We start from the raw sequence: 72089 nt of genomic DNA, 5'->3' as shown, positions 1-72089 counted from the left end.
AGGTTCATTTTCCCATTGAACCAAATGGGATCTCCAATATGGTTGAGTTACCACTATACTCTTCTTTTAAGATGTGGTTTTCAGTCTCATTCCTTTTAGCAATTTATGCATTTGATCACGATTTAAACCTTTTGTTAACGGATCCGCTAAGTTATCCACTGACTTTACATAGTCAACTGAGATAATGCAACTTGTCATCAACTGCCTTACGATATTATGTCGCCGACGAATATGTCGAGACTTACCATTATAAAAGCCATTTTGTGCTCTACCTATAGTTGCTTTGCTATCACAATGTATCAATACTGCGGGCACTGGCTTCTTCCAACATGGAATACATTCTAGGAAATTTCTGAGCCACTCGGCTTCTTCCCATGCTTTATCCAATGCGATAAACTCAGATTCCATGGTGGAACGAGCAATACACGTCTGTTTCGTTGATTTCCACGAGACAGCACCACCCCCCACAGTGAACACATAACCACTTGTCGAGAATGAGTCTTTTGAATCAGATATCCAATTTGCATCATAGTACCCTTCAAGTACTTGGGGATATCTTGTGTAATGCCACCCAAAGTTAATAGTATATTTCAAGTATCTCAAAACTCTACACAGAGCTTTCCAATGTTCCTTGCTTGTGTTGCTCGTAAATCAGCTCAACTTGTTTACAGGACAAGCAAGATCAGGTCGAGTACAGTTTGTGATAAACATCAAACTTCCTATGACCTTTGCATACTCTTCTTGAGCAACAGAATCACCCATATTCTTGCTCAGATGGACATTGAGCTCCAAAGGAGTCTTTGCTGGCTTACAATCAAACGAGTTGAATTTCTTAAGCATTTTCTCAACATAATGAGATTGCGTTAAGGCAATTCCCTCATTAGTCCTCAATATTTTGATTCCGAGAATCACATCAGCTAGACCCATATCTTTCATATCGAAATTTCTTTTCAACATGTTTTTTGTCTTGTTAATAATGGCACTATTGCTGCCCATTATCAACATATCATCAACATACAGACACATAATAACAAACCCGTTATTTGTGTTCTTAATGTAAACACACTTATCACACTCATTAATAGTGAATCCATTTGCCAACATCACGTTGTCAAATTTCAAATGCCATTGTAACTGTGCTTGCTTCAACCAATATAATGACTTTACCAGTTTGCATACTTTACGCTCTTGTCCAGGCACAACAAACCCTTCGGGTTGTTCCATATACATTTCTTCTTCCAGATCACCATTCAGAAACGCAGTTTTCACACCCATTTGGTGAATCTCAAGATTGTGCAAAGCAGCAATCGCAAGAAGCACCCGAATGGGGTGTAAAAAAAATTTAAAAAAAGAAGCACCCGAATGGAAGTGATTCTCGTAACAGGTGAATAGGTATAAAAAAAGTCATACCCTTCTTTCTGTTTAAAGCCTTGGACAACTAGGCGAGCTTTGTACTTATCTATATACCATCGGACTTATATTTCCTTTCAGAATCCACTTGCACCCTAAAGCCTTACAGCCTTCAGGCAAGTCTACTAACACCCTAGTGTTATTTCTCATGATGGATTCAATTTCACTGTTGATAGCTTCTTGCCACCACGCTGCGTCTGGGCCAGATAAAGCTTCCGCCAGTGACTTTGGTTCACCATCCAACATGAAAGTTATGAAGTCTGGACCAAAAGTCTTAGCAATTTTAACTCTTTTACCACGTCTTGGTTCTATATCCTCAGGACTTGACCTCGTCCTTTTTGGAGGATTAGAACTAGTGGATTCATACATCATTCTTTCACTAGAACGATCCTCATGCTTCTTGCAAGGGTACACATTCTCAAAGAATATAGCATTTCTTGACTCAATTGTTGTTCCTTCAGCCACGCCAGGCACAACTGACCTATGGACTAGGAAACGATATGCACTACTATTAAGTGCATGGCCAATAAAAATGCAATCGACTGTTTTAGGGCCTATTGCAACTTGTTTCGGAGGAGGCACTTCTACCTTCGCTAAACACCCCAACACTTTGAGGTATGTATATGAAGGTTTCTTTCCCTTCCACAATTCATAAGGAGTCACATCCCTATTTTTTAGTTGAATTTTGTTCAGGATATGATTCGCTGTTAACACAGTCTCCCCCACATGTTCTGGGATAAATCAGAATTAATCAACAGAGCATTCATTATCTCTTTAAGTGTTCGATTTTTTCGTTCAGCAACTCCATTTGACTGGGGAGAATATGGAGCCGTTGTTTGGTGAATTATACCACTTGCATGACATAATTATGCAAACGGGGCTACATACTTACCACCTCTATCACTTCAAACACACTTAATTCGACAATTAAGTTGATTTCCGGCTTCATTTTTGAAGTCTTTAAACGCTTCAATTGACTCATCTTTACTTCTTAATAAGTAAATGTAACAATACCTTGTGCAATCATCTATAAATGTGATGAAGTACTTTTTACCACCTCTAGTTTGAACAAATTTTAAATCACATACGTCTGTATGAATTAATTCTAGAGGTTTTGTGCTCCGTTCTACCGAGCGAAACGGTAGCGTGGTCATTTTTGCTTCAACACAGACTTCACATTTCTTTTGTGAGTTAAACTCGTGAACTTTTAGTAAATCAAGATTCACTAATCTTTTTATAGCATTTAGATTTACATGTCCCGATCTATTATTCCATAAATCAGAGCTTTCAGGCAAATAAGAGGATGTGTCATCTTCCTTATTGCTTATTCCTTTTCCAAGTTGATTGACCGTGACATTCAGCTCAAAAAGGCAATTCACTAGGTGACCTTCACCTATGAACTTTTCATACTTGGTCAATATAACATTTTCACACTCAAATTCTAGTGAAAACCCATGATTTACTAGAAGTGAGCCTGATACCAAATTATTTCGGATGTCTGGGACATGCAGCATATCCTTAAGGGTAAGAACCTTTCTTGATCCTAATTTTAGGAACACATTACCCACACCAACCACCTTAGAAGATGTTTGGTTTCCCATACATACTTTTCTACCTCCAACAGATTTGTAAGTAGAAAAAACGCTTCTCTCGGAGCACACATGACATGTGGCACCAGTATCAACAAACCATTCATTTGGATTGTTACCATGGTTCACGTCGGAGACCATTGCGACCACCTCGTGATCTTTGTTGTTTATAACAACACGTTCAAATAATTTGCACAATATTGTCTCCATTAATAAGTACACAATTATATTGAACCATATGTGCATTGGTATATTCAATAACCTATGCATTGGTCTTGCTTGTTAGATGACAAACGATAAACACCATTCTCAAGAGAATAGATCTCAAGGAATTAACCACTCCATAGCGCATCGACATAATTTTAGCAAGAGTACAATATCTCGTCTTGCGATTGTTGGAAATATTGCAGCCTTTATACGGGCAAACTCTTGCTATTACAAAATAACAACAAGCTAGAAGGTAAATAAAACGAAGTAAATACAATAAAAGGAACAAGATGTAAACTATAGTCTTCTTTAAGTCGAGTCGAGGTATCCCTCTCTCTGCAAGACGAGATACGCCCCGGCTAGTGCTCACTGATTGGCGCAACGTCCCCAGAGATGAAAGACTTTCCTCCTACCGAGTTGAAGCACCTCAAACTCGTAGGCTCCGACGAACTTGAATTGGAGGCGAGAACCGAGCAATGCAATGCTCCTAATGATGCGAACTAGAATGCTTAACAGCTAGAGAGAGGAGACAATGATTTGTTGGTGTGTTGTTCCACTCTAAGATCAAGCCTATTTATAGGCTAGAGAAAGCACTTAAAAGGCCTTGCAATCAAGTTATCTCTTTATGTATTTGGGGGTTACCAAAGATGAAAGGCCATAGGTCTTGGCCACATCAAAGGTCTCCCACATTTTCCACATGTTTCTAATAAAGTTGGAAGGGCCTCGAGAATGGGCGCGAATAGAGTATGGATCAAGTTATATGGAAGATAACCGAACTTGTTGGATCAGTTAGCAAATGTCGTTGCCACTTGATCAATGCAATCTCGCTCTCACTCGTTTCCTACCAAAGTAATTTATAAACTCCCAATCTCGCACTACTTTAACAGTAAAATTGCAAGTTCGGGGTCGATCCCACAGATAAGCTAGTGTATCAAATATGTGAGTAGTGAACAGGGGGTTGGCTGCTGCCACGCTTTAACTTTGGGAATTTTTAACTACTGATTTTAATTTAGACAGAAAAGTAATTAACTACTTGCTCAAGGGAAATTTAACTACTGGGTCAAGTGAATTTCAGACTGGAATGAAAATTAATTACTTAGAATAGTAAGCATAATGATGAAAACGAAAGCAACTTTGATTAAAACTAAAACTCAGAACAGTACAGCGTGAAATTTAAACTAAGTTAACACTTCGGAACTACGAAAGCAAGTAAACTGAGGAGATCCTCGGCGGGAAACTTAAGAATACGCCGACAGATATCAAGTATTCTCCAGCGCTTCTTCGATCACCCTTTCTAACTAAGCATTACTTTATCTAAGCTATCTAGAGAACTGAACTAACTAGAGAGCTAAACTAAACTAAACTAAAGACGGAAAGTAAAGGATCGGATTCATTTTGCGTGGTGGCACATCTTCTATTTTTAGGCTCGGCACGACCTCTAGCTGGATAACGATCTTGGCAGGGAATATTCGCTCATGCTGAGAGTGAGCGACTCGTTGATTGCTACGTGCTTTCCTTCTAGAATGATAACTCTTTTCTGTAACAGATTCATGACTCAGCTCCATCCTTGCGTCTCATATATCAGCACATGTCCCCTTCTAGAACGTTGTCCTTGCTAACAGAATGATGCGCACCATCCAGCTCATTGCCTCACATGTCCTTCTTCTGGAAGCCAGTGGTCCCCTCCTTGACTGCTTGATTACTTCCCTTGATCAATTCCCCCGCTTTCTGGCCTTTTTCGCCTATTGTACTTGCTTGATTAGTTTGGCCTGGTTGCCTTGGTCAAGCGGCATTTCTGCATATTTAACACTTGCTTTGCGCGATAAAACCGATCAAGTAGCGTACATTTTACCCCTAAACCTATGCATGAAATGAGCCTTATCAAACTGCTCACACTTAAAACATACTTGTCGCCAAGTATAAAAAAAGAAAAGAAAAGATAAGACAAATTTCAGGCATGGTTTACTCATTTCAAGAAAGTAAAAGAAAACGAAAAAGAAAACAAGACTCGAAATAAAAACACATATTCACATAGATGCATTAGATCAAATAAATTTCCAACAATCATACCCGAGGTCGAGGTCAATCCATTTGCCAGCAGCTTATGTTTCTTCCTTTTCGCTTTTACTTGATCAGAGTGTCAGTTCGTCAAGATTGCTCAATTTAAAAACTACTGTTGGATTCACCCAGTCACTCATTTCTCAACAGAGATGTTAGGACTGTTCACTCGGTACTGCCATAAATTTAATCCCTCGAATCGGATTGTACAAGATAGTTCCTTAAGGTCTTTGTTTCGGGCATAATGAGGCTGTCACGACCGCCCATACTAGGGGTACCACAATCGCGGCGATCGTGACCAAGGGACAACAAAAACGACAACATTTAAGGATAGCACTTTAATGGAAACTTAATTAGCTTTAAAGAAAGAAGAACATTTTAGTTCATTAAAAGTTTAGACAACAAATGTTTAGTTTAACGAAACTTAATGTTATAAATTCACTATTAATTAGAAATGACTTAAGATACATACGTTTAAAAGAAGCAGCGGAGAAAATAAACTTTAAAACAAACCCAATTAACTTCTAAAGAAAAACATTTAGTTTAATTTACGGAAACACCATTTTCGGATAACAATGTAAATACTCGTTTAAAACCTAACACAACCAAGCATGCTCAAACACAGTACGAAAAATATTAGAGTCTTGAGACATAGTTCAAAATATAGCAGCGGAAATAAGGTTTAAAGAGAGTCAAGGATAACGCCTATGTATGAAGACATAACGCATCCTAGGTTCTTAGGCCAACTCAACATCCTCCACAACATCCCGCTCAACCTGCACATAAAGAAAAAGAATATGCAGGGCTGAGTACTTGTTGTACTCAATGGGCTCATTCCGAAAACAGTTTATATTAGTTATGTCATCCATACCAGTGATCTCGAGTTTTATACGTAGTAAAGAAATATCACGAGAACACAAAAACGTTTCATAGACTGGCCAGTCAAATAATCTCCCCATTTTCTCAACAATCCATCAATCACAATCATCATTCCATGTGCGACGAAAGTGTGGCCACACTATTCGCTCACGAGACCGGCCGACTAGCAAGGACGGCTCCCGATCCCACCAGTGTACACAGCCTGATAGGGTTTGAGGCCCTACTCAGACCCGAATTCATTTCACAACACAACCATATAGCCTAACGGAGTAAACTCAGACGAACTAGGCATCAAGCAACAATCTCATAAACCAAAAACAACATGGCATGACATAACAAGTTAAACCACCCTTATAACGCCACATGGTATTTTCGGAAAAATAAGAGGTTTGAAAAGAAAGCCCACCTCGTTCGCTTAACAATTCACAATCCAACTTATGGCAACTCTCGTTCCTCGAGTTCACGAATACAAAATCACCCTTGTCAACGACAACACAAGTCAGCCTTCCACAAAATCATATTACTATGCATGTCCTATCGTTTCTCTCTCATCGTTTTTCTCAAATACCCAACCCAACGTTCATCACAAACATGGAAAACACACCGTAGTATATTTCAACTTATCGCACGTGATCACATCATTAAACACGTTCATTGGACATACATGCATCATATAATACTTTTAAACTTGAAAATAAGTGTCATTTTATCAAGGCAGAAAACTGGCAGAACTGCGCGACCGTGTTGTAAAAATCACTAAAAATTCACCCGACCTCATATGAAGCTAAATTTTGGTTACAACACAGAAGACACATTCAAGTTCATCCATACAAATCTTCACACTGAAATCACGTCGTTTAGTCAGTCAAAACAAATATTAAACCCTATGGTCGGAACATAAAATTTCTGACAGCACTGCGCAGTTCATTTGAAAATTTCACCATAAATTCATCCAATGCCCAAAAAGGCTGAAAATTTTACACGACTCAGAAGACACTTCAAATTATTATATAGTTCAAGAATCACATCAAACGGAGGTCATTTTGTTGGTCAAAAAGAATACGAAACATTCTTGGCGAGAACACAAGTTTCAGGCAGAATTGCGCAGTCAACTTCAAAAATTTATTAAAATTTCATTCTTGGACAAAATGGGCTGAAATTTACACGAGACACAGAAAATACCTTGATGTTTACTCAGTAAAAATTTCATATCAAAATTCGATCGTTTGATTGGTCAATGACACATCAGAATCCACTGATCGAACGTCACAGATTTCAGGCTCATGATTTCGAATTTAGGGTTTCTTCTTCAATCAAACAAATACAAATTTTTCATGCTTATAACAAACAATCATGCCTAAAAGTTTCTCATAAACATGTTTGCACATAAATTCACGTCATTCACCAAAGATTTAAATCAAATTTCACATGAACTCAATCAACAACACATAATTATCAAAGTTCTTATGAAATCACACCTTCCCATCGATAATTTTTGCGATCTATCAATCCTACACCCTCTATATGCATGTAGGATTCAAGAATAAAGTTTCAATGAAGGAGATGAGAAGAAAATCTTATTTATACCTTCTTGAATCAAGAAAACGAACGGTAGAAACAAGCGTTGGCACGATTCGTCGGAAACTCTTGAAAAATCCACTCCAATTGATGCAAGAAACAATGGTGGAAGAAGTTTTTGGAGAGAATGTGGAGAGGGAGGAGGGAGGCACGAAAATTGAGGGAGAATGGGGGCTAGGGTTTAGTTTAGGTGTTTTTATAGGATTAGGGTTAGGTTTAAAATTAATTAATTAATTATGGGGAAAAATACAATTAAATAAATCCCATAATTAAAAGCATAAAATAAGCATGTGGAAAGGGGAGGAAATTTTCGAAAATTCCATGTAGGAATAGCAAGTAATTTATTTGGTATTTACTTGGAGAGAATATATTCACAACTTAGGAAATAAAAGTGAATATTTCATAAACAAGGGAACAAAATAAATTAAATCTCCAATTATAAAAATAATGGTGGGGGCCGAAAATTTCCATAAGGAATTGCACAAGGAAATTATTTAAATCCTCAATTAAATAGAATAGGATTTAAATTTGGTAATTTCTTTATGGGAAAAGACTCTCATATAATAGGTAACAAATAAATAAATTTCCTCAAGGAAAAAACATATAAGAGCATGGGCGTGTGATATAGGTGAGAATTAAAAGGAAATATTCACATTCCCAATTAATTAGACATAGACATTAATTTGAATAAAAAGGGTCTCACCAAAAAGGAAACAAAATAATTCTCCTCTACAAAAATAATGAGGGCCGAAAATATCAATGAATTGGATAGAAAAATACATGCATGATCCTATTTAATTCATTCCCAACATTGCAAAATATCAAACTCTTTACTCCACATCACCCACGACAATTTTATTCACAAAATTCACTTAATCGCATAGAAACAAAAGTTTCATAATCCAAATTTCAAAAAACCATATAAAAAGAGTCACAAATTTTTGGGATGTTACATCCTTCCCCTCTAAACAGAAATTTCGTCTCGAAATTTGATCGTCTCACAAAAACAACTCGGGAAACTTTTCTTTCATTTTATCTTCTAACTCCCACGTGGCTTCCTCGGGACCATGGTGCTTCCACAACACCTTCACGGACGCTATCGTTTTGTTTCGTAACTCTTGCACCTTCCGATCTAGGATTGCTTCGGGCCTTTCCTCGTAGCTCATGTCGGGGGCCAGGATCACTTCCTCTTAATGAATCACATGTTTGGGGTCGTACACGTACTTGCGTAGCTGCGACACATGGAACACGTTGTGCACGTTTCCAAAGCTGGGAGGTAACGCCAATCGATACGCTACAGGACCTACTTCATCGATAATCTCGTACGGTCCTACAAAACGCGGTTTCAGCTTGCCTTTCACTCTAAACCTCACAACTCCTCTCATCGGGGATACTTTCAAGAACACCTTGTCACCAATGTCGAATTTGATTTCTGTTCGATGCACGTCAGCGTACGACTTCTGCCTTTCTTGAGCTTCCTTGATCCTTGCGCGGATTTGGTGCACAATTTCGGTCATCTCCTTTATGGCGTCGGTTCCTAACATCTTCCTCTCGCCAACTGCATCCCAATAAAGTGGGGATTGACACCTCCTGCCATACAAGGCTTCGTACGGAGCCATATCGATCGTCGCTTGATAGCTATTGTTGTAGGTGAATTCAACCAACGGTAGAACAGTTTCCCAACTTTCCCCTCGATCTAGGACAACGGCTCACAACATATCCTCAAGCGTCTGAATCGTCCTCTCCGACTGCCCGTCCGATTGCGGGTGATAAGCAGTGCTGGAGTTTAGTTGTGTGCCCAATTCACATTGCAAACTCATCCAAAACTTTGATGTGAAGTTCGTATCTCGGTCGGACACAATGGTCTTTGGCATTCCATGCAAACGTACAATCTCACTCACGTAGAGTTTACCTAACTTGTCCGCTCCATAAGTAATCTTAATCGGTAAGAAGTGCGTGCTTTTAGTAAGTCGATCGATAATTACCCATATCGCAGTGTTGCCTTTTGTGACTTTGGCAAACCCATCACGAAATCCATAGCTAGATGCTCCCATTTTCATTCGGGAATTTCGAGCGGTTGCAACTTCCCATATGGCCGTAGGCGTAAGGCCTTCACTTGTTGACATGCTAGACATCGCTCCATATACGACGCTACGTCTCCTTTCATTCCATTCCACCAAAAATGTTGCTTCAAATCTCGATACATCTTCGTACTTCCGCAGTGTAAGGTGTGGCGTGCGCTTTACTCAAAATCTCATCTTTTAGCGCCTCGTCGCTCGGCACACACAATCGTCCATCATACGTCAAAGCATTATCCGCCTCCTCACTGTAATTCTCGGCTCTCACCTTCACACGTAATTCTTCCAACTTCTCATCACGTCGTTGGGCTTCTATGAGCTTGGTTCTCAAATCTAGCTCAATCACTAGCGTCGCGATTCTTCCTCCTACTGTCTCGGGCGCTTTCACTATCTCCAATCTCATTCTGTCGAATTCGCGAATCAACGCTTCCTCTTGTGTTAGGAAATAAGCCAAATGCGGTTGGTTCTTCCTACTCAAAGCATCGACTACTACGTTTGCCTTGCCCGGGTGGTAGTGAATACCACAATCATAATCCTTCACGATCTCTAACCAACATCGTTGTCGCATGTTTAGCTCCTTCTGTTCGAAGAAATACTTGAGACTCTTGTGGTCCGTAGGGTGTCTCCAAATTTTCAGTGCATGCACCACTGCTGCTAACTCCAAATCATGAGTCGGAAAATTCAATTCATTCGGTCTCAACTGTCGGGAAGCATATGCTATTACTTTCCCATCTTGCATTAACACGCATCCTAGTCCCACTTTCGACGCATCCGTATAGACTGCGAAGTCCTTGTCAGGTTCTGGTACCGCTAGGACTGGTGCTGTAGTCAATTTCTCTTTCAACAGTTGGAAACTCGCCTCGCACTCTGGCGTCCAAACCACCTTGATTCCTTTCTTTAGCAGTTGCGTCATCGGTCTTGCAATCTTAGAGAATCCATCGATGAAGCGTCGATAATATCCTGCCAATCCCAAGAAACTGCGGATTTCACTTGGCGTTTTCAGCGATTTCCAATTTTGCACGGCCTCAACCTTGGCTGGGTCTACTTGAATTCCATTTGCCGTCACAATATGACCAAGAAAGTTCACTCGACTCGAGTCAACCAAAACTCGCATTTACTGAACTAAGCATAAAGCTTCTCCTTTCTCAACGTTTCCAACACTGTTTGTAGATGTCATCTATGTTCTTCCTCGTTCTTCGAGTATACCAACACGTCGTCGATGAAGACTAACACAAACTTGTCAAGATACTCGTGGAAAACTCGGTTCATCAAGTCCATGAAAACGGCTGGGGCGTTGGTCAGCCCAAATGGCATCACGACGAATTCATAATGGCCATAACGAGTGCGAAAAGCAGTCTTAGGCACATCCTCTCGTCGGACCTTTAGTTGATGATACCCTGATCTCAAATCCATTTTCGAGAATATGCCCGCTCCTCGAAGTTGGTCAAACAAATCATCAATCCTTGGCAGTGGGTACTTATTCTTCAAGGTCATCTTGTTGGGCTCACGATAGCCGATGCACATCCTCATCGTCCCATCCTTCTTCTTAACGAACAAAACTGGTGCTCCCCACAGTGACACATTGGGTCGAATAAAACCCAAGTCTAACAGTTCTTGCAACTGAATCTTCAACTCGACCAACTCCTTAGGGGCCATTCGATATGGTGCCTTCGACACTGGCGCAGATCCGGGTTCTAAGTCGATGGTAAACTCCACTTGTCTGTCGGGCGATGATCCATGTAAGGTTTCAGGGAACACATCGGGAAAGTCTCATACTACTGCCACGTCTTCCACTTTCAACTCTTTCTTCTCCTCTCCGTTCAAATACACAAGATATGCCGGACGCCTTTTTCTTATCATCGTGGTTGCTTGCATAGCAGAGATTATGGAGGTTCGTCAGTTCATGGAGATTCCATACAAGATGGTCGGCTCGTCACCAGGGGTTTGAAAAGAAATCTGTGTCTCTTTACAGTGAATCATTGCGTGGTTCTCGGTAAGCAAATCCATTCCCAAAATTATGTCAACGTTCTCCAAAGGCATGACGTGTAAAAGTCGAGCTACTACTCCTAACTCTCCTAACACAAACTTTAGTCAAACAGTCTTAACTTGGATATGAACCGATTTTGAAATATAACAATTGGTTATGATCATCCCCACGAAGCTTGTAAGAACATAAGATAGGTCATGAATATGGGATGAAATCAAATAAATGTCAATTCTCATAGTTGGCTACCAAAAAGATAATTTAGTTGTCCGACCAAATTTGAAAAGTCCACACGGATAATGACTTAAAGGGTTGAGGAAAAGAAATGATCAGTTGCATGAGGATTGAGAAATGCAGACAGTTGTCACAAAGCGGTACTGATCATAGTTCAAGGAAAATCATAATATGGACTAACAGAATCACATCAATGGGTTCATAAGTTTGTGAAAGACAATCTAAGTCAAAGGGGCTATTGATAACAAAAATCAAGTGGATTATGTTTGTTGAGGCAATGAACAAAATGTAGGTCTTAACTTCATTTTGTAGAAAGAAAGGTTCTATCATGGAACGGTTATATGAACTGAACCAAAAAGAATTTCACTCTGTAAGAAAGAACTTGACACAGACATGGTGACAAAATAAAAGGCTGAACAAAAGTTCGAAGAAGAATATCCCATAGGAAAACATGTCTGTGAAACATGATTATATTGAAGGACGAAACTGCAAGCGGCCTTAGGAATGAGCTCAATAGCAAAGGCTCACAGAGTCAAAGTATGGTCCGTATAAATAATAGGTCAAAGAAGACTACAATCAATCCAAGTGTCCAAAGTTATGAAGGCAACACCACTTTCCAAGAACTGAGAGTGAGTTATGACTCAATGGAGGAAAAGAAACAATACGCATCACTTGCAAGGGGTGAATGAAACAAGCTGTTAAATAGACAATGGCTCACGGCTATTTGAAAGGTCCTGAAAGGTAACTTCTTATAATCCAAGTAAGAACTGTTGATTAGAATAGTTTGTTCCAGCTATTAAAGTCGCACCTCCTTGTTCATCTTTCGCACGCCGAAACTGGTAACATCGCTCTAAGAACTGTGGATCCCACGCTGAGATTCTTCGTGTCATTGCCACTAATAACGATAGTTGAAATGCATATCTTCATAAAATTCTTTGCCTGTCATAATGACTATCCTCGTAGGACATGGTTATCATCCTCGTGCTCCTTAGCAGGGTATGGAGATCATCTCCATCGTGCTTCCACTTACACAAGATTAAACTATACTAATTTAAATCGCGAGTATGATCGCTTGTAGTTGCATGAAAATATCTCTTAGCATCGGTTCTTCGTGTCTCGCACCTTGACTTAAGCGTTTGCCTCAACTCTCATATTCTCGTACGTTCCATTGCTCGGAAAAGCAATAGTTAAGTTTTCAACTTAGAACTACGATTCACACGGTCAACTAGGCTTATATTTTAGGTACTCTAAGTTCACCATACGATTCATCATCTCCTAGATCATCATCTAACGTAATTCATACCTCAAGATAAACACACCACATTTTCACATCCCATAACAAAACACTTTCGAACTTCACAATTATATTCAAAACTTTTGAAACAAAATTTCCTTACACTTTCGCACCTCATAACATACATAACGTCACACTTTCATAGCTCAATTTTCCAAACGAAAAAGTTATTATTTTTTTTGTGTCGAAACTCAAATTTTTTTTAACCATTCGTGAACACAACATTTTCCACTGATCAATAATTTTCCCAAAAGAAAGAACTTACATGTTTTCATTTAAAGTTCAAAGATATATATATATATATATATATATATATATATATATATATTTTCAAAAATTCCAATAACTTTCCACAACATAAACATTTTTCCTCAATCAAACTCCACTAGAACAACTAGTCATTAAATATTGTAAAACATTAACCGCAAAACCCTTTTTCCATTTTTTTTACATGTCAAAACACCATGCGAATCTTTCAAGCTCACAAAATATTTAAATGCATTCCAAACAAAACACTCATGCACTTCACATATGTGTTTGAAACAACATTTTTAGATTACTCATTTTTTTTTCTCGAAAATTTCAACATTCTCACAACAACTCATCAATTTCCATCTTTCATGTAAAACACTCCATCTTCCTATGTTCACATGCTTACGTCATATCATTTCCACACATATAACACATACTTAGGTCATCATATCAATCTCGCTCATGTCTCACATAATCGTACCATGACAATATCTTATTCACACATACAATACGTGCTTAAATCATCTTGTCCATTCATGCTCATATTCCACATGTTCACACTATCACAATATTGTATTCACATATATAACACGCGCTTAGATTATCATGTCGATTATACTCATATTCTACATAGTCATATCGTCACAATTCATCTTTACGCATAACATTCATTCACATGCGTACACTTGCCCAAAACATCATCATCATGTCATCATCAATTTCATGCATTGATCTCACATGCTTTCAACAACTTAAAACACACCTCACTTTCCTTAGTTGAGCGTGATGCTTTGGATGTTGAGCCTCGTGACACTTCTAGTCAATAGGGTTCACTAATCTAGACTTAAGGTAAAAGAAGACTCTCGGACCATAGCGAAAGAACGAAGCTCTGATACCACTCTGTCACGACCGCCCATACTAGGGGTACCACAATCGCGGCGATCGTGACCAAGGGACAACAAAAACGACAACATTTAAGGATAGCACTTTAATGGAAACTTAATTAGCTTTAAAGAAAGAAGAACATTTTAGTTCATTAAAAGTTTAGACAACAAATGTTTAGTTTAACGAAACTTAATGTTATAAATTCACTATTAATTAGAAATGACTTAAGATACATACGTTTAAAAGAAGCAGCGGAGAAAATAAACTTTAAAACAAACCCAATTAACTTCTAAAGAAAAACATTTAGTTTAATTTACAGAAACACCATTTTCGGATAACAATGTAAATACTCGTTTAAAACCTAACACAACCAAGCATGCTCAAACACAGTACGAAAAATATTAGAGTCTTGAGACATAGTTCAAAATATAGCAGCGGAAATAAGGTTTAAAGAGAGTCAAGGATAACGCCTATGTATGAAGACATAACGCATCCTAGGTTCTTAGGCCAACTCAATATCCTCCACAACATCCCGCTCAACCTGCACATAAAGAAAAAGAATATGCAGGGCTGAGTACTTGTTGTACTCAATGGGCTCATTTCGAAAACAGTTTATATTAGTTATGTCATCCATACCAGTGATCTCGAGTTTTATACGTAGTAAAGAAATATCACGAGAACACAAAAACGTTTCATAGACTGGCCAGTCAAATAATCTCCCCATTTTCTCAACAATCCATCAATCACAATCATCATTCCATGTGCGACGAAAGTGTGGCCACACTATTCGCTCACGAGACCGGCCGACTAGCAAGGACGGCTCCCGATCCCACCAGTGTACACAGCCTGATAGGGTTTGCGGCCCTACTCAGACCCGAATTCATTTCACAACACAACCATATAGCCTAACGGAGTAAACTCAGACGAACTAGGCATCAAGCAACAATCTCATAAACCAAAAACAACATGGCATGACATAACAAGTTAAACCACCCTTATAACGCAACATGGTATTTTCGGAAAAATAAGAGGTTTGAAAAGAAAGCCCACCTCGTTCGCTTAACAATTCACAATCCAACTTATGGCAACTCTCGTTCCTCGAGTTCACGAATACACAACCACCCTTGTCAACGACAACACAAGTCAGCCTTCCACAAAATCATATTACTATGCATGTCCTATCGTTTCTCTCTCATCGTTTTTCTCAAATACCCAACCCAACGTTCATCACAAACATGGAAAACACACCGTAGTATATTTCAACTTATCGCACGTGATCACATCATTAAACACATTCATTGGACATACATGCATCATATAATACTTTTAAACTTGAAAATAAGTGTCATTTTATCAAGGCAGAAAACTGGCAGAACTGCGCGACCGTGTTGTAAAAATCACTAAAAAATCACCCGACCTCATATGAAGCTAAATTTTGGTTACAACACAGAAGACACATTCAAGTTCATCCATACAAATATTCACACTGAAATCACGTCGTTTAGTCAGTCAAAACAAATATTAAACCCTATGGTCGGAACATAAAATTTCTGACAGCACTGCGCAGTTCATTTGAAAATTTCACCATAAATTCATCCAATGCCCAAAAAGGCTGAAAATTTTACACGACTCAGAAGACACTTCAAATTATTATATAGTTCAAGAATCACATCAAACGGAGGTCATTTTGTTGGTCAAAAAGAATACGAAACATTCTTGGCGAGAACACAAGTTTCAGGCAGAATTGCGCAGTCAACTTCAAAAATTTATTAAAATTTCATTCTTGGACAAAATGGGCTGAAATTTACACGAGACACAGAAAATACCTTGATGTTTACTCAGTAAAAATTTCATATCAAAATTCGATCGTTTGATTGGTCAATGACACATCAGAATCCACTGATCGAACGTCACAGATTTCAGGCTCATGATTTCGAATTTAAGGTTTCTTCTTCAATCAAACAAATACAAATTTTTCATGCTTATAACAAACAATCATGCCTAAAAGTTTCTCATAAACATGTTTGCACATAAATTCACGTCATTCACCAAAGATTTAAATCAAATTTCACATGAACTCAATCAACAACACATAATTATCAAAGTTCTTATGAAATCACACCTTCCCATCGATAATTTTTGCGATCTATCAATCCTACACCCTCTATATGCATGTAGGATTCAAGAATAAAGTTTCAATGAAGGAGATGAGAAGAAAATCTTATTTATACCTTCTTGAATCAAGAAAACGAACGGTAGAAACAAGCGTTGGCACGATTCGTCGGAAACTCTTGAAAAATCCACTCCAATTGATGCAAGAAACAATGGTGGAAGAAGTTTTTGGAGAGAATGTGGAGAGGGAGGAGGGAGGCACGAAAATTGAGGGAGAATGGGGGCTAGGGTTTAGTTTAGGTGTTTTTATAGGATTAGGGTTAGGTTTAAAATTAATTAATTAATTAATTATGGGAAAAAATACAATTAAATAAATCCCACAATTAAAAGCATAAAATAAGCATGTGGGAAGGAGAGGAAATTTTTGAAAATTCCATGTAGGAATAGCAAGGAATTTATTTGGTATTTACTTGGAGAGAATATATTCACAACTTAGGAAATAAAAGTGAATATTTCATAAACAAGGGAACAAAATAAATTAAATCTCCAATTATAAAAATAATGGTGGGGGCCAAAAATTTCCATAAGGAATTGCACAAGGAAATTATTTAAATCCTCAATTAAATAGAATAGGATTTAAATTTGGTAATTTCTTTATGGGAAAAGACTCTCATATAATAGGTAACAAATAAATAAATTTCCTCAAGGAAAAAACATATAAGAGCATGGGCGTGTGATATAGGTGAGAATTAAAAGGAAATATTCACATTCCCAATTAATTAGACATAGACATTAATTTGAATAAAAAGGGTCTCACCAAAAAGGAAACAAAATAATTCTCCTCTACAAAAATAATGAGGGCCGAAAATATCAATGAATTGGATAGAAAAATACATGCATGATCCTATTTAATTCATTCCCAACATTGCAAAATATCAAACTCTTTACTCCACATCACCCACGACAATTTTATTCACAAAATTCACTTAATCGCATAGAAACAAAAGTTTCATAATCCAAATTTCAAAAAACCATATAAAAAGAGTCACAAATTTTTGGGATGTTACAGAGGCTTAAGGGTAGTGGTGTATCAAGGTAGGGTCCTAGGGGTTCTAAGTTTAAAAATAAAAACTGTAAAAAGAAAAACACATGAGTCAAGAGACCAAAGATTTGAACTTTTTATTTTGCCATTAGATACCTCACTTGGTCAAGTGGCGACTTTCAGTCTTGAATTTTTGGCTTATTTTTCTAACTTTCGACTTATCGGGTCAGGTTACAACTTTTCTCGATAACAACATTTTTTTTACTTGATATTTGACTTGATCAACCTGATTGACTAACTCGCTCAACCCGACTACCCTTTTATTTTTACTTTCTATCGTACTGCCCCTTACTTTGAAATGACTTATCTCTTTACCTCTTTTCCTCACGTGTTTGTAAAAGAAAAAGAAAAAGTGTATGGATATGGGTTTTGGTTTCAAAAGAAAGGTTAAAAGTGTATGGGCTCAACTTGGTTAACTAAGGGATGCCTTGCTTGACGAGGCGGGTTCGTGGAGCGAAAGAAGAAAAGGCTCAAATTGGTTAAGTCCTAATGCCTTTAGTCCTTACTACTTGTGCAATTTTCATCTAAATATTAAAATTCATCCTCTCGTAAAAATATTTTTCTTTTGTAAAAATAGTAGAAAGTGTTCTACTTTGGCTTATAACTCACATATAGAGGGGCTTCACAGTAAGTTTAAAAATTGAGCATTTCCATCATATTACGTCATTCAAACTGATCAAGTTTTTTGCAATCAAGTTTCTACATGTAAACATACTGATTTCTTTCTCTAACTCTTCCCAAGGTAATCAAGTCTTCCACTTATCCAATTTCATGCATACTGCCCTATTTATTATTAACTGAAATTTTGAATTTTTAAAATTTTGACATGAATGATTTTTATTTTCTGGAACTAACCCTCCCCCCTCCCACTGCATATGAACTCGTCCTCGAGGGACTGGATGCAGTGGAAAAAGGGTTAGGTACAGGCAATGGCATAACAGAAACAAAGGAAAACTTCTCACACTTAGACCAGACACTGGGCTAAGTGTAAGACAGTGCCAACAATCAAACATGCCTATCAAAACAGAAAAATAACAAACAAAACACGTAGGCAAAACATAGCAAAACGAACATTCATAACTTCTCACACTTAGACCCAACACAAGGCTAAGTGTGAGGTGGAGCAGGATATCAGTTATACATACCAAAAACAAAATAAAAATAAATTGTTTTGAAACTTGAAATGAGTAGAGATCGGGGAGTTGTACTTAAAGCTTCCTGGGAGGTTGACTGGGGGATGCTGAGGGTGGCCGGGAGGACGATGGGCGCCGGGTTGGGGGAGAGCTTGTAGAGGGAGGTGGTGGTTGCCTGGCAGGGGTCTGGTCGTGGGTGGTTCCCAGCAACCTGGCTAGCAGGACCAGCTGAGTATTTGAATTCTCCACCAGCTGCATCAACGTCTGCTCTATTCGGAGCTTCCATGCGTCATCAGCACTTGCAGCCTCCTCTCGCTCCATCCTCGGAGTGGTCGCCTGATGTGTATCCTCCTTTTATTCTTCGGCAAGGGTTGCTGAGGTCTCCTCCGGCCTCGTTCTCCTTCTGGGTTGACTCTTTTGTTGCTCCCGCCGATCGGCTGCATAAAATTGAAAACTCACTCCTTGCGTCTTCTTCAGTACCTGAGTTCTAACAAAGAAATCAGGGTCAAACATTTCAGGACTGGGGCCAAGGATGCGGCGTCCGGCACACTCCATAATCCAGTTTCTCCTCATATAGGCTCCGAGGAGGTGGCAGACGTTAAGATGGCGGGCAGCGCGGGTAGCAATTTGATTTATGGAGTAGGCCAACCAGAATCCCAGATGGACCTTCCTCTACTCTCTCATACTCCATATAAAGTAGAGTTCGGACATGGTAATGATTGACAGCATATTGGCTTGTCCGAGGAGATTACAGGCTAGGTAGATCTGGGCTAGGTGGAGGGCAGGATCAGCAATGTGATGACCTCTGGATTCAGAAGCTGTAAAGGTAGGAGCACGCCCATTGCATATGGCCTCCAGACGGCCTGCTGATCGAACTCAGGTTTCCTCTGAGGGAAACCGATATCACGCCTAACCAAAACTCCATTAGCCACCTGGCTTTCTGTGTAGAGGCCCATCCGGATGGAGAATTCATTGAGGCTCATCAGTTGGTCCTTGCCAAAGACCCTAAAGGAAACACTTATGTCGTTCAGGTCTGAGCTTCTGGTGAATCGGAAGGATGTGAAAAACTCTTTAGCCAGGTCCTCCGACACGGGGGTCTCATCGACTTCTAGCAACCATTCAAATCCGATGCCGGCAATGTAGGCGGCAAACCTCTCTTCCATCTCAATCTTTTCCAGGGACGACTGGTGTAGCATCCACCCCGCCTTCAACCTCTTCTGAGAGATCACCCTTTGGTGAACCTCCTCCTTCCATTTGGGATTGTCAAATTCCAACATCTGTTTGAGCATAGTTGGGGTTAAGGCCACATGCTGAGGGGAGTAGATGGGGGAAGGAGATGTTACAGGCCTTCCTTGCTGCCTCCTGGATGTTCGGGTCCAGCGCAACTCCTGTTTCTCCGTGTCACTGCCCTCATCTCTCTCTCAGCAGTGGGGAGGCGGGTTCGGATGCATCGTTGGCGGGACGACTTCTCTTTAGAGGGGGAAGAACACTTCCCTTCCCCTTCCTCTTTCTCTCTCTCCTCTGACGGCTGTCCTCCTTCCTTCTCCTCAACGGCCTCTTGGCTTTCTGGCTCCTCCGGCTCCTCTTCATCAACCAGCCGCTGTACTGTGCGGGGTCTCTGCACTACCGTTTCCTCCTCTCCGCGGGTTTTCAGGGTTTCAGCTTCCTCCAGGAGCCGGTTCGTTGTCATACGGCGCGTCTGACGGCGTGGTGGTTCCCCCTCCTTCTCGGCTTCCCTATAGTTGAACAACGGGTGGAGGTCCTCCTCTTCTTCATCGTTGATTTCGCAGCCTCTAGTCAAATGCGGCTCATGGATCGAAGTGGAGCCGCCACCGTTTGTTGGCGACAGGATAGCAAATGGTTGCCCATAATCTTCCCTCCAGCCTTCCTCGTCAGAGGCTTCCCCGCCGTAATCCACCAGCTGGATAGGGGTAAATGTTGGGGAAAGAGGCGAAGGTTGGGCTAAAGGGGATGGTGGAGGTTGGATGGGAAGAGGTGGAGGTGATGTAGGAGAGCTAGGTGGGATTTTTAATTTAGAAGACGAAGCAAGCTCTTTAGACCGGGAAATCCCAAGATTAGCTTTAAGTGCGACGTAAGCGGCTGCATTGTCCATCTCGGAGGGTATACTCCGGAGGATTTTATCGAGGCGCCGTAAGGTCTCTTCGTCCACTGCGGGAGGTGGAGCGGCGGCGCTGATTTGTGGTGGAAGTTGAGAGGATGGGCTGGGGTTTTCAACTTGGGCCTGGAACAAGGTTTCCCGGTCGCCACTCTCGGCGCCGGCATCTGAGGATGAGGATGAGGATGAAGTTGGAATTTGCTCGATCAACATTCTTACTGGTACTGGTGATGGAGATGATGATTTATGGGCAAGGGTTCGGAACTTGGAGCAATATGGGAGAATAAATGGAATGCATTGTGGTTGCTTTGGGTGAAAGTGAAATACGGTCCTGAAATCTGCCTATTATACTGATATTACGACTGTTGGGATCCCTGACGGTTGAGATCCCTGCGTCTGTTCAAATTTCTGCGACTCTTTTCGTACAGGTGCGCCAATTCAGAGTGCCAGCTGGCTTAGCTCCTCCGATACGCTTTCTCCCTCTCTCCAGGACGTTCTGTCCAATGCAGCAGTTGACGCTTCCTGACACCTTTTCAGTAACTGCGCACATCCTTTCATCACCTGCCCTAATCAACGAAAGTACTGTACCACCAATTAAAAATCGAATTGCACTAATCTAGTGGACAATTAATTCCAGATGACAACTCAAATAGTTCCACTTGATCAGCTTCCGTCCTTACTTCCGACTTTTAATTTCTAAGAATTTAAAACTAACACATGAAAAATTATTTACACTAACTACAACGTATTTGACCGAGTTCCCCTGGGATGTCACTTGATCAGTTTAATAGATTAAGAATTTGTTGCTTGATCAAGCAGACTACCCACGAGTACCCGATCACTCCTTTTACATGCTCACTGGATAAGATTAGGCAGGATCAGTGGAATATCTTCCACTGTGCCTGCTTCGGTCTTGTCTCTATAGGGCTCAACCCGATGACTCTTTACCACGAAGGAGAACGAATTGAGGGGATCTCCTGGGAGTATGTTTGCCTCCTGTGTGTGTATTGTCATGATGGTATGAGGGTCCGCCCATTTTAAATTTCGCCTCCTGGGTGTTAGTTTGAGTTGACACTGGAAGAGTAGCTCTTTCTGCCCCACTATGAGCTCTTCCTTTCTCAAAGCGGGGTCGAGTCCGCGTTGTCGATCAAGGTGGGGTGTCACTCCTTCTTCTAACCTGGCGGGATACATGCACAGATCTGGGTTAATCTTTATCACGTCTGCTGTTTTTCACTTGACCACCTCTTGACCCAGCCTTAGTTCTTCCATCAATTGTCCTCCATGTACTTGCAGATTTGGTTTAACTGATTCTTAGTACGTCTGGTTGGACAGGCTCTTGAGGATAACTGGCGATGCAGGTAAAGACAATAGTTGCCTTGTAGGCGAGGGATTTTCCTTCAGCATTCCTCTCAATGGGGCGGCTTGGTCAGGTGGTTTTTCGACCTTTGCCGGTTGAGTGATCTCTTTTGACTCAGCTGGTCGTGGCGGCTTACACAAATCCATAATTGCCCTTTCAATGGCTTGATCATCCATTTCCCCAGTCATCGTTGCATCGAACTATTCAGCTGCTTCCTTCTTAAGCTGTTCATCTTCGATGGAATCAGTGGACGGTCTTTTGAAGAATTCTTTTTTCTCCCAAGGTCTGATAGTATCTACCGATTGTATGCTCTCACTGTCCTGTGGCTTTCTCACAGCTTTATCAATATCGAATGTAAGTTGTTCTCCATTAAAACCCAGATTCATCATCCCATGGAGGACGTCTATGACTGCACTGGCTGTAGATAGGAATGGCCTTCCCAAAAGGACTCTAATAGACTCCTCCGCTCCTAGCTTTGTCATCTTTATGACGAAGAAGTCGACAGAGTACATGAATTTGTTTATCTTGACGATTTCATCTTCTAGAACTCCCTCTGGGTGAATGTAAGACCCGTCTGCTAGCTGTATCACCATACCGGTTTTGACAAGCTTAGCTTCTCCCAACTTCTCGTATATAGAATACGGAATAATATTGATGGAAGCACCTATGTCGCACATTGCGTGCTCCATTTGAACGTCTCTGATGGAAATTGGGAGTGTGAACACCCCTAGGTTAGTCTTCTTTGGTGGAAGATCACTAGGTTGGATCACCACGGCTACATTTTCTGCTTCTACCATCCCTCATTTCTCAGTGACTTGTTCAAGGGCACTAAACTCTCCTTCTTTTGTGACTTGATCAAAGGCGCTTGTCTGGACTCTCCGTCTGTGGGTGCTGGAGAACTCGCAGATGGGCTTTGATAAACTTTTTCTGATTTTTGAGATACTGCATTGACATTCTTTCGCCCAGGTGGTGGCTGCACTGTAGCCGGAATTTTTCCTTCATTTTCCCTCAGCTCGCCCAGTGACATGACGACCTGAGATAACTTCTTTTTGAGCATATCTAGTGCAGCCCTCTGTTCTCTCTGGGCTTCTTGTATTTCTTGCATTGCATCATGGGGCTGATGTGGGATCATCATATCTCCTGGACCTTCATTTTGCTATTTGTTATACCTCTGATTAAAACGACCTCCTCCATGGCCCTGTTGATAGTAGCCGCAAGGTCCATACAGTTCTGGCTGGTTCTGGGGGGAAATGATTTTGTTGGCTACCTTGGAAGTACTGTGAGTTCCCTTGGGATTGCTGGTTTCCTCTCGGGTGCGGCGGAACATAATTGACCACTTGATTATTTGGTTGTCTTCCCTGGTTGCTTGACTGAGGGCCTTAGTGTTGGAACCCCCAATTCCCTTCCTGTTGTCGACTTGACCAGTTAGGTTGTCCTCCACTTGACCAGTTGCCCTGCTGTCCTGCTGACCAGGTCCCCTGACCGCCTTGTATCACGTTGCCTTCATCCTGTGGTCTTTCCTGAATGCGTGCGGGCCAATTGGTACTGTTGCGCTGGTTGCGCTGGTTAGCTTTGATTTGAATCACTCCACCTGAAGTTCGGGTGGTCTCTCCATGGAGCGTCTCTCTGTTTACCCTGGATCCAGTTGCCATTCGCATTCCAGTGGCCGACGGCATTCACTTGGGCTTGCGGCTCCATCTTAGAGGGAAACTCGCAATAGTAATAGTGATGCTCTTCTGGTGGTGGCGGCGCCGACACATACTGCTGTTCTTTGGGTGCAGGTGGCGGAGGTGCTCTGGATTTCTCTACTGCCTCAAGCAGCTTCTTCTCCATCTGCTCAAATCGAGCCTCCAGCTTTTCGTCATTGCACGCCTCGGCTGCGTGCACCGCACCCCTTCTGTACTGGCCACGAGATGTCTCTTACTAGCGCTTAGCCTTGATAAGCCTTTCAAGGATGTTTTTGGCTTGGCTGAATGGGGTCTTTGAGAAATCCCCCTGAGCTGCAAGGTTGAGGTTGTTCTTGCTGTCGACTGTCAGTCCACCGTAGAAGATCGAGTAGATCTCCCGCTCCCCCAGCTTATGGTTGGGGCATGCTTGAAGCAGCACTTGGAATCTATCCCAGTATTGGCCTAGGGGCTCATCTTACTCCTGTCTGGCTTCTGTAATCTCCCTCTTGAGGGCACTTGTCTTTGACGCGGGGAAGAAACGATCTAGGAAGATCATTCGGAACTCGGCCCATGTTCTGATGGACCCTTCTGGGAGTCTCGACAGCCATACTCCAGCATCACCCTTCAAGACGAAGGGGATGGCCTTCAGCCTATAATCTTCAGACGTAGAACCAGCCGGTACGGGCTGGATATCACAGTATCGGCAAAATTCCTCCAGGAAGACGTATGGACATTCTTTTGAAAGGCCGTAAAAATGGGATAAAACGGCCAGTACTCCTGACTTGATCGCGATGGTCCGCATCCCAGGAGTAACGACAATGGCATGTGTGGGCTCCTTCTCGTCATGAGCGTGCAGAGAACCAATTCCTGAGTCGTTGTCGACGAGGGACATCTCTGCTTTTGCTTGTTCAAGTGGTGGTGGTCTAGGTTGCGCGTTCTGCTCTCCTTCTTCTTCGCTGGTCAGTTGGTCAGCGGCTACTGCTGCTGCTAGTGCGGCACTGTAACGAGTGGTAACTACGCCGGCTTCTTGGACTCTCCAATGAGCGTTAGTGCCTCTGTATATAAGAGGGTAATTCCAGTGGTCGTCGCGGTGGTACCTTCTCATCAATAGAAGAAAAAACAAATGAGAAAAGAAAGAAACTAAATTATATACACCTATGCGCTACACACAAACATAAAATAACACTATGCTTCCCCGGCAACGGCGACATTTTGGAAGGGCCTCGAGAATGGGCGCGAATAGAGTATGGATCAAGTTATATGGAAGATAACCGAACCGGTTGGATCAGTTAGCAAATGTCGTTGCCACTTGATCAATGCAATCCCGCTCTCACTCGTTTCCTACCAAAGTAATTTATAAACTCCCAATCACGCACTACTTTAACAGTAAAGCGGCAAGTTCGGGGTCGATCCCACAGAGAAGCTATTGTATCAAGTGTGTGAGTAGTGAACAGGGGGTTGACTGCTGCCACGCTTTAACTGTGGGAGTTTTTAACTACTGATTTTAACTTAGACAGAAAAGTAATTAACTACTTGCTCAAGGGAAGTTTAACTACTGGGTTAAGTGAATTTCAGACTGGAATGAAAATTAACTACTTAGAACAGTAAGCATAATGATGAAAACGAAAGCAACTTTGATTAAAACTAAAACTCAGAACAGTACAGCGTGAAATTTAAACTAAGCTAACACTTCGGAACTACGAAAGCAAGTAAACCGAGGAGATCCTCGGCGGGAAACTTAAGAATACGCCTACAGATATCAAGTATTCTGCAGCGCTTCTTCAATCACCCTTTCTAACTAAGCATTACTTTATCTAAGCTATCTAGAGAACTGAACTAACTAGAGAGCTAAACTAAACTAAACTAAAGACGGAAAGTAAAGGATCGGATTCATTTTGCGTGGTGGCACATCCTCTATTTATAGGCTCGGCACGACCTCTAGCTGGATAACGATCTTGGCAGGGAATATTCGCTCATGCTGAGAGTGAGCGATTCGTTGATTGCTACGTGCTTTCCTTCTAGAATGACGACGCTTTTCTGTAACAGATTCATGACTCAGCTCCGTCCTTGCATCTCATATATCAACACATGTCCCCTTCTAGAACGTTGTTTTGCTAACAGAATGATGCGCACCATCCAGCTCATTGCCTCACATGTCCTTCTTCTGGAAGTCAGTGGTCCCCTCCTTGACTGCTTGATTACTCCCCTTGATCAACTCCCCCGCTTTCTGGCCTTTTTCGCCTATTGTACTTACTTGATCAGTTTGGCCTGGTTGCCTTGGTCAAGCGGCATTTCTGTACATTTAACACTTGCTTTGCGTGATAAAACCGATCAAGTAGCGTACATTTTAACCCTAAACCGATGCATGAAATGAGCCTTATCAAAAGTTTAATTGGTTCAATTAAAGATAGGTTAGAATATGTGTGACACGGTCCAACCTTCATGGATCTATGATCTGGTTCATTATAAATTTATAAATACGACACTTGAGATGAGACAATTATCTGTGTTTTACCTATAAAACTGATAAGCTTGTTGTTTCTAAATTGCTTGGAAATGATAACAATAACAACAATGATTGTTTGGAGCCATGCTAGACCGAGGTTGACGAAATGTATATATGTTTGTTGGATCAAGAACATAATGCACTGAATTTTAGAAAAAAAAGAGAGTGAGTCATAACTGGTCATCTGATCTGGTCGAGGAAACTGTTATGGTTAATACAGTGAAAAATATTTTTCAGAGTTATTTGCATTATTAGAGCTGCTTATATACAATAAACTCTATGTCCACTTTTATCCAAGATTAAAAGAAGTAATTTTTATCATATTGCGATTGCTTGTTCATATGGTCAACCTATTTAAGTTAAATATTATAAGTCTTGTGCATTGTAGCCTGGTCATGGAACTAAAATCATACTCCTAGGTAACATAGTTACTTTCTTGTAGAAGTAAAATAACACTCCTTCCGTGCAGCAATAGATATCCCATTTTTTACAGGCTCAGTATTAAGAAATTACTTGACTTCGTAAAGGAAAGTAGATAGAAAAAGTTAGTGGAATATGAGTCTTCCTTTTATGCATTGGTTATAATAAAATATGAGTGGACCAACAGGTCGTAGCGCAGTTTGCAGCATGGAACAGTGATGACCTTGAGGTCATGGGTTCAAACCCCATCATCCGCTGAAAGACTCTCGACCTTAATCCGAAAACCTGGTCGAGCAGGATTAGTCGGATTCCGCCAAAGACGGGTTCGGTACAACTGTGGTCAAACCAAAAAAAATATGAGTGTAATGAGTTAGTGGAGTGTGAATCCACTTGCCAAAAATAGTAAAAGTGAAATGAGACATTTAATGGTGGACGGAGGGAGTATTTCACAACTTAAATGTACCTTGACTACATATCGTGAAATGTTGCGGTGGTTTCCTTACCTTGGGAAGCTAACATGACACTAGCACTACAGTTCTAACCGTGAGATAAGTCTTTGTTGGCTATTTACTGAAAGATAAGGTCTTGGTGATTGTTATCGTTTAATCTTTTTATATGAAATTGAATGATATTGATTTTCACTTATCAATAGGTGTGAGTTCTTCATATCCCAAAAATTTTAATTTTTTGGATAGTGATAGTTACTGTTTGTTGGTGCTAGAATTGTTATTGCACTAAATCATATACTAGGAGAGTCCATTTTGATAATATGCACAAGGGTTGTCTAGAAAGAAGGTTCCATGAATAATAAATACTCCCACCGTCCCACAATAATTATCACTCTTTCCTATTTTGATCTGTCCCACAATAATTATATACTTCATTTTTATCATAAATGGCAAGTAGGTCCCACGTTCCACTAACTCACTTCACTCACATTTTATTATAAAATCAATATAAAAAATGGGTCTCATTTCCACTAACTTTTCCAACCAAAATTTTATTTACATTCCTTAAAATCCATGTCAACATCAAGAGTGACAATTATTGTTAGACAGAGGGGGAGTAATTAATTTTGAACTAGACCATTTTTGGAAAAAGATATTAATTAATTAAAATCATATAATAAACTTAAATTAATTACTAAATATTTATATCTTAAAACACATAAAATAATTTAAATTTAGACTCATAAGGAGGATTTGATAGGGCTGAGAAAATATACCGTACCGAAAAAATACCGAAAATATCGAATTTTCGGTATACCGTACTTTTCGATACGGTATCATACCGTACCGACAGTTTTAGGTACAGTAAAGGTATGCATTTTGTATATACCGCGGTATACCGCATCATACCGCAAATTTACGGTATATACCGCAAATAACACGGTATACCGCAAATACGGTATATACCGCAAATAACACGGTATACCGCAAATACGGTATATACCGGAAATCACGGTATACCGCAGTATACCGCATATTGCGGTATACCGGCAAAAGCGGTACGGTAACAATATCTAAATTTTGGTAAACCGACTTTCGGTATACCGACAAAAGCGGTACGGTAAAGGTATGATTTTTGGTCATACCGCACGGTACGATACGGTATGTGGTATGAACATTTCGGCGCGGTATACCGTACCGTTCCAACCCTAGGATTTGACATGTAGTTAATATTATTCTATTGACGCGGCTAATGAACTTGTACAAAACCGAGGCTCAATTATGTTATAGCCCGCATTATCTGAACTACTCCCTCTGTCCCACAAAGATTGTCCCATTTTTCCATTTCCATCCGTCCCACAAAATTTATCTCATTTCACTTTCTATCACTTTTTATGGACACCATATTCCACTAACTCATTCATACTCATATTTTATTATAAAACTAATATATAAAAGTAGGACCCACATTCCCCTAACTTTTTCAACTCAATTTTCATTACATTTCTTAAAACTCGTACCCAATCAAAGTGAGACAATCTTTGTGGGACGAAGGGTGTAAAATATCATGATGGAAGCTGACTCTCTCACTTAGACCATCTCCAACCATACTCCATAAATAAGTTTTGGTGTAGAAATCTTCTCCAACCATACACCAAACTCAAACACATTTTTGGTGTTTTTTTGTGAAACAACACCAACTGCAAAAATTTTGTGAGACAAAAACCCAAAAATGATGTAAATTTTGAATTTGGTGTAAATGGTTGGAGTAAAACTACTTTTTGGTGTGACGGATACTCAAAAATGGTTTTGAATTTGGTGTAAATGGTTGTAGATGGTCTCACTAATAACACATCTCAAATACTGCCCTTGTTTAGGTGTGCAGACACATCTCACATTCTGGATGAAATTGAAGGATGCAAGGCAGCGAACCCGAATGCTTAAACCCGCTGCTTGGTCACAACACCAAGTGCATGGCCTTTCTCATCCACAAGCCTAAAGCTAAATTCTAAAAAAACAAGAACCAACATAGATCATCACCACCGAATACTCAACCTGATGCATCAACATAGAAAATCGGAATACATTTATCTCAATGTATGTAACAGCATATTGTCACGGAATTTTGGGGCATCAAAATGAATAGAGCAGTCATATGTTCAAGTCATACTCATAGAGCATTGAATGATAATTCAAGAGTTAACAACAAAAGAAAGTAGTACTACAAACATTGACCCTTTGTAATAACAATCACCTTCGTGATGAAATACAGATGTAGTAGAAATATCAATGTAATAACAAGTACGCTGCAATGGATGAAGACAAAGTCACACTCAGTCAAGGAGCATTAATGTTAACAACTACAAAACTCAAAGCAGTAATTCTCATAATAGTATCTCTCAAGATAGTATAGAGTAAAGTTACATGAATATGATGTTAATAACTCAACTAGTTGGAAAAATATGCTAATCACTACATAAAGAACATAGTACTTGCAATCTAGTAAAAAAAATGGCACAAACACATTCTCCACTCAGCCCAGTGGAAGTTATACATCAACTGCAATCGTCTCTCTTGATTTAAACAAGAAGGGGTGTCGAGCGATGGTCAACGCGTACTTGTTCTAACTGCATTAAGACTAAAAGGCACAGTCTTTTCAAAAACACACAGAAACATATGATCATGCTTCAATATATACGCTTGAAAGTGGAGATAATTGCCAAGGCTATCTGCGAAGGAAAGAGGGCCTTCTTGGATGGAGCTATCAATTCTAAATTTTCATTACAACTATTTTATGCTCAAAAAGTGTATGTGACTACAAACTCTCTTTCTCAAGCTTTCATTGTCCAGCAGTATATTTCAGACATTGTTGTTAAGGAAACACAACATTTATCAGCAAAGAAACATGAAAAACACAAAGACAAGCTTCCGCAACAGGGGAGAAAACAAACAGTTACCAATATCATGATTGAACCCTCTTAGCCACCAGCAACAGTATTTGTAAGCATCCAAAAGGTTACAGAAATATGCCATTGTAGTATACAGCATAGAGAAATTGGAATCACATTAGAATCAGAAACAATTCTGGAAATTGCACAGAAGCATTTTCCATTAAACATGTTAATGGAAGTCTTACATCTTCTTCAGTTGTCCGATTTAATCAACGGAAATATCTCCTAGTTCAATGAAGATCATCGCACGCTTCTATCTGCATTACAACTAAATATATTCAACAACAGTTCCAGAATAATCTAGCAACCTGTCTAATCAAATAGGCAAGTAAATAACCAAAAGCTCACTCAGAATTCACTAGAGAAAGCACTTGCACAAAATACCTGCATCAATTGTTCATCTTAAAACACGAAACATAAACCAATTTAATGTGCTCAGGTATATTACAATTCAATCTGAAAAACTATCCCAATCACGATACCAGCATCAATTAAACCGAAACCCTAACCTGCAGGCAATGGTCAGTTTTCAACGATTACGCTCGGGAGGGAGAGGGCGATTGAATCCGCCGCGTCGGTTCATGTACTGGCGTGGCTGCCGCTTCGTGACTTTCCTCACCGCACCGACTTCGTTTCCTGCCACCGGCTTCCCCTTGGTGGAATCGAACCCCGCTGGAATGCCGAATTTCTTCATCATCTCCATCTCATCCTCATCCATCAATTCCAGATCCTTGTTGACATCATCAATTCCAGCAGAGGTGTTCTCCTTCTGCTTCTTATCCTTCGAAACGGCGTCGTCCTTGTCCTTGAGAACAACGTCGTCCTTGAGGCGCTTACGAGCAGGGGAGGTAGGGGAGCGAGAGCGAGAGCGGTGGTGGCGGTGTCGCTGGCGGTGGCGGTCCCTCTCGTCGGGCGAACGAGTTCGGGAGCGTGTGTGCCGGGATCTTGTGCGGTCGGGCGTGCGAGAGTGGGAGCGTCTGCTACGGTCGCGGTCTCGGTCTCGTTCTCTGTCGCGATCGAGGTCACGGTCGTCGCGGATTCTTTTCCGGTCACGATCACGGTCTCTGTTTCTATCTCTGTCCCTGTCGCGGCGGTCGCTCATGGCGGACGGCTGAGATTTGGGAATTTTGAAAGATTTTGGGTTTTGCGAAGGCTAAACCTTGACAACCTAAAAGAGAATTATCAACTGGGCTCAGCCCAATCCAACACGGGCCAGGTCACAAATAAATTGGTCCACTCAATTATACACAATGGATTTGGATTAACAACATTCGTTAAAGCTTCAGGCCTAGCTCATAGCCGAGCTTAGTATCAATTCAACATAATTTCGAATCCTATACTTTCATTATTTTTATTATGATTTTAACATGATTTAAGAATGTTTCTCATAAATTTTTATATTAATTTATCATTTTCAAAATATCTCATTACAGTTTACTTTTCAAAATATAATTATAGAATTTGAATATGCGTGATAAATACTCCCTTCACTCTCATAAAAATAGGAAAGAGATTGAAAAATAAATAAATAATTTATTGGAGCATGTTACTGTAAAATAAGGCTCACCTACAATGCAGAAATCTTAGACTTGTTTATTTTATACTCCTTTCGTTCCACAAGAATATTCACTCTTTATTTTTTAGTCCGTCTCACAAGAATACGTACTTTCAAAATTTAGAAACTAATTTCTCTCTAATGAGGTGAGACCCATTCTCCAATAACAATACTTTAATTACTTTTTCTTTCTACTTCTCTATTACTTTACCAATTATGCATTAAAACTCATGTCTAACCAAACGTGCATATTCTCGTGGGATGCAGAGAGTATATGTTTTCACATATATTTATTATAAAATAATCATTATTAATATTATTTAATTTCATTAAGGTTAGAAGTAGATTTAGGGCTTCTCGTATACGTACGTTTGCCTAATTGTACAAGTACATGTAGATCGAAACAACTTTTAGTATACAAACCCCAATAGTGTTAAGGTGTTATTCCTAACGATGGCGATCGATAGCCTATAGCTCGACGATCAAAGATTAGTATCTGATGTTAGGTTTTAATCCTAATAAGAGTGATCGATAGCCTATAGCTCGGCGATCAAGAGATCATCAGTATCCATCGTTGGGGCTTCCCGTCGAGCAGACTAGGGTTTGGCGGGATTTTCTCTGGCAAACTATTTTCCGTTGCTAATCGGCCAGTAACTTTTACTGGCAGAAATTTATCCGCCACTGGTATTTTACTGGCATGTATTTAATCGTGGTTTGATTCTGCCACTAATCCGCCACTAAATCCATTTACTGGCGGAAATAAAAGATTTCCGCCACTAAATCCATTTACTGGCGGAAATAAAAGATTTCCGCCACTAAATAGCGATTTTTTTGTAGTGAAATACAAGGTTTCCTATTTATAAGACTTAAACTCTAGGGTTGGTTCGACTCTCGTTTACATTCTAGGAAGGAACCAATAAAGAAAACCTGCAATGAAGCTTATAATTTGTTCGACTCATTAAATAACCTAAAATAAAGTAATTAAAACTGACTAATGACAATGTAATCTTGATAGCGGTCTGGGGCCTTAGTTTTCTCCCACGGTCCAGTCTCAGCCGGTTGATCTTGTTGGTCAATCTCCTCAGTTTGGGGCTCTTCTTCCACAGTCTTGGTTTTGATGCTCTTCTTCCACGGTCTGTTGTGATGCTCTCGATATCTTCAGCATTTAATGGTATGATTGTATCAAGCTATCTGTGTGCTTGATACAAGGGGCATTGCCCCTCCTCAATACTCCATCCGTTCCATGTTAATAGAGTCATTTTTCTATTTTGGGAAGTTCCAACATAATAGAGTCATTTCTAATTTTGGCAAAAAGTAATTCTCCATTTTACTTTATTCTCTCTTCATCTTTCTTACTTTATTCTCTCTTATTTTTTTCACCATTCATTTAACACACTATTCTTAAATTCTGTGCCGAAAAGAAATGCCTTTATTAAAAAGGAACGGAGGGAGTATATTTCATGTAGTACTATTTTGTTATACAATTTTTAAATTTTTTCTATTTCCTTTATAAATGCCCCACCTCAAACTTTTAAAATTTCTTCTTTAATATATTTTTGCCCTCGTTGAATTGAAATCATGGCTCCGCCCCTGCTCGTCGTAGTCCGATGACCAGCAACGGAATATTTATGAGAGTCTGGCATAACGAGGATACAAAATGCGAAGGGGGAAATTAGAATTATTCAAGCAAAGCAACATTAAATCTTACTATACCAGCTTTGTTGTGTGTAGAGTTATCGATCATCGTGTATATTTTCATACTTTCTCAACAGGTTATGTGGTATATATGGGGTCAATAAGAAACACTATACATGTAACTAAGGGCATCCACAATGGGGCGCCCGATAGCTGCCATCGTCCTCGGGTGCGGACGATGCCTCCATTGTGGGTGCCCGCCATCGTCCGCGCCCTACGCCCACGCCCGATGCATCGTCCGCGGAAGAAGCGCAAACGATGGCCTATCGTCTGCGCCATCGGGCGCCCCATTGTGGGCTCGGCGGACGATGGGCGCGGACGATGGCACGTGTTTTTTTATTTTTTGTATAAATACCCCCTACCCCACCTTCATTTGTAACATTTCATTTCACGATTCCACTCTCAAAACTCACATTTACTACGAAATGGATTCAAGTCCCAATAGTCCGATGTTTGGTGAGGCGCGTTGGCCGGGTACAGAACTCGACGAATATCGGCCGTTCTGCCAACACGCAGTACGATCCCGAATTCAGTACGGAATCGTACGGTTTGGATGACATGGAACCGTCTCCAAACCGACCTGTCGCCCCCTCCCACCGCGCCGCCGCCGACGCCACCCCATCCGCCGCCGCTTCCACCCCCGCCAAAAAGAAGCGGAACCGACAGCGCGCGTACAAGTTGCCACCTTCGGGAACTTGTGAAGAGTACGCCCCCGATCGTACGAACTACCAGCCGGATGAAACCCTCGTATTGGCGAGGCGTTGGGTGGATATATCGGAGGACCTGATATTCGCGAACAACCAGAGGCAGGTGGCGTACTGGGAGCACATCGTCGAGCGCTACAATGCGGCAAAGTCGCCGAGTGCGTACAAGCGCCAACGGGAGCAGCTCCGCAAGCACTGGGATGAGGTAAAGAAGCAAGTCAATCTGTTCGCGTCAGAGTACGAGAAGTGCGCGAGGGAGCAGGGGAGCGGCGGGAGCTTGAGCGACGTGCGCGCTAAAGCGCTGTTGTCGTACCAGTCACTGTACGACGACTTCAAGCACGAGGCCATCTGGGCGTTCTTGAGGGACAAGCAGAAGTTCCAAGGCGGGATGCTGCACACCGGGGCGACAAAGAGGACGAAGACCACCGAAGCTGGTGGTTATACGAGCAGCGAAAGCGGAACTCGTCTGGTGGACCTCAACCGGACGTACATGGAGGAAGAGAGTTCCGCCACACCGATGTCCTCCCTGCGTCCCATAGGCGTCAAGGCTGCGAAAGCCAAGGGGAAGGCGGTGGCGACATCATCCTCGACCGCCGCCGCGCCATCGCCGATCCCAGTCCCGATCCTGACCCCGAGCCCGACGGCCACCGCGTATGAGTCGTTGGCAACAGCCTCGATGGCGAAGACATTGTTGCAGACGCACAAGGCCCTTAAAAAGTGTACGGACCCCGCCGAAGCCGAATATCTCCGGGGATTGATCGATGAGCTGCGCCGGAAGTTGGGAATTGCGTAGATTAACCAACTTGAATCGTGTAACTTTTGTGCAATTAATGCAATCTTCGTCGGTTTTTAGTTGCTCGTTGTGTTTTTAAATTAGTTTGCATTATATATTTGAAAACATTTAAATTAAATAACGAAACAATAGTAATAAAACATATAGGGCGCGCCTTAGGGCGCCCCATTGCAGGTGGGGGGTAGGAGGATAAAACTGATGACGTGGCGCGCCTTAGGGTGCCCCATTGTGGATGCCCTAAACGCTGAAACTGGGTCGAATCAGTGTCTTTTCATCCTTTTCAAGGATATCACTAATTTTAAAATTAATTGTTTAAATATAAGAATTAAATTAGAAAGAAATGGTTTTATGTGATTTTCTAAATATAAAAAGCATGCATTGGAAAGGGAGAAAGGCGATGGAATCCAGCGTTGAAACACAGAGAGCATAAAGTGAGAGGAGCATGGCTCTTGTGCTTTCAAAAATTAGAGGATCTAATTATGTTTGTTTATACTTTTGAGATATACTATCATCTAACAACGTTTCGATTTATGTGATACAGGAATCAAAATAAGTTAAGAATACATTATTTATGCATAAATCAATTTTTAACGTGTAAATTGTAAAAAGAATGAGATGAAGAAAACTTTATAATCAAATATTAAACCTGAAATTATACTGATTGAAAGTAGTAAAAGCAAAAGGAAGCATGCAAATATTTGAATTACTCAGAAATGGCAATTGAAAAGTGTATTTCACTCAAAGACATTTGTAAGCCAAGCCAAAGTCCAAACCCAACTCACCAATAATCTATTGTTTGTTTGTGAACCTCATTTAATGCTGCAAATGTGATAAGCTCCATGAAAATTCCTTCTCAATACAACTGTAAATGGGGGCACATCATTTTTCTAATAATTTTCCCAAAAGCTTAGGAGTATTTTTTTCTTGGCCAACCACTCCAATCATTTAGTTATTGGTTACTACTAAATATATATAGAATCCACATAGACACAGACTTATATTTGACTCTTTCCCCAACCCAAGTAGAATTAGTAGTACTTGTGTTTCTGTCCTGTTATGAAACATAGAAACACATTCTTTTCTTCCCTACCAAAAGCATGAGATACATGAGCTTGAAGAGGCTTTTCTCCCTCAAACGCCACGCCTTCGATGAAGGCTTACAAGACGAGAAGCCCTCGGAGAATTTCCAAAAGCCCACATGGAAATGCTACTCCTACGACGAAATCTCCACCGCCACCAACGCTTTCTCTGCACAGAATATGGTGGGGAAGGGAGGGTTCGCGGAGGTTTACAGAGGAGTGCTTCAAAATGGGCAGGCGATCGCGGTGAAGCGCTTGACCAAGGCCCAAAATGACGAGAGGAAAGAGAAGGAATTCTTGACCGAAATCGGAACCTTGGCACATGTTTCCCATCCAAATGTCACGCCCCTTCTCGGCTGCTGCATCGACAACGGCCTTTATCTCATTTTCCACTTCTCTTCCAAAGGCTCTGTTGCTTCACTTCTTCATGGTAACTACTATACACTTTTCCCCTTTTTTTTTTTTTTTTTGGTTTTCTTACAAATTTTCCTTGTGTAATTAATTTAATTAGATGAGAAACTGCCTGCATTGGACTGGACAACAAGGTACAAAATTGCTCTTGGAACTGCAAAAGGGATACACTATTTACACAACAATTGTCCTAGGAGAATAATTCACAGAGACATTAAGTCTTCCAATATTTTACTAGATGCAGATTTTGAGCCACAGGTATTGTAACCACTAACCAAAAAATTTGTTACCAAAAAAAAAAGCATTCATTGATTCATGACACCTCTGTTTCAGATATCAGATTTTGGTCTAGCAAAATGGCTTCCATCACAATGGAGCCATCACTCCATTGCTCCAATAGAAGGAACATTCGGGTACATATAAATTAATTGCAAAATTTCTTTGTTGAATTAAAGCAAGTGTAATAATCAGTTAAAGTTGTGGTTGTTGTTGGTAGACATTTGGCACCGGAGTATTTCATGCACGGGGTTGTGGACGAGAAGACAGACGTGTTTGCATTCGGTGTATTCTTGCTAGAGCTTGTTTCTGGCAAGAGGCCTGTTGATAGCTCTCATCAAAGCTTGCATAGCTGGGTAATTACTATTATGTCTCAAACCTCAATTCTACGTCGTTTTGTTTTATCATAGCTTATTTGTTATTCTTCGATGATGAGCTAGGCCAAGCCTATACTCAGCCGAGGAGATTTGAAAGAGGTCATTGATCCAAGGCTCGGCGATGACTACAACATCGTCCACCTCAACCGGCTCGCCTTTGCAGCCTCTCTCTGCATACGCGCGTCTCCAATTTGGCGCCCCACCATTACTGAGGTAATGAATGTAATGTGTTTTCTTCAGCAATTTCAAGCTTTGTTTATGCGATGAAACGACAAAGCATCACTAGTGTTTTTTAATTGAATTTGATCCTTGTCTTTGAAATTTGAATATCATAACAAGTAGCATTATTTTTTTTCATTGTGATTACTTTATTCAAGGCTTAGAAAAAATCAAGCATGAGAAGTGTAGTGACGGATAAGAGTTGAGGTGTAGCCTAATTCCATGCCATTTAGATGAGGTGATTCACCTAAACTTGTGTTGAAATTAGAGATAGTGACATTAATTAATATATCAATTAATTTGGCACGCCTGTTTAATTTAATCGTTTTAGAACTTTGTTCAACATCTCTGCCGTCTATGAATTCTTACTATCATCCAAATATTTGATTATCTAAAAGTAAAACTTTTAACATCATATGACTAATGCATGCATCACCTATATTTATGTGAATTAATTTATCTTCTTTTGATGTCCGTGTCTCACCTAACTATAATTTTATGCTTTATTAGGCAATGATATGCAATTTGCAGGGTAAAACCTTAATTAAAGGGTCTACTTAATTTTTGAAGTATTTTAATTTCACTCAAGAAAAGGTAAAGAATCAACAAGAACAATTCCATGTACAGTAGATGAATAAAATATCGATTTCATGATTAATCAATTGTTCTAACGATAACACTGTCTGCTCCATTTGATACGATCCAGCAAAGCTATCAGTTTTGTCTTAACCTTTGTTTCCATTCATGTGTCTGACTTTTGTAAACTTTTTAAGATACCTTCTATGATATTGATGAGAATATAATCTATTTAATTAATGTTAGTAAATAAATTTTGGAGCTATCAATGTGGACAGGTGGTGGAGGTGATATCATCGGAGGAGGAAATCAATCAGGAGAAATGGAAGGTTCCGGAGGAAGAAGAGGACCGTGAAGAGTTCTGGGGGTTCGAGGATCTAGAGTGTGAATGTGAATATGAATGCAACACCTCTTCGTCTTCAAACTCTATCTCAACAGGGAGTTCGTACAATAGGAGGAACGAGTGTTATTAGATTCAAGTTGTGAATATGAAAATAAAAATGTAAGAAATCTAGCTAGTATTGTTACATGTAACAAGATCATATATGTTTTTACTTTTTTCTTCTTGTTGTAGACACTATTAAGTCTATAATGTAGCTATGCTATGGCAATTTTGATCATTCGAATCTTTGGGATTTGGGAACCTTGCAAATGTTCTAAAAAAATGGAATTAAATTGGAAGTTATGAATATAATGAATATGAAGGTGTGGGGTAGTGATATGACTACACAAGACATGCCAACTAATGTGTGTGTGAGTGAGGATAAGTTGTAATAATAATGGAAAGAGGGCAACCAGTTCCAGCATTATATGTCGGGATTCAGGAAATGAAAAAAGGGAATTATTTAATGATAATTGTAATTGCTTGAAAATTACTCATTGGGGAGGGAGGAATATATTCTCATTGAAATGCTATAACGTGATGGGAGATTGACTCAATCTATAAAGCTTTCCTAATTTTGTTACCGGAGTGATTAGCTTTTAATTTGTTTGTGTAAAGCAAGTGGGGTTTGATTTATTCAAAAGAGAGACATGCTATTTTATGTTTTTGTATTGTGTATAGTGTCAATTACTCTATTCTAGGCGAGAATAATGCAATTTGGTGGAGCCTAGCTAGATATATTGGATTTATGATACCTAAATGTGCCACATTCATATGGACTATGAAGAGAGTGAAATAGTATATTTTACGTAATTAAGGTGAATGCTTATTCTTGAAAATATGTTTGCGTCAATGAACTTGGAGATAATATAATGGGGTGATGGAATAAGTACTCCATTTTGGAAGATGCTCATAAATTTTAATTCCACCTTTAAGTTCTAAATTTTCGTACTGCGGCCGTATATTTCATTTCCCCTTTAATTTCAAACAAATTCTAATCGAACTAATTGGATTGTTTTTGCTGGTCCTATTTTGATTTTGAAAGTCTCAATCTTGATTTTAGCTGGTCCAGCAAGAGAGGTGATTGAATTTCAATTACTGTTAGAGGATATCTAAGAGGAGAGGTAAATGGAGATCTAAAGTCTTTTTTTGAGAAATCATTCTCCAAGATGAAAGTCATTCGTGAATGTATTATACCATTTTCTCATTTTGAAGATGTATCTTTACCTCTCCATTATTCTCCAAGGGTGAAGGTATTTGAAAATGTATTAAACCTTTATGTTTTGAAATGCTTCTTATGCTATTTTTTTTATTTTAGAAAATAATTTACCTTTCGATATATCTTTTTTCCTTTGGAATGTTTTACTTTTTAGAAGGCTATATTTTCCTTTCTAAGAAGGTAAATAGAAGATATATCTTTTCTATATAACTTACCATTGAGATTCTCTTAAGTCAACCATTTTCTAAGTTCATTAACTAAAGTATACTAGTCGGTCCAGAGGTGTGATCAATCGCTAACTTTCTTAAGTTGCTAACTCATCAACGCAGTGTATTAAAAACGTCAACAATATGACATTAAAATGTCAACACAGTATATTGAAATGTAAACTAAATTATGTGTTGACATTTTAATATCTTCGTATTGACATTTTTAAAACTCTGAGTTAGCAGAGTTAGCAACTTAAAAAGTTAACAATATAACACACCTCAGTCGGTACATCCATACATAAAAATCACACTTTAATTCAACATCAGTTATAAAAATATAAATAAAATAGGTGAAAAAAATTTAATGTAATATAAATTCATTCTTTTATTTATTAGTTTTACAAACTAAAATATGAGTAAAATGCGATGGTTAAGTTCGAAGTTTATACACCAAAATTAATATAAATAAAACAAAGTATGTAATAATGGAAATATTAAAATAATACTCTCTTCGTCCCTAATAATTCGTCACCATTTGACTCGGCGCGGGTTCTAAGAAATGTAATAGAAAGTTGGTTGAAAAAGTTAGTGGCATGTGAGTCCTAATTTTATATATTAGTTTTATAATAAAATATGAATGATAATGAGTTAGTGGAATGTTGGGTCCACTACAAAAAATGGTAAAAGTGAAATGTGACAAATTTTTAGGGATGGACAAAAATGGAAACAAGTGACAAATTTTCTGGGATGGAGGGAGTACTACATATGGCCCACTTTAAATACACTTCTTAAAATGTAGTAACTATTACTCTTTCGTTTTTATTATGTCTGTACTTTTATTCTCACTCTACTTAACTCACAAAACACGATTAATTAAAGGCTGGTAAGAGTTATATAAAACCTTTAATCACATTAATTCTTCCATTTAGTATCGGAAACCCTAAATCGACTTGTCATCAAGGGCTGAGAGCTAGGAATTTTCTGAGAGAGTCACTATTAGGAAAATACAAATTTTAATTACGCATTTTTAATTTGTTGATGAAACGATTCTCTGAGAGGTTACATTTCTTCCAACTCCCATAACAAAGGCCTAACTTGAATAAACTCATTAAATTCAATTCCGATTCCAATTCGAATTCGTAATTGTTGAATATACTTGGTGGACTTTTATTGGGTTGTGATTTAATTTGGCCCTGTGTCAAATTATTGGGCCTGATATTTGAGACCAGGTCTGGTAGCCCGAAGTCTTTTACTCTCCACCATTTGATTGCTACCACGTCCCCCCTTTACTTGGATCATGAATCTGCACCGTTGGATGGAGGGTTGTGTTTGATATGTGTGTGGGTGCCGGTTTTGTTCCTCACTTCTGATACTTCACTCTCTCTCTACTCCTAGACTCAATGTGTGTGCTGTCTCTTCTCTCTTCTTCTCCGATGGATTCTCCGGCTATTTTCTTCATGATCTCTCACTTCTTTGAGTGTGATTGATCAATGTAAGTGCTGGTAAAGGCAACCTCTTTGATTGCCTGTGTGTTACTGAGAATTAGGGTTTTGTGTGTGAGGGCTTTATTCTGAGATTGTGTGCGGTGGAACTTGATCTGGTGTGAGGTATGTGGTCGAGGTATTGACGGTTTGAGGGTGATCTCTAGTCGATTCATCTGTGCTCCCTTGGATCTGGTTCTGGTTGAATAGATCTGAATTGTTGGCGGGTGTCTGAGCCAAAATCTTTGATCTATTTGGTGTTCTTTGTCCTTCTTGAGTAATATCTTAGATCCTATTGGATCTTACTTGTTATTACTGACTTGTGTACTTAGTGTGCAGGTTAAGGATTAATCAAGGTATTAGCTAGGGTTCAAAAAGAGAATTGTAATAACTAGGAAATATTAGTTGTAATCTTGATTAAATTCAGCCGCTTGGTTGAGAGTTTGGCTGAGCTCTCTTGTACAAGAACAAAGAGGTCTCGGTAATTAGTGAACCTGGACTGATCTGATCCCTACAGTGGTATCAGAGCCACGAGGGATTAGTCCGTCATGCCGAGTCGCTTAAGGAGGTGGGCAAGTGGAATCCTCCTTCGAGTGGGGGTTCACTCTAGTAAATTGGCTGAATCTCCTACTTTTTTTCTTTTTCTGTTTAGTGCCAACTATAGGCTTGGGATCTTATCTGCTGGTAGACAGTCTTTGGCAAAGACTTAGGTCTTTCTTGCTTTCTCTGTGTGTTTTGCTTCTGCTGTTTCTTGGTGCTCTGTGCTCATGGCCTCTTATTACTTGACCACCAAGCATTGGTACTGCCTAAGTAAACCCATGCGCCCTCCAGAAGTGAGTGATTGCGAACTGGGATAGCCTTAGCCAGTGTTGCTCGTGACAGTCAGGGATTTGAGGTCTGTCTTGTTTTGAAAGTGTGTTTTAAGTGTGTCTGGTCTTTGGTGTATGTCTCTCTGCTTTAAGGTTTGCAAGGTTCTGTGTTTCAGTCTTGCTTCCTGTGTTCTTGCTAAAGTAATTGCAAAAATGGCCCAACTTGTTGGTTTGATTCCTTTCAATGGCAAAAATGATTTTATTATTTGGAAGCAGAAAATGAAGTGTGTTTTAATTCAGCAAAATGTGTTTAAGGTTGTGGATGGTTCTTTAATTCAGCAAAATGACACTGCTCAAGAAAAAAATGATAAGATGAATGAGTTGGCTAGAGCTACTATTGTGTTAAATCTGTCTGATTCTGTGATTAGGAAAGTTGATCATATTGAATCTGCTTCTGATATGTGGAAACAATTTGATACTCTGTTCACTGAGACTTCTATGTCTTCAAGGATGTACCTGCTTGAAAAGTTGTTTAAATTTAAGCTTGATCTTGCCAAAGATATAGATGATAATGTGGATAGGTTTCATAAGCTTATGCATGATATTAGGAGATCTGGTGACAAAACTATAGATGAATACACTAGTATAGCTTTATGAATGTCATACCTGACTCTTACAGTGATGTGAAAGCTGCCATTAAGTATGATAGAGACTCTGCTCCTTTGGACTTGATCATTAGCTCCCTGAAATCAAAATAACTTGAATTAAGGGAAATGGCAGCTGATAAGAATGCTTTTAATAAGGTCCTGAATGTCAGAGGTAGATCTAAGTCTAGAGGGGGTAATGAATCCAGTGGGGGTTCAGGTTCTAGCTCAAACTCAAAGAAAAAGTTTAGGTCTAGGTCCAGAAGTAAAGATCCTAAAATCTATAGGAAGTGTTTTAATTGTGGGGAAGTTGGGCATTATAAGAAAGATTGTACTAGGCCTAAAAAGAATAAACCCTTCAATAATAACACTAATAACACTCAGCTAGAAAACCTTGTTAATGTGGCCAAGTATGATGCTGATAATGAATCTGTGTATATGATGCATGATTTGATGTATATAAATGCTTCTCCTATGTGCCCCTTTACTTCAAATGATTGGCTTTGTGACTCTAGATGTACTTATCATGTTAGTCCTTTTAAGGAAGTGTTTTCTGAGTTAAAGCCTGTAACTAATACTTTTGTGTCAATGGCTGATGATAAGAAGTGTGAAATTATTGGTATTGACACAGTGTGTTCAAAGTTTGAAAATGACTATGTGCTCAACTTGAAGGATGTCAGATATGTTCCTGATCTATGCTATAATTTGATGTCTTGTACTGCCCTTGAAAATGCTGGCATGGGGGAAAATGGGGGGAAGGCTGCATGAAGATATGCAAAGGTTCAATGTGTCTGTTTAGGGCCAAGAGAAAATGTGGTTTATATGTCTGTACTGTTGTGCCCCTTTCATGTGAAAAAGCCTTTGCCAATGTTGTTAAAATAGATAAAACTATGTTGTGGCATAATAGGCTAGGTCACATGAGTGCTAAAGGTTTGAATATTCTGAAAAAGCATGCTATTCTCTCTGATAATGATGTCCATGGTGATTTGCCTTTTTGTGATACTTGTGTGCTGGGTAAATAACATAGGGTTTCCTTTCCTACTCATGTGCCTGCAAATGTTAGTAAGTGCATTCTTGAGTATTTGCATACGGATGTATAGGGCCCTGCTTCAGTATCTTCTCACTCTGGTTCTATGTACTTTCTGTCTGTTATTGATGATTTTTCAAGAAAAGTTTGGTGTTTCCTTATGAGGCATAAGTGTGAAGTGTTTGAAAAACTGAAAGCTTGGAAAATTTTGATTGAAACTCAGACAGGTGAGAAAATTAAGGCTATCAGAAGTGACAATGGCCTTGAATTTTGCAATAAGCAGATTGATGATTTGTGTGCTAGTTTTGGAATCAAAAGACATAAAACTGTTCCTTACACCCCATAGCAAAATGGGGTGGCTGAAAGGATGAATAGGACTTTGCTTGATAAAGTTAGATGCATGCTTGCTAAATCTGGTTTATCTAAAAAATTTTGGGGTGAAGCTCTATTGACTGCTACTTATCTAATTAATAGATCTCCTTTTGTGCCTCTATTAGGACAGTGTCCTGAACATGTGTTTAATGGAAAACCTTTAAATCTTTCTCATCTGAGGATTTTTGGTTATACTGTTTTTGTGCATACTAAGTCTGATAAACTTGAGCCTAGATCTAGGAAATGTGTGTTTTTAGGATATCCAGAGGGTGTGTTAAAGGTTATAGAGTTTGGCTAAGAGATGAACCAGGTTTTAAAGTCATAATTAATAGGGATGTGGTCTTCAATGAAGATGAATTCCCTTATTTAAAAATGACTGATAATCCAGCTCCAACACTTGTGGATAATGAGCCTTTTATTGAGGTGGAGTCCACAGATACACTCACTGGTGTGGAGCATCCTAGTGATACTCCAAGTGAGGTGGAGCAACCATTCTGGAACTCTTATCTAGTTTTTACACCTAGTGAGACACCCTGTGAGGGAAATCTAAATGCGAATGATGTTATGCCTCCCCAAAATGTGAATGATAATATACCTAATGTGCATGCTAGTCCTATAAGAAATGCTTCTCCTTTACCTGCTCAGAATGTGATTCATAGCCCTAGTGGCATTCAAAATGCTATTGATAATCCCAACTTGCAAGATTATAAGTTATCTAGGGATAGAACTAGAAGGGTGAATATGAAGAGACCTTCTAAGTTTGATGGTTATGTTGGCTTGGTTGCTCTTATAAACTTAGCTTTCAATGTGTATGAATCTGATGGGGATGAACCCCAATCTTATAAGCAAGCTTCTAAGTCAAAATTCTGGAGTCAGTGGCATAAAGCCATGCTGGAGGAAATGCATTCTCTGAAAATCAATCTTACTTGGATTCTTGTGCATTTGCCTCCTGGTGCATCTGTGGTTGATTGCAGGTGGCTTTACAAATTGAAAAATGAGGTGGAGGGTCTTAGGGTACAAGGCCAGATTTGTGGCCAAAGGTTTTACTCAACAAAAGGGGGTAGATTATACTGAAATATTTGCTCCTGTTGTTAAATTTACTACTGTGAGGTTAATGCTTGCATTATGTGCTCACTTTGATTGGGAATTGAAACAAATGAGTGTTAAAACTGTTTTTTTGCATGGTGATCTTAATAAACCCATTTATATGAAGCAGCCTAAAGTCTTTGTTGATCCAAAGTTTCCCAATCATGTGTGTTTGTTGAAAAATGCCTTGTATGGTTTAAAACAGTCCCCTAGACAGTGGAACATCAAGTTTAATACATGTATGCAGAAGTTAGGGTTTGTTAGAAGTACCTTTGATGCATGTTTATATGTTAAAAACCTTGATTTTGTGCCTGTCTTCTTGGATGACATGCTTATTATGGGTCCTTGTTTGAAAACTATAGAGGCTGTGCAAACTGCTTTGAGTGAGAATTTTGATATGAATGATCTAGGTGATGCTCAGAAAATCTTAGGGATAAGTATCTTTAAGGATAGAAAAGCCTCTACACTTGTGCTACATCAGGAACCTTATGCGTACAAAATTCTGAAGAAATTTAACATGTTTGATGCTAAACCTGCCTCTGTGCCTTTAGCTGCTCATTTTATGTTGAGTAAAGACATGTGTCCTAAGTCTCAGTCTGATACTGATTATATGAAGAAAGTTCCATATGCTAATGCTATTGGGTCAGTGATGTATTTGATGGTGAGCACTAGGCCTGATATTGCTTATGCTGTGTCATGCCTTAGTAGATATATGTCTAATCCTGGTTCTGTGCATTGGGAAGCTTAAAATGGCTTTTGAGATATTTGAAGCTCACTGCTAAGTACGGGCTTTGTTATTCTAAGTGTGATGAATGTGTTTTACTAACTGGTTTTGTGGATTCCAATTATGCTAATGACAGGGATAAGAGGAAGTCAACCACTTCCTATATGTTTACAGTTTGCAGGTCTTGCATTAGTTGGAAATCTCAGCTGCAGCATATAGTGGCTCTGTCCACTACTGAGTCAGAATATATTGCCATCATTGAGGCAATGAAAGAAGCTGTTTGGTTAAAGGGAGTGTTTTCTGAACTTAAGTTTGTGAAGGATTCTCCTACTGTGTTTTCTAATTCTCAGTCTGCTATTCAATTGTGTAAAAATCATGTTTTCCATGATATGACAAAGCATATAGATATAAGGTTTCATTACATTAGAGACATTGTAGAAAAATGTGAAGTTTTTCTTCAAAAAGTGTATACTGATAAAAATCATGCTGTCATGGGAACTAAGCCCTTATCATTAGAAAAACTTCTTTTCTGCATAAAGTATTTGCATTTTGACCTAGGATAGGTTGCATGTCCCGGGGGAAAGACCACAGCCACCTTATCAGCTATGGTAAGGGTGTTAGGCGGTTGGAGGTATGAAGTCCTTTTAGACTAACGGGTGTCAGCCCTTTGGTGTCTAAAGGCAACCTGGTGGCTACCCAAAATGCTAGTGAACTTTGTTCTTTGGTGCTGAGGGGGCTACCTTGTAGGCTGTGATGATTTTAAGCCTTAGCCTGCAACTTAGATTGGTTGCCCAGAATAAAGTCCAAGGTGGAGTATGTTGAACATATTTGGTGGACTTTTATTGGGTTGTGATTTAATTTGGCCATGTGTCAAATTATTGGGCCTGATATTTGAGACCAGGCCTGGTAGCCCGAAGACTCTTGCTCTCCACCATTTGATTGCTGCCATGTCTCCCCTTCACTTGGATCATGAATCTGCACCGTTGGATGGAGGGTTGTGTTTGATATGTGTGTGGGTGCCGATTTTGTTCCTCACTTATGATACTTCACTCTCTCTCTACTCCTAGACTCAGTGTGTGTGCTCTCTCTTCTCTCTTCTTCTCCGATGGATTCTCCGGCTATTTTCTTCATGATCTCTCACTTCTTTGAGTGTGATTGATCAGTGTAAGTGCCGGTGAAGGCAACCTCTTCGATTGCCTGTGTGTTACTGAGAATTAGGGTTTTGTGTGTGAGGGCTTTGTTCTGAGATTGTGTGCGGTGGAACTTGATCTGGTGTGAAGGGGTTATGTTGTGGAGGTATTGACGGTTTGAGGGTGATCTCTAGTCGATTCATCTGTGCTACCTTGGATCTGGTTCTGGTTGAATAGATCTGCATTGTTGGTGGGTGTCTGAGCCAAAATCTTTGATCTATTCGGTGTCCTTTGTTCTTCTTGTGTAATATCTTAGATCCTATTGGATCTTACTTGTTATTATTGACTTTTGTACTTAGTGCGCATGTTGAGGATTAATCAAGGCATTAGCTAGGGTTCCAAAAGAAAATTGTAATAACTAGGAAATATTACTTGTAATCTTGATTAAATTCAGCCGTTTGGTTGAGAGTATGACTGAGCTCTCTTGTACAAGAACAAAGAGGTTTCGGTTAGTGAACCCGGACTGATCTGATTCCTATAGTAATAATATTTGATTTCGACACGCACCAAAATATCAAAACTATCTTGAATTTAACTTTCCAGAAATAGAATAATTTTGTGGCGTTGCTGTGAAATAGACTGGAGTTTAATGTAGCTGGTGATGAATCGACGTAATGTATGTCATAAACGTGACAAGCTATAATACTCAATTAATATATGCATCAACCCTTTCATAGCATGGACCCTTTTTTCTTATTTTTCATCAAGCATTTGTCGACTTTCGGAACTTGGAATTATTATTTGCTTATTTATAGTTTAAATGCTCATTAAGTTTTATTCAAGCATGTCAATGCAACTAATTAGTTCCAAATTCTATGTGCACCTCTTCAACCCTTAGTTTGGTTTGAGTTCACGTGAAATACGTGATATCTAATTGGTCTGTCTGTGATCTGCAATATTACCTTGAAATTTGAATTCAAATTGCAAGAAACTTATTTTCACAAAGTTAATTCTTAATTTATGCACAGTTTTTGTATATTTTTATTTAACATGAAATTTGGAATATTACAATAATGTCACTAGTTTTATGTTGAATGCAAAATAACAAATTTTTTTATATAATAAAAAATACTCAAATCGAAAGCTGATGAGCAGAGGTTCAGATAAATCAAACAAGAAGTTAAAAGGGAAAGAAGAAAAACACCCTAGACTACCACTACTATAAAGAGGATGAGCTAAACAAGACAACTAGAACAAGACAAAAGCGACGATAAAGCAAAAAACACTCCTAATCCTTTCAACATAAAAGATTTTAAACAACCATATCAGCACGACACAACCAAAATGCAATATTTTTAATTCAGTTAGTATTGCAATCTACATACCAAGTCGTGACACAACCAAAATTCAATTTTTTTTTTAGTATTGAACTTAACACTTCAAAATCGGTGTCATAAATAGTGGAGAGACAAGCAAGGAGAACCACAAAAGAGTTTAGATAAAATTTGAAATAATATTAGGTAAAGCAAACCTTTGTTTAATTATAATTATAACCCAAGACCTATGATGTGTTAATAAAATCTGACTAACCAAAATGCAATTAACATTAAGGGTGTAAAAGTTTTTGCTAACTTGAGGAGAAGCATGCAGTGTGCGAACAGCTGTCTCCTTGACAAAGCAGTTTCAACTACCCCTTCTATAGATAGTGAGCATACTCACAAATTTGAGTGGTCCTAAACAATTTCCACAAAGTGTATAGCATAATAAAATTTCAATAAAACTTATAAGCATACGTCCATATATATATTATTTCCCCATGTTCAAAACAATCTTTAATAGAATCTCCAACTTTTATATTCGTTATAATTAAGTATCACAATTTGTGTTTAATTACAATACTTACTTCAACTATGAACCTAATTATAACATAATACAAAGTTAAAAGGATACAACTGACCAAATTGAAGCTTCAGAGAGATCCTAATTGGTAGAAATCTATGGGATATCCTAAAACAAATTAGTGATAAGAGGAGTGACCATGAGATTTATATACTAATTTTAGTTTTTTATTGACACCGATGTGAGATAGTTATATTTTATTTTTTAGTTTGGGATATTTATATATTATTTTTTTAGTTTCAATTGTCAACACCCCCTCGCACTCTTCAATGTGAACTTTGGAGGGATTGAACTTTTTTTTATCTTTTTTCTGACCAGTTGGATTTTTCTTATCAGTCGGACCATTAGTCTAAATTTAAAGCCTAGATATACTGCTGGGTTTGTTACTTTTTATCTCATAATCAGTGACGCACTCTGATATCATGATAGAAATCAATGGGTTCCATCAAAACACCAAATTTGTGATATGAGAGTGGCCCATGAGAATTTACTAGTTTCAGTTTTCTATTGACACCGGGGACGGATCTATATGGAGAGAATAAGAAATGCCCCTCCTCAACTTATTTTAGTTAAACTATTTATTCTCCAATTTTTTAAAATTTTCAATTTCCTTCATATATGCCCTTCCTCAAACTCCAAAAATTTCTTTATAGTTATATTTTTACCCCTTCTGAATTGAATTTCTGGATCCGCCCCTGATTGACACCGATATAAGATATGTTATTTTTTAGTTTGTGATAGTTTAATTGCCAACACTAATGAATGAAAATTAAGTTTCTAACCACATAAACAACTCATACTACAAAATACTCCATCTGTCTCATTAAAAAATGAAACATTTTCATTTTTTGGTTATCCCATTAAAAACGAAACATTTCCTAAAATGGAAACAATACTATCTCTATTTTTTCCTCTCTCTTATTTTACTCTCTCTTCATTAACTTACAAAACAACACTGCATAAAATCATGTGCCGGAAACCAAATGTTTCATATTTATTGGGACGGAGGGAGTACCATGCTATAAAATAGAAGGACCTACTTATGCATTAACCCCATTTTATTATCAATAATTAAAACAGGGGCATGTGACTGGTAGTTAATGAACAGATAGATGGGTTTAATCATAGGTTTGATCCATTGTTAATGAATGCACCAAATGCCACTCAATTAGCAGAAACGATAAGGGAAGTTAAGTAATTAATTTCCTCTCAAAGAAAATTCAACAAAAGAGAGGAGTTGGTTGAACCTCTTCACAGATAATTTACTGCAGTTAGGTTATCAATTCTTGAACTTTGAATACCCTTTTTTTTGTTAATTATCGAACAATCGAAATTAGTTTTGTTGGTTTGTTGGTTGGTTGTTTAATTTGTTTACCATAATCAATTCCATTTTCCATGATGTGATTATATATATTAATTCTTTATTTGATGAATTACATCAAACACATCTCCTATGGTTAACGTATAATTTCGAAGAATTAATAGTAGTGGAACTACAATTCCTGCAATTTCTTCTCAGCATTAACAAATTACAGGTGTTGATTTAGTAGGTTTCACAAAATTAATGTGCGATTTGAAAATATAGACAAGAAATTAAAAAAATGCAATTAATATAACAATCAATTTAATACAATATGCCTAATACTCTGCATTGTGTAGCACACTGATTGGAGATTTCAATCTTATGTATATGAAGTGAGAAATTTAGATGATTAACGATAATAAAAATAATAATATTAATAATAATTCAAGGGACAGCAGGAGAAAGTTTAAGATTCTTGCTTATTTTAAGGTACATACATAAATTGTTGGTTAAGCCTAACTACTCCATATAAAGAAGACAACTTAAAACTAAAACATTTTTGCTTTTGACTTCACTAGTACTCAATATTCACTGTATAGAAAAATTCAAGAAAATTAAGATAATGAATAAGAATCTCAGTAGCTGTAGTTCAAGGAAGGACAGATGGAAGAAGGAAGTTGAACTTTTAAGTTTGTCTTTACATCACCAGAAAGCAAACTAAAAGCAAGTATATTGATATCCTATCAATAATTAGTTGCAATTCTGAGTTAATGCAAGATTTAGGCATTGGGTAACGAAGGCAAGGGATAAAATACAAATTCTATATCTCTATACATTGCACAAATTTCAAATTCCTCAATAGATTGTTAACAAAGTTTCAACACAATATCAATATAATGTAAAATTTTAATATTTTGATGTCAACAACGTCAACCGTTGACAATGTGTTGACATTTTTTATTGTTGTTAATTTGTCACCTGTTAACATATTCTAACGGTTCAGATTATAGTTTGAAATTTGTATAATATTTATTTAGAGTTTGAATTTGATTACATCCTGGAAAGGGGGTGATTTTATTTGATGGGTTTCTCTACGTTTGATTAAATTATAATGATGATGGTGGATTGGTGGTCATACTATGCAATGATAAACTTAAGGGGCAAAACATTTTGATTTGTAGCCGTAACTTAGAAGTAGACAACTCCATGATTGCAATCAATCTTCACACCTGAAATTAATCGAAAGATAAATTTAGGGATGACTATATTAATTAATTTGCATACTACGAATAGAATTAATTGAGAGCAAATGATGAATCATTGAATTTATTTTAAATAATCACGCGAATTAAATTTAATGACGTATACGAATACAACACCACATCCTATTCCTTCGTGCCAAGAAAAGGAAGGAAACTTTTGTTTGAGCCGAAGCCTCTTTTAGTTGTTAAGAAATGCATTACGCCCCAGCCCAAAATGTGATAATTCAAAGCATTTATAAATTTGGTTATTTGATTTATAGGATTAGTTTTTTATATTTCTTACTCCCTCTGTCTACGAAAAACAGTCTCATTTTGCCATTTTAGAATGTAAAAAAAATAGTCTCATTTATAAATATAGAAAGTTTCTCTCGCATACTTTATCCATTTTTTCTCCTTTATCTCTCTTTCTTTACCTATTTTTTCTCCTTATCTTACTTTACTAATTTATCGTTAAAGCATGTGTTGTCCACAAATAGATGTCACACTTTTCTTTTTAGTTTCCCTCACAAAAGATATCAAATTTCATTCCTACAAAATAATTCTTTCTCACACTAATATATAAAAATATACTTTTCTTTCCAATTAACATACTACAAAACAAAATTAATTGTACTCTTATAACTAGTTTTAATAATTTTAATCGTGATAGAATTAACATGATCAAGGCCCATATGCAAACATTAATCACTTTGAAATAGTTATTCAAGAAGATAAATATACCTGGACTTTAAAATGTCTTCTCGGAATTAATTAATCAGCCCCATTACGTTAATTAAACCAACAAATACGTCTTTCAATTGTAAATATAACAAGGCTAGCCCAAAACTTGTATAAAATTTCCGCCCAAGACTCATTTTTCTTCAATTCGATCTGGCCCAAATGCCATAAATTATACTCCAGCCCAATAACTTATTCGATATTGCTCATTATCAACTAATAAATTTATTATATTCTTTTAATAATTCTTGAGTTGATATTGCAGCTGAATTAATTACAAAATAAATAAGAAAAAAGAAAATAAAACAAAATAAATTTATTAACTTTACAAAGCTATTTAAATTATGAAGTCCTTTAATTATTGATTCAACCAAAAAACTTCTTAAATAAAAATGCTTTAATAATGACCTAATAAATAAAATGCTTTAGTATAAAAATCTAATGAAATAAAAAAATTTATAGAACCTAATAAAAAAAATGTATTAATATAATGAGCTCTTGATGTGTTTTGCCTATTTTATGGACAATAAATTTTTACATGTGATGATACTTGGCAAGAAGAATAGGGAGAATCAGAGGTGGCCTTTAGTCGCAATCAGTGTTTTAAAAATCGGACTAGACTGGCCGGTTCGACCGGTCCGACCGCGAACCGGTAGGTAGTCCGGTCCGGTTGACCTATTTAGACCAGTGTGAGGTTGAGCCACCGAGAACCGTTTGAACCGGCCGGTTGGATCAGTCTGGCCGGAAACCGGAAACCGGTTTTTGCTATTTGTGTTCAAAATTTTAAAAATTCGACCGGTCCGACCGCGAACCGGTAGGTAGTCCGGTCCGGTTGACCTATTTAGACCAGTGTGAGGTTGAGCCACCGAGAACCGTTTGAACCGGCCGGTTGGATCAGTCTGGCCGGAAACCGGAAACCGGTTTTTGCTTTTTGTGTTCAAAATTTTAAAAACTTGTTGTTGGAAGGGCTTGAACTCATGACCTCCACTCCAATTAACAAGAGCTTAACCACTCCACCACGAGCCCCACATGGAAAAATAAGAACATTAAACAATGTTATACATAGAATATTAATATTTTTATTTAAACCAACTAATAATTCATTTATTTTATATTTTTATGTAATTATTTATTATGATACATATAATTATCATCCTCTAAATTTTATCTATACTTTCCTAGTTACTATATTATTACTATAACGCTTATTACTATCGTTATATTATACTCCCTCCGTCCCATGTTACTTGCGCTGTTGCTTTTTTCGGCTTGTCACAAACTCCTTACACTATTTATAGTTTAAGTTAGAATTAATGCATTCAATTAATATGTTAGTTTAGTTAAGAGCTCCTTTATTAAGTGATGTCTCATTACACTTAAAATTCTAATTTAATTACACTAAAAAATCAATCCCAAATTTACGGCCTAAAATGAAAAGTGCGAACAACATGGGACGGAGGGAGTAAGATTCGATTTTTTCAATATATTTATTTATTATAGTTTATTATTTATTAAATCTATATTTTTATAGCATATATTTAATTTATGTAGCCTAACTATTGATATTAAAGTATTCTTTTGTTTAAACTAACTAATAATTTGTATTCGATTATTCCACCACATACATTTTTTTTGAATTAATATAAATTTGGTTTATTTTTATATGTAAAATATTTAATTTTTATTCACACTAACTAACAATTTGTATATTTTATTATATTCACTAAATTTTAATGTTTTATATTTGTGTACATACTAATTATTTGTAAGATTGAATGTTTTTGTAATACATTATTGATCATATTTTATTATTTATTATATTGGATACTATATTTTACATTATAAATTGAATTATACATATTTGTAACAGTAAAATGGTTCGATCAATGATTAAAACGGTCCGACCGGTTGAACCATGAACCAGTAGCTTCACACCGGTTCGCTTACCGGTCCAGTTTTTAAAACATTGGTTGCCATGGTGGCATGGGTATTGACACTTGGATCCACCGCTACCAAGACCGGTAGTGGACTCATACCTCAGTTCATCTCCAATTTTCCCCTCCACACCAGCATTTTTTATCACCTAGCCTATCCTCAGCCAATCTCAACACATCCTCAACCAATTTTAACTTTCACATTCTCTAATAGTAATTCATTTTAAATGTTGTTGTTCATCAAATACTCCTATAAAATAACAAAAATGAAGAAAAAAACATAATTCATTAAAATAAAAAAAATTCTACAACCCTACTCATCACCATTATCGTCACTCATCCCCAAATCGGGACGCAACTCTTGGATGAGTTCGGCGTTCGAACCTCGTTCTCTGCTGTTGGACTTTGACAATCTTCTACCCTCGCCATTGATTGGGCTTCCGATGATCCTCTGTCCCTTTCCTTGGCCGCTTTATCGCCCATTGGAACATCTTCAGTAATATTGATGGAGTTACTAGTTTTAGATATTAATGTGAGATTATTTATATCTTTAAGAATCTCACATTCTCACTACTATGCTTTATGGGATTAGATTAATTACAAGTAAGGTGAGGACAAGACAAGACAAAACATATTTGAACTACATTAACACCAACTCTTGTACCTCTAGTTGCTAAACTTTAACTGTGGTTTCAGAGAGTTGTATATCAACATCCTTCAATATTACACCATGAAACATTTGTTTTTTTTACAATCACATACATCTCTGAGTGACGAGCCATTATAAATAGCTGGGAAAATATGTAAAAATACAAGATTGAGTTATGAAAAGTGTATAACAGGGAGATGCCATTGTACTCATAAAAGAGTCAAAGATCAGCCCATTCTAGGGCACCTTGACTTGACTTGACATTACATTAAGAAACAAGAAACAGAATAAATAACGAGGAATCAGGCATGTCACACTGTCTTGTTCCTCTTCACAACAGTTTTATCTAAAACGTATTCGTTTGTTCTTCCAAATATATTAGACGGTGTAATGTTGTTGGATTGTCTCAATGTCGAGCCCCTTTAGCTTCACAACAGACTCAACATGCCCCTTGAGCGTGTGCAGCTCACGCAGCCTGTTGAATATAAGTCAGCAGCAGACACTAAACCAATGTCATAATAACACATTCAACCAAAAGTTGAGTTTGTACCTTGCGATCTCAGCTCTCCTTTTAGCCTGTTCTGCGATTTCTGACAATTCGCGATAGCTGCTCTTCTCGTTGAAGACGGTGTTAGCTTCTGGTGTTTGAAGTCCATGCAGAGTCCTCTGAGCATGAGCCCATTGAGCTTCTCTCTCTTCTTTTCCATAGTCTTTCTTGGTTGTGAAAGCAGTCTGATTTTAAGAGAGATTAAATTTACAATAAAAAGGGGAAAAAACTAGTAAACCATAGTACTCCGTTCAATATGTCTACATTTCCTTATTAGTTTGTTCTATATTTGAAAATAAATCCATCTCTCATTAAAATATTCAACTACTCTACTTTTTCCTCTCTACTTATTCCACCTTACTCCTCCTCCAAAAATTCTGTGCCACTCAAGAATGTGGAAATCTTGAGTGGGACAGAGGGAGTATTTTACTAGAAATGTATACTTACCTTGTTGTCATACAGGTTTTGCCACGCCTTTCCACTCAAGATGTAACGGATGGCGAACTTCATCAAGTCGAGGGGCAGATAAAAGAGGATGCTGTAAATCCAGATAACACCGGCCCATCCCCATCCACAGCCGTGAATTCTTGCGAAACCCCAGTTGGCATACACAGCTAGCAGAGTGGCAATCTGGGAAAACAAATAAAACCAAAGTTATTAGAGGAATGATAAGAGAAGATGCGACTCCTGGATGAGAAAGGTTTACGTATTTTACCAGTTGAGCGATCGCGAAAGCAACCAAGAGTAGAAGTCCAGGGCGTTCCACGAATGACCAGCTGCGAGATCTGGTCACGAAGATAAGGGCTTGGCTGACAATACTCACTTGCAAGTATAGAGCGGCCATCATTTCGTCCTCGTTATCTCTGATACTTCTGACTCCGAATTTGTCCTGCAAAAAATTATGGTTCGTAAAGAGAAGAGAAAAAATAAAAATAGTACGGAATAAAACTAGTTCTCCTCGGTATATACTTACAGGGAAAAAGTCGGTTTCGTGGATCAGCCAGAAGAAAATGACGGTCATTAGAGCGAGATAGCCACCAAGAACGATGCCAGTGGCGAAAATCTCTTTCAACTTCCAGCTATCAGGCAATGGAGATGGCTTCACTCTATCCTTAGAGATGGTCATAATCGTACCTGAATTGATGCGAATCACAATAAGTTTGAAAAAACGAAAAGTGGGAACTTCAAGTGTGAAATGGATAGAATCTTACCATCATTCAGAATGGCAATGATCAAAACCATGAAGGGGGAGAAATCAAACTTCCAAATCAATGCAATGAACATGAAGCCGAACTGCCAAGGAAAAAGAAAGAATTAGTCAAGGAATCAAAGAATGAAGGCGAAACAGTTTTTGTTTGATTGATCAACTTACCACAATACGGATGGTGATGGACACTGCATATATCTGGCAACCAGAAAACGTAAACCCTTAATCACGGCTTAACTTATAAAGTGTAGCGAAAATGCAGACAATATACCAAAAATAAACTCACGGTATAGTTTTTCATTCTCTGGAAAATAGCTCTGCTGGTCAGCACTGCACTAATGATAACACTAAGTCCGGGTTCAGTTAGCACAATGTCAGATGCGCTTCTTGCAGCATCAGTAGCGTCAGCAACAGCAATCCCAATATCTGCCTTTTTAAGAGCAGGGGCATCGTTGACACCGTCACCTGTCATTCCCACAATGTGCTTCCTCTCCTGCAGTTTCTTCACGATTTCGTACTTGTGCTCTGCGTGGAAACAGTAAAGAAAGTGAATTGACAATACTCGACAAATTATGATGTAGTAGTACGTACATAAATGGGAGAAACCGCACCTGGAAACACCCCTGCAAAACCATCTGCCTTCTCAATCAGTTCTTCAACAGGAAGGCCGGCTATAGACTCATCCTTGTGGTTACCGAGTAATGAAGCAGACGGGTACATATTTACTCCCATACCGAGCCTACGGCCAGTCTCCTTACCAATGGCAAGTTGATCACCTAGAATTCGAAAAATAAAAATTAATGAACAGGACGAGCTTTAGTAGTTTGAAGGCCACCAACTCCACTTACCAGTAATCATTTTGACATTGACACCGAGGTTTAGAGCTCTGCGGATGGTCTCAGCACTGTCGTGTCTGGGAGGATCAAAAAGCGATAAGAGCCCAATAAATTGCCACGATCCACCAGGGGAATCCTTGGATTTTTCCGGAACCTCCTGAAATGCATGAGACAATATTGAGGAACCAAGAGAGCTGACGAGGAAGAGGAAAGTCTGAATCCTGTTTATGTCGAACCTGTCTGGCAACAGCCAAAGACCGAAGCCCACGCTCAGCGAATTTATCAATAACACTGTGGACTTTTTTCTTTAAGTCTTCTCTGCAGTTACATAGAGTCAAAATCTGGTAGAAGAAAATGAAAGAGCAAGCAATGAGTAGTGATTATAAATAATTCCACAGTTATCGGAACGAATATGGATAAAGGTGAATAATGAAGCAGACCTGTTCGGGGGCTCCCTTGCTAGCTCTGTGCCAGTTCCCATCGGAGTCAATGTAAGTCAAAGCAGTCCTTTTATCGACAGGGTTGAAAGGAAAGAAGTGAACCTCTTTGACACCAGCTCTTGCCTAATATGATCACGTTCACGTTCGTATAAAGTAAGAAAAATCCTTATTCATTTCAGTGTGCATAAGTGATAGATTACATTACCTCTTTTGGATCAGCGAGGGTACCAACAATGGCAGCATCAATAGCATCTTGGTTTTCGGTTCTGGATGCCCTTGCAGCGAGGAGTAGCACGTGCTCAGGATCCACGCCCTTTGCAAAGACCTCGATCAAGGATTTATCGACGGTCAATTTGTTTAGGGTCAGAGTGCCAGTCTTATCACTGCACAAGACATCCATTCCAGCCAATTCCTCAATAGCAGTCATTCTCTTGGTGATAGCTCCCTGCTGCGATAGCCGGTGGGATCCAATGGCCATGGTGACAGACAAGACCGTGGGCATAGCAATGGGAATGCCTCCGATCAAAAGAACGAGGAGGTTATCTATTCCTTTTCTGTATGGCCTGTGCTGAATTGGGTACATCACTATTATCTCAGCTGCCATACCAACGGCAATGGAGCAGATGCAGAAGTTACCGATCGCAGTGAGCACTTTCTGGAAGTGTCCCACCTGGTTGGTGCTGTCCACTAGATGTGCAGCCTTTCCAAAGAAAGTGTGTACACCGGTTGCAATCACAACTGCTTCTAGTTCACCTTGTTTGCAAGTCGAGCCAGAGAAAACTTCATCGTACGCATTCTTCGTCACGGGCAAGGATTCTCCGGTAAGGGCAGACTGGTCAATCTTTAAAGGATCACCTTCAAGAAGACGAGCATCAGCAGGGACAATGTCCCCGAGCTTAATGCTGATAATGTCTCCCGGTACGAGAATCGCAGCTTCCTGCTCACTCCATCGACCGTCCCTCAGAACCTGCATAACATTATGATTAGTCACAAGAAACACTAGCTTCATTAATAAAATATAAACATGCATTAACTTGCAAATATGTATTATTCATGTAAAATATAAAATTAATCTAAATATTATATAAATTCAAAATTATCGTAAATATTATATACAAAAGTGATATAAGTAGAGCAGTAAATATTCAGATTTCAAAAATATTTAAAAGTTTATTTTGTTACATAGAGAATACTAAAGATGCATGGATCACAAATTATAGGTACTTTAGGATAAAAAAAACATTAACACAACATTAAGAATGATTTTAACTAAAGAATAAATATAACAACATAATATATGTAAATTAGTAAAAGTTTAGATTTCATAAAGTATTTAAAGGTATTATTTTCATAATAAGAAGAAATATGAATTGATAAAATAAAAAAGTAAAAAATGAAAAAAAAACGTGCTTTTGTTGAGGGTTGAACCCTAGATCTCTTAGTTAAAAATCCAACAACCAAATCATTAAACTACTACATTTTATATGACTTTTATTGAAAACAAATAGATTTTTACACTCCACGGAGGGGGCGGACATGTTATTTTCGGCTCGATTCAAGGGACAGTTTAGGCTTTCCGAACGGCCGGGAGGGGGTGACCGCCACCCCCTGCCCCCCTAGATCCGCCAGTGGGTGCGTGAAAATGCTAATTTTTCTTAAATTGCTAACTCATCAACGCAGTGTATTAAAAATGTCAATACGATCATATTAAAATGCCAACACAATGTATTAAAATATGAATTAAGTTTATGTTGACATTTTTAATACACTACGTTGATGAGTTACCAGAGTTAGCAACATAAGAACGTTAGCAACGGATCAGACCTTTGTGTTGCAAACATTATGAGTACCTTTGTTTTAGGAGCAAGACCAGCCATAAGGGCTGCAGCAGCATTTCCAGCGTTGTTCTCTTCGATGAAACTTATAGTAGAGTTGATAACAAGCAGGCAAACAATACCAACGAAATCCTGCCAATCCGGGGGCTTTCCTCCTCCATTGGCCAAAGCAATGGCCATAATCGCTGCCGCCTCCATGACCCATGAGAGTGGATTCCACATGAAACCAAGGAACTTGAGAAATTTGCTTTCCTGCAACAAAACACATTATCCATACATTGCTAGATCATGAAAGAGGAGGAAAGTGGTGTGGTGTTTTACCTTCTTCTCTTCCAACTTATTGGGGCCGAAAATTTGAAGTCTGTTGGCCCCCTCATCGGAACTAAGTCCCTCTCTGGTGCATTTCAGTTGCTCAAACACTTCCTCAATAGGGACTTTTTCCTATTATTTTATGCAGAGAAAGAGATCAGTTATATGGATGGATGGTTCTCATATCTACATGTAAAGTTGACAATATGGCATAGCTGAGTCACGGTCATTTCTTTTTTTAGCAAAAAGTAAACATATTTCTTCTTTATTACTTTACTCTTTCTTATTTTATTATCTCTTCATCTCTCTACTTTTTTTTCTCATCGTACTTTTTATTCTCCCTTCATTTAACTCACTTTTAACACAAATTCTTAAATCCCGTGTAAAAAAAACATTTCTATTATAGAGGGACGAAAGGAAAGGAGTATCATTTACAAAAACCAATTATTTTTAGTCAACTCAAACTTAATAATTGTATAGCATATTTAAAATTTGCAACTATCCATACAACTCGGTCAGAAAGCTAGATGTTAGAAAATCATACAATTTCAAAAGTAAATACATTAATGTCAACAATCAATAAAGAGCAGGACTGGAGTTCGTCAAGCCACAAAAAGTTGAAACAATTTGGAAACTAAAATCCTTATTAAATTGAGACGATCAAACCAATTCAATTGTCCTTAACTAATTCAAAAGGATGAGTAGAGCATGCGCACACAGAGTCAGCCCAACTGTCTATTCACATGAAATGGTGGACCCAAGCAAGATGCATATTGACTTTCCAAGTGAGTACGGGTCCCACTCAAATCCGCAAAGAATTGCAACCAATTGCAGTGCGATTTAGCCTGTCAAGTGGGGCCCCTCATTCAGAGAAATCACGGAGTGTGCCAAGTCCGAAATATCGGAGGAATCTAGGGACGATATATACGTATATTTATTCAACCATATTTGTTGTCTGAACGCTACAGTTTCATGAAAACAAAGATACCCACAGCCGTTGATTAAAATATTTCCATTTCCCAAAACGCAAAAATCCAAACGTACCACGGAAAAACTACCTTTGCAAATTCCCCTACATAACTTTATTATTCGCATTAGCAACAAGTAAATACTCATGCTTACTACTCCCTCCGTCTAGACACGTTTTTCTTTTTAGTTTGTCCCAACTAAAATAATACATTACCTTTTTTGAAAACTCTATCTCTCCAATTAATACACCAACCATTTTTTCTCACTCATATTAAAATATTCATATTTATTTCTCTCTCTATTTTAATACTTACACCCACATTTTCTCTTTTTAATTAAACACATTAATCAATAACTCTTAAAATTTTATGCCGGCCAAAGAATGTGTCATCTTAGCTAGGACGAAATGAGTACTATTATTGTTTATATTCGAAAATAGAGATTTATAGCATTAATTAATTGCGGGGAAGAATTAGTACTATCATGTGTACAGATCAAATTACAACAAATAAAGCTGTTCCAGCTTTCATAAATAGAGAAATAAATACTACTACTAATCTATCTAATAATTCTTCCTCTCACAATAATACGAATTCTTTTCTTTTTTTTTTTCGTCCCACAAAAAAATTGCACTTTTCAATTTTAAAAACTATTATCTCTCTATTGAATTATGACTCATTCTTCAATAACAATACTTTTAATAATTTTTTTTATCTATTACTTTTATAAGTTATGCATTAAAAATCATGTGTAACTTTAAGTAAAGAATTAGCGATATAGGATAAAGAATTAGTGATATAGGATACTGACAAAAAATAAAAATAAAAAAATTGTTAGGCCGATAAGGAGTGGCCAGCTCTTCCAACAGCAACATGTGCTAGCACAAGCTTTTTCGCATAAGAATATATTCACATAGTCGAATTGTTTAGCTCTAAATTATCCTATTAATTTTCCGTTAGCATTTCTCTCCCACTGTGTGTGTGTGTGAGAGAGAGAGGGGCAAAGAGTTTGAAAAAGTACAAAAATGAGACAGAAAAAAGTGGGAGAGAGCAGAAAACGATGGTTAGTGAAGAATGATGAAAATCATGGCACGGCCACTTTGTGATCAAAGCAAAGCAAAACATCCATCTAAAGAAGATTGTATTTGTGCAGAAAGAGAAATGAACAAAACCAGGTGTTGTTGTAATGAAATAGAGAAGAAGGAAGAAATGAGTGAATACCAGATCAACAGTCTCATTCTTGATCTCTTCAAGACTGATTGCTTTATCGCCACCCATGGTTGCTAGTTGCTACAGATCAGCAGAGAGAGATGGTGATGAATAAGCTAAGCTCTCATTCCAAGAGAGGAAGATGTAAAGAGATACTAAAACTCCTCCTTTTATATTGATGCCCGCCGTATACGCCCTTTTCTCTCTCCACAATTAATACATTTTTTTATTTATTTATTTATTTTCCAATTTATCCCTTCTCGCATTTAATTTTGACACTATTAATTAACCTTTCGCATACCTGTATAGCTACCTGACAAAATTCACTATCTACTTGTACATTTTAATTCATATGCAAAAATCAATAATTGTTGACTGCCAATGGATATTAATTTCATAGCTTTATATATGAGGCAAATTCTATCAAATGTACTTTCCTCACACATAATTTATTTTTTATTTTTCGTCTGTGTAAAAAATACGTATAAATGCTGCTTGTATGCATAGATACAGGTATTAACTCTCTCTCTCGTCTTACCGGTGACTTGTCGGTTGTAACATGCCTTGGGACGTCAACATTTTAACTAGGGATGTCAATGTAGCCCGTAATTCATGGGCTGACCCGAATAGCCTACCAAATTTTAGGGTTAGGGTTGGAAATTTCTAGCTTGATAAAATCAAAACCCGATTAACCCGCAACCCATTAGGGCCAGACCCGAAAACCCGATAAAATTTCTACTATTATTTTTTACTCCTAATTCGACATTTCATTGATTAATTTAAACTAAAAATATAACTTTCAATTTTATATTAAATATACAAATTATATATTGAATTTTTATTAATATAATAATTAATAAATAAATTAAAAACTTCAAATTCACAAAAAAATATTTAAATTTCTAAAACATGCATTAAAATTCTACGAAATATCTCAAATATTAGTATTTGATCATATTTATGATTGAGTTTAAGCATTCATCTCAAATATATCATAATTAAATGTTTTACATTGTATGGATATTAGTAATTTTAATCATTATTTATTGAATTGATCACATGATAATATTATCAGTAGCAACCCGATTAACCCGTTAGGCTAGCCCGAAACTCGAGCTATTAGGGTTAGGGCTGAGCTTTTATAACCCGAAAGAAATCACCACACGATTAGCCAGCACCCGATTGACCCGCAATCCACGTAGAATTGGCCCGAAACCTGACTGGCCAGCCTGATTGACATCCCTCCTTTTAACAGACGCCGGTCGAAATGGAGGTCGCTGTGGCCCCCACACAGAGAAAAGCACCCTTTCTCAACATGCTGGCCATAATTTATTTGCTCTGTCATGTAGTACTGTTCAACATGTTGACGCTCATGAGATGAAATTTTATAAAGAGTTATTTGGTAGAATAAATAGAGGAAAAAGTTAAATTGAATATTTTAATAAAGAGAAAGGAGATAGAGATTTATTTTCAAATATAGAACCTACACCTACAAATTAAAAAAAAAGAAAGGTACACATGTTAAGTGAGATGGACGTAGTATTTACTCATCGGTTGACACACATACCTTAATAATACTTCCTAGTTTCATTGCACTTTTTTCATTTTAGATCCTTAATTTAAGTTGATATTTTACTGTAATTAAATTAAAAATTTAAATGTAATGAGTTAATAATAAAATAGTACTTAATTAACTCTAATATACTTGTTAATTAAAACTCTAATTCTTAGCTTAAAATATAAATAACGTAAGTAGCTTGGGACGAGTCGAAATAGAAAAATGTGAGTAACATGAGACAGAGGGAGTACAAGTACCCTCTGCATCTCAAGGAAGATGACCCCTTCCTTAGGAGACACGTAAGTGAAAATTAATTTTATACGTTGAGTGAAGAGAATAAAGTAAGAAAAAAATAAAATAAAGTAGAGATAAATAAATGTGTTCTTATTTTTAGTGATTAGTCATCTTTTGGGATAAACTAAAAAGGAAAGTGAGTCATCTTTAATGTGATGGAAGTGGCACTATTTTCAACAACGAAAATTCACAACTGCTTGTATTAGATAGACATGATTAGATAACTTTCGATATATATCTAAGATATACCGGTGAAATTTAAAATTATTCATTAAATGTCTCATTTACTAAACATATACTCCATCTATGTGTCAATAAATGTCTCATTTTCTCTTTTTTATCGTTCAACAATAAATGTCTCATTTCACTTTTACTATATTTTGTAAGTGGATCATATATTCCACTAACTCATTCCCCTCATATTTTATTATAAAATAAATATATAAAAGTAGGTCCCACACTCCACTAATTTTTTCTACCCACTTTATTTTATAAAGTCAAACAATTTTATAAAACGTGTACCGGTCAAATATGGAATATTAAAATTCACCTGCAAATACTACTCCCCTCGTTCCATAGTAATGGAAGCATTTCTTTTCGGCACGGAGTTTAAGAAAAAGGTTTGTAATGTATTAAATAGAAAGATAATAAAGTTAGAAAGAGGAAACAGTAGAGAGAATAAAATAAGAGAGAAGGAAAAGTACGTGAGAAAAAATGTGTTAACTTTTACTAAAAAGAGAAATGACTCCACTACTATGGAACGAACTAAAATGACAAAATGACTCTATGACACCATTCATTGTTACATTTATTATCCGAGCAAGTTTAAAAAATTATTTAATTTTATAAAAAAAATAAGAGGAGAAATTAATAGAATGTTCGTCGTATTTTTATATGTTATTCCATCTATCTCAAGAAAGTTGAGACTTCTTTTTTGCACCTATTTTGAAAAAATCGTAGTAAAAAGTTAAAGTAGATAAATATTATTCCCTTTGTTTCAAGATAAGCGAAACACTTTTTTTGTGCAAGAGATTTAATGAATTGATATTTAAATTGTTAAAGTGGAGAAAGAGTAAAGTATGAGATAGAGGAGTGAAGAGGGCATAAAGTAAGAGAGATAATTTTTTGTCAAAATGAGAATATAACTCACTTATCTTGGGACGGGGGAGTAAAGTAAAAGTGAAAATAATATACAAAAGACACTTATTTATATTATTCTCGTTTTTATTTTAATATTCATCCACTCTAGTTATTTATTGCAATTTTTTTTAAATTAGTAAAAAAGAAGTGATTCAACTTTAGTGAGACAAAATGAGTGCTAGTCTTATAATAATTGTAGGTACATAGTTTAATAGAATTTGTGATACACATACCAGTATAATAAAAGTGAAATTAGCTAGTTAATATGAACCAAATTAAAATAGCAAAATGGACAATTAATAATGACAGGAAGGAGTACACGAACTGTATTAATATTTTTATAATGGTAGAAATACCCCGTTTCTAAAGTTGTGATTAATAATTAGCGTGATGCTTTTTACTTCCACACGACTCCAATAAATTTCCTGTAATTTTATATTTATTTAGACCATAATAAATATTTTATTCCACTTCTATAAATTTTGTAGATGGATTTCACATGTTATTTAATTATTCATCTCATAATTTGTTTTATTCCACTTTTATAAATTATGTAGGTGGATTTCACATGTTATTTAACTACTTGATAAGGCTCATTTCATGCTACAGTTTAGGGGTAAAATGTACGCTACTTGATCAGTTTTATCGCGCAAAACAAGTGTTAAATGTGCAGAAATGCCGCTTGACCAAGACAACTAGGTCAGATTGATCAAGCAAGTACAATAGGCGAAAAAACCAGATTTCGGGGGAAGTTGATCAAGGGGGGTAATCAAGCAGTTAAGGAGGGGACCACTGGATGTCAGAAGAAGGACACACGAGGCTATGAGCTGGATGGTGCGCAACATTCTGTTATCAAGGACAACGTTCTAGAAGGGGACACGTGCTGAAATATGAGACGCAAGGAAGGAGCTGAGTCACGATTCTGTTGTTGAAAAGCGTCGTCGTTCTAGAAGAAGAGCACGTAGCAATCAATGAGTCGCTCACTCTCAACATGAGCGAATATTTCCTGCCAAGATTGTTATCCAGCTGGAAGTCGTGTCGAGCCTATAATTAGAGGATGTGCCACCACATTAAAAGAATCTGATCCTTTACTTTCCGTCTAGTTTAGCTTAGTTCAGTTCTCTAGATAGCTTAGCCTAGCTTAGATAAAGTGTTGCTTAGTTAGAAAGGGCGATTGAAGAAGCGCTACAGAATACTTGTTATCTGTCAGCGTATTATGAAGTTTCCCGCCGAGATTCTTCTCGGTTTTACTTGCTTTCGTAGTTTCCCAAAGTGTTAGCTTAGTTTAAACTTCTCGCAGTACTGTTCTCAGTTTTAGTTTAATCAAAGTTATTTCGTTTTCATCCTCGCATTTACTGTTACGTTTTCGCCTGCAATTCACTTGACCCAGTAGTTAAATTTATCTGGATCAAGTCAACAAGTTTAATTCTGCCTAGAGTAAAATCAGTAGTTAAAAACTCTCAAGTTAAAGCGTGGCAGCAGCCAGCCCCCTGTTCACTACTCACACACTCGACACACCAACTTCTCTGTGGGATCGACACCGAACTTGCCGCTTTACTGTTAAAGTAGTGCAAAATTGGGAGTTTACAAATTACTTTGGTAGGAAACGAGCGAGAGCGAGTTTGCATCGATCAAGTGGCAACGACATTTGCTAACTGATCCAATCGGTTCGGTTATCTTCAACATAACTTGGTCTGAATTTGCGCCCCTCTCGTGGTCCTTCCAGTACCCCTAAACCGCAGCATGAAATGAGCCTTATCAACGAAATTAAAATAGCAAAATGGACAATTAATAATGACAGGAAGGAGTACACGAACTGTATTAATATTTTTATAATGGTAGAAATCCCCCGTTTCTAAAGTTGTGATTAATAATTAGCGTGATGCTTTTTACTCATTTCGAAGATGAAAAAGACGTGTTATGTTTTTTTTTTCTAATGTTAGATAATATTTAATTAAATTGCATTTGTTCTTGGTGCAATCACTTTCGGAATCTCTGTTTACGCATAATGAAAGGGAAGGCGAGAACCAACAAATTCACTATATGCCTATTCGAGCATATGTATTTTATGTGACTAAAAATATACTTACTTCCTTTGTTTTATACATGGAAGACATTTTTTAGCACGAAAATTAAGAAAAATATGTAATATTAAGTAAAAAGACAATATAGTAGAAGAAAGAAAAAAAGATATTTTATCTGTCCCATTAGAAATGAAACGTTTTTCTTTTTAGTTTATCCCATTAAAAATAAAATGTTTCTAAAAATGGAATCAATAAGAGCATTAGCAAAGGCGCGCCCTATGGCGCGCCACGTCAGCAGTTTTATCCTCCTACCTCCCCACCTGGAGTGGGGCGCCCTAAGGCGCGCCACATCATTATTTTATTGTTTTGTTTAATTAATTTAACTGTTTTCAAATAACAAGTAACGAGTAAATAAAAAACGGTCTAAATAACAAACGCGAAGTTTTAATAAAAAAAAGTTACATCATTGAACTAAAAAAAAAAAACTAAGTCGGACCAATTCCCAACTTCCGACGCAGCTCATCGAGTAACGCCCGGAGATATTCGGCTTTGTCGGGGTCGATACACTTCTTGAGGGCCCTGTGCGTCTGCAACATCGTCCTTGCCATCGACGCTGTTGCTAACGACTCAAACGCAGTGGCCGTCTGGGTCGGGAGCTCTACCGGGACCGGAGCTTGGGTTGCAGCGGTCGACGATGAGGTCGCGGTCGCCTTCCCCTTGGCCTTCGCAGCCTTGACGCCGGGAGGACGACGGAAGGATACCGGTGTGCCGGAACTCCCTTCATCCACGTACGTCCGGTTGAGGTCAACCGGGTGGTTGCCGCTGCTGCTGCTCGTGTAATCACCAGCTTCAGTGGTCTTCGTCCTCTTCGGCGCACCAGTGTGCAGAATTCCACCTTGGAACTTCTGCTTGTCCCTCAAGAGCGCCCAGATGGCCTCGTGCTTGAAGTCGCCGTACATCGACCGGTACGACAACAACGCTTTAGCGCGCAAGTCGCTCAAGCTCTCGCCGCTTCCCTGTGACCGCGTGAACTTCTCTAACTCCGCCGCGTACAAGTTCACTTGCTTCTTGACTTGATCCAAGTGCTTGCGGAGTTGCTCACGCTTGCGCTTGTACGCGGTCGGTGGCTTGACCGAATTGTAGAGGTCCGCGATGCGTTCCCAGTACGCGATCTGTCGCTGGTTGTTCGCGAATATCGGATCTTCCGATATATCTACCCAACACCGGGCCAAGGTGAGAGTTTCGTCGTCGTTGTAGTTCGTACGGCCGGGGGCGTACTCATCGCAATCACCGGGAGGCGGCAACTTCTGCGCCCGCTGCCGGTTCCGCTTCTTTCTGGCTGGGGCGGAAGTGGTCGCAGCGGGGTCGGGATCGGCCGATGCGGTTGGGCGGTGCGGAGACGGCTCCATGTCAGACAACCCATACGATTCCGTACTGAAATCGGGATCGTAATGGGTGTTGGTGTCGAACGAACGATAATCGCCGGGTTCTGTACCCGGCCAATGCGCCCCTGCGCTAAACGTAGGACTATTGGGGCTTGAATCCATTTCGTAGTAATTATGTAATTGTAAGTTTCGAAAATGAAATCGAGTGAAATGAAATGTTACAAATGAACGGTATTTATAAAAAAATGAAACCGCGTGCCATCGTCCGCGGTTGATCGTCCGCGACAGCCGCAATGGGGCGGACGATGGCGCGGACGATGGCCATCGTCCGCGCTATCCTCCGCGACCGAAGTATAGGGCGCGACTATCGCCCGCGCCCTATGGCGCGCACCCGCAATGGGTGCGGACGATGGATGGCGCGGACGATGCGCGCCATCTGGCGCGCCATCGTCCGCCCATTGCGGATGCCCTAATACTCTTTCTACTTTTCCTTCTCTCTTACTTTACTATCTCTTCATTAACTCACAAAACAACACTACATAAAATTTCGTGCCGAAAATCAAATATTGCATATTTAATGGGATGGCCTGGATGGAGTAGAATAATGTAAGAAGGAGGAAAAAGTAAGAATGAAAAAATATGTTAATTTTAAATAAAAAATAAATAACTTTACTATTATAAAATATTAAAAAAAACTCTATTATTAAAGAACGGAGGGAGTAACGAGCTATTAATGTCATTGTATAGCATAATTGAAATCGTCGAAAATAAACTAAAAAAGATAACGACATTTTGCCAAAACGTTACAAATAACTTGTAAGATTCCAATACTTCAGATATTTTTGTAAATATTAATTTAATGCTTCTTATTGTATTCAATGTTTTGACTACATAAACATGTCGATGCCTTTAATTTCACTATATTGTATTCCACGTTTGCATTCTTATGTTTATGTAATTATAAAATACCATTATTGTCACACACTATCACAGGTTTGTATATTACTACTAATTGATTTATATATTATCATATCTATGATCTCAAGGACCACATTTTTTCGTGAAAATATGGGAGCAATGTAGTATTGCATAAATGTATTCACAGTAAAATTAGTTACATTAAAAAATTCAATTCTTCTGATATACAAACTCAAGTCAACTAAAAGCGATGCACTGATTAAACGACTTAATATGAATTTTTATTTTCACCATAATAATGTATTCTCGACTAAAATCTTCTTTGTAAACACATTTATATACTGAAAGAAATAATTATGCCATTGGTAAGTCTTCAATCTGAGAATTTCCCTTCAATCAGTATCAAGCACCTTCTTCAACATTAGTATATAGTATTATCATTTTCTCATCTTAACCAATTAGAATTAAGAAGTAAATAATAAACGCCTCACTTAACAGCAAATTCATGTTATACTAAATCAAATTACAAAAAATTGATTACATCCTTTTAGGGTTACTTAGTTAGCTCAGCGATGCTTCTACATTTATAGTAGAGTAAAGCCAAAATTGGTCCTGAACATATAACCATTTTACGATTTTGGTCCTAAACATTATCTTTTGGATTTTTTGGTCCTGCACATATGGACATTTGATCATTTTGGTCCTCCGTCAATATTTCCGTTAAAAACTAACGGTCAACATTATCTTTTGGATTTTTTGGTCCTGCACATATGGACATTTGATCATTTTGGTCCTGCACATATGGAATTTTGATCATTTTGGTCCTCCGTCAACATTTTCGTTAAAAACTAACGGTCAACGGCCGATTTTTGACTAAACCAATGGGTTGGGTCGGGTCGTGTTTGGGTCGGGTTTGGGTTATACGTTAAGAAAAAAATAATATTTTCTTAAAATCTAAGCATAATATTTTCATTAAAATCTAAGCATAATATTCTTAAAAAATTAATTAATATTTTTTAATTAATAAAATTAAAGTATAGTATTTTTTAATTAATTTTTTCATGAATTTGAAGAAAATATTATGCTTAGATTTTATTAAAAATAATTTTTTAATTATTTAATTTTATTATATAGATTTAATATTAATATACTTTAATTTTATTATTTTGATTAAAAATGATTATTTTAATTTGGTAATTTTTTATTTTATTGTGTAATATCATGTTTAAATCGTATAATAACATCATGTTTTAGTCGTTATAATATTTTTAATCAACAAAAATAACTAAAAATTAAAGTTTTATAATTTTTTAATTAATAAAAAATAATTATTTTTTTTCTTAACATGTAACCCAAACCCGACCCAAACACGACCCGACCCAACCCATTGTTTTAGTCAAAAATCGGCCGTTGACCGTTAGTTTTTAACGAAAATGTTGACGGAGGACCAAAATGATCAAAATTCCATATGTGCAGGACCAAAATTATCAAATATCCATATGTGCAGGACCAAAAAATCCAAAAGATAATGTTGACCGTTAGTTTTTAACGAAAATGTTGACGGGGGACCAAAATGATCAAATTTCCATATGTGCAGGACCAAAATGATCAAATGTCCATATGTGCAGGACCAAAAAATCCAAAAGATAATGTTTAGGACCAAAATCGTAAAATGGCTATATGTTCAGGACCAATTTTGGCCTTTACTCTTTATAGTATACCGTGTCAATTTTTCTTTCCTATTCATCAAAACTTTTGATAAATAGGAAATAAAAACTATTAGTACTATCATTTCTAATATTTATATACGTATATATTTGTAATTGATATTTATTATTCATAACTCTAGCAAGTTCATGATCAATAAAATTATCATTTACCCAGAAACAATCTTGCCAATTCTGATCATAATTGGGAAAAAAAATTGCATCTGACTTAGCTCGTAGTATATAAATGAAATTATCGAAACATGATATCATCTTTCGATTTATTATAATTTATACATCATGATTAAGAAGACTTAGCTATTTAGTAGAGATATTAAAATGAAAATTATGATACATCAAACCTACTACATAAGGACCCCCCAAAAGAATTGGTGAAAATTAACATCAATATTCGCAAGTGCAAGCTAAGTACATGGGATGTCTCTTACTAATCTTATAGACGTAGACCTGTCGAGTGTCATTTAAGAAACATAAATTTAGATCAGAGACAGAGAATATTATTATAATATATATTGACTTTATAAGATGGGCCCAGCCATCAATAATTATGGACTATTTAAAAGAAGTGGAGTATTTACTGACTCTTCCACTGTCATGACTAATGATAATATAACAATAGAAATGGTGTCCCTCAACTCATTCATACATGGAAAATTCCATTCGTCCCCATAGTTTATTTAAAAGTTGCCTGAATAAAGTTATTCAACCTTTTCAACATTTTCTAATATATATTTTGTATGTTCCTAGTCACAACTCTACTTGCCCCCAGTCACAACTATTGTTCAAAAATTCCAAGAGACTACTTAGGGTGGGTGGGATGGAAAAAGTATCATCTTGTTTAATTATCTTTTATTCTTCATATATTTAGTCTTTCTCCAGGTGGAAGGGTAAAATCTTTA

General features: G+C 38.0%; 3 protein-coding genes across 7 annotated transcripts; 1 reads left to right on the top strand and 2 right to left on the bottom strand.

Moving 5' to 3' along the window:
* Positions 1–30251: 30251 nt before the first annotated feature.
* Positions 30252–31395, bottom strand: LOC121748777 (U4/U6.U5 small nuclear ribonucleoprotein 27 kDa protein-like). 4 transcript variants are annotated; one of them, XR_006039527.1, is made up of 3 exons: positions 30771–31395; positions 30610–30645; positions 30252–30518 (listed from the first exon to the last, which is right to left on the bottom strand). XR_006039527.1 is itself a non-coding variant. In XM_042143289.1 (2 exons), the coding sequence occupies exon 1, from the start codon at positions 31361–31363 to the stop codon at positions 30791–30793; it is 573 nt and encodes a 190-aa protein (XP_041999223.1). In that variant the 5' UTR covers positions 31364–31395; the 3' UTR covers positions 30252–30645; positions 30771–30790. The 4 variants fall into 4 exon arrangements, 2 of the variants coding, with proteins under 2 accessions (XP_041999223.1, XP_041999222.1); XR_006039526.1 differs by having other exon boundaries at positions 30610–31395; XM_042143289.1 differs by having other exon boundaries at positions 30252–30645.
* A 4600-nt stretch (positions 31396–35995) lies between these two features.
* LOC121746437 (probable receptor-like serine/threonine-protein kinase At5g57670) lies at positions 35996–38566 on the top strand. The gene is made up of 6 exons (XM_042140266.1): positions 35996–36517; positions 36599–36756; positions 36832–36911; positions 36995–37130; positions 37215–37364; positions 38225–38566. The coding sequence occupies exons 1-6, from the start codon at positions 36106–36108 to the stop codon at positions 38417–38419; spliced, it is 1131 nt and encodes a 376-aa protein (XP_041996200.1). The 5' UTR covers positions 35996–36105; the 3' UTR covers positions 38420–38566.
* Positions 38567–54844: 16278 nt separating this feature from the next.
* Positions 54845–62312, bottom strand: LOC121749781 (plasma membrane ATPase 4-like). Of its 2 annotated transcripts, XM_042144414.1 has the most exons (16): positions 62157–62312; positions 59980–60099; positions 59674–59910; positions 58029–58790; positions 57824–57946; positions 57620–57724; positions 57396–57540; positions 57159–57323; positions 56834–57072; positions 56713–56745; positions 56552–56633; positions 56314–56474; positions 56056–56229; positions 55788–55970; positions 55344–55525; positions 54845–55268 (listed from the first exon to the last, which is right to left on the bottom strand). In XM_042144414.1, exons 1-16 carry the CDS (start codon positions 62211–62213, stop codon positions 55172–55174), a joined length of 2865 nt encoding a protein of 954 aa, XP_042000348.1. In that variant the 5' UTR covers positions 62214–62312; the 3' UTR covers positions 54845–55171. The 2 variants fall into 2 exon arrangements, with proteins under 2 accessions (XP_042000348.1, XP_042000347.1); XM_042144413.1 differs by having other exon boundaries at positions 56056–56474.
* Between the last annotated feature and the right edge of the window lie 9777 nt (positions 62313–72089).

This window comes from Salvia splendens, chromosome 9 (assembly GCF_004379255.2).
Source record: "Salvia splendens isolate huo1 chromosome 9, SspV2, whole genome shotgun sequence".
Lineage (NCBI taxonomy): Eukaryota > Viridiplantae > Streptophyta > Magnoliopsida > Lamiales > Lamiaceae > Salvia > Salvia splendens.
Note: the sequence above shows the minus strand (reverse complement) of the source record. Positions and strands in the feature narration are given on the sequence as shown.

What these genes read in the sequence shown, in the direction of transcription:
- LOC121748777 (XM_042143289.1), bottom strand. Translation starts at nt 31,363, where the DNA reads ATGAGCGACCGCCGCGACAGGGACAGAGATAGAAACAGAGACCGTGAT.
- LOC121746437 (XM_042140266.1), top strand. Translation starts at nt 36,106, where the DNA reads ATGAGATACATGAGCTTGAAGAGGCTTTTCTCCCTCAAACGCCACGCC. An exon ending in CCAATAGAAGGAACATTCGG is followed by an intron (nt 36,912 to 36,994) that starts GTACATATAAAT and finishes TGTTGTTGGTAG; the next exon opens with ACATTTGGCACCGGAGTATT. An exon ending in GGCGCCCCACCATTACTGAG is followed by an intron (nt 37,365 to 38,224) that starts GTAATGAATGTA and finishes CAATGTGGACAG; the next exon opens with GTGGTGGAGGTGATATCATC.
- LOC121749781 (XM_042144413.1), bottom strand. Translation starts at nt 62,213, where the DNA reads ATGGGTGGCGATAAAGCAATCAGTCTTGAAGAGATCAAGAATGAGACT. An exon ending in GCAAGGGAGCCCCCGAACAG is followed by an intron (nt 57,725 to 57,823) that starts GTCTGCTTCATT and finishes TTCTTCTACCAG; the next exon opens with ATTTTGACTCTATGTAACTG. An exon ending in CTTTGGCTGTTGCCAGACAG is followed by an intron (nt 57,541 to 57,619) that starts GTTCGACATAAA and finishes CATGCATTTCAG; the next exon opens with GAGGTTCCGGAAAAATCCAA.